Genomic DNA, 61466 nt, shown 5'->3' on the forward strand with positions numbered 1-61466 from the left:
GCATCTGTGTTTTTTGGGTTTTTTGTAAAATACGTCTCAATAGCTGTTCCTGGGACAGACGGGATAAGTTTGAAGGCGAGTCGTTCACCGCGAAGTCGCCAATCACGATGTCCATTTTAGACAACCGTAAATGTGCTTCAGCGCAGAATCGAAAGTAAGAACTACCTCTAGAGTTAACAGCTCCAAGATGGACTTCGACTTTACGATCTATTATTCGCTGCAATCGGCTTCCAAATAGGTTGGCATAGATATATTCTTTCCCTTTTAGCAGATATCCATCAGATACCGATCCTCCAACAACACCAATTTTTAATGGTCTGTCACTGAAAATCACTTTTTCAAATGCCTTTTCCAGTCTTTCTGTTGATCCGCTACACAGAATTGAATCAGCTAGCATATCTCCGTCGATTCCAAGATGTGTTGATCTTTCCTCAATGTAAACTGTCTCGTTTTTTACCCTGCTCATCATAGATTTCACAATACTCAGTTTCATCTCTTTTGGACGTGTAACGAGAATCCGGTTAATTGGCTCAGCACCGTTCAACATCTCTCCATTCCAGAAGAAAACAAATGTGGCGAACATAAAAAAGATGAGACTCAACCGGAAACAGAAACATAACGTAGTATTTGATTTAGTCATGACAGATAAACTCATTGATATTTCCAGATATATAAAACTGTTTCGTTGACAGCTGCAGTCACGGTGATTATGAGAGGCGATTGACAACGGTACGCGTTTTATAGAAACGATAATGACACATCTACTTTCACAGACCGCGCCAAACAGAAGACTTACTCATATCCAGTCAGTAATGAGTTATTTAACTATTGAAATGATCCGTGTTTAATTGAATATGATGTTACGGACGTTTTGTTGTGACCAAATATTCTAGGAGTATTTTCGCGCTTAACAAATTTCATAAGTATTAAGGCTACGACTGGTAAATATGATATATGGTAAGTAATCTAAATCTTTTATCTAAAAAATCAAATTGAAGATCAATTCGTTCGATTTTTACGACCGGTCCGCGCCTTTCACGCAATGCGCGAGATCTCGCAGTGAATTCCCGATTGCAAGACTATTTAAGGACAGTCATCACAATATTTCGATTACCTACTATATATCATCATACAAATTTATGACATGGCTCAGGATATTTTAACATTAGTCCGTGCTACGAAAACGTGCGTGAACGCTTAGCCCGGGCTAAGAGATGCATAGTACGTAATAAACCTGGCACGGTCCAGAGCCTTAGCATGGACTATCAAAGTGTGTGTGAACGCTTAGCTCGGGTTCAGCGCTCCGAAGCACTGTCATGAATTAGTTTTCGCGTATTTGTTGACCGACTTGTTTAGCTGATTACTAGTGAATGGCTGTGTTATATCTGTCATCATTTAGGCTCATGCGAGGTCCTGGACGGAACTTGACTCAGTGATATGGAACTAATTACTATATAACCGTCGCCATCCGGACCACTATTTCTGACAGTTGGGTATTCGCAGTTTAATAGTAATATAGTGGACGATTAAACCACGAGGCAAGAGTGTCCTGGTCAGTGCGGGGCACAGAGACCCCGACGAGGCAGTTCGCCTTGAGGCGTTCTCCATGTGGCTTAAGACAAGCTATTGAAACGTATTTCGTTGTGTGTGTCTTATTTGACTGTAATGCTTAAGTGACTTTCCTGGTCCGCTACCTCAAGCAGACGTGATATAGAGACAGACGAGAATTCCCCCATGACATGTGTTGGAGAAACCCAGACCAGACTGGAGAAGAATTTCCCCCTGATAGCACTATTGTATTCGTTGTTGATTTAGATCCTCAGAGCGGACTAACGAACATCTACTTCGTGTAGCGTCAACACTACCGTTTGATCAAATTGAACCACTGTTACCACTCTTATTTAAGTATTACTGTAAATCTGATGAAACTGTGCAATACCGTGTGGCAAGTGGATTAGGCCGCTCAAGTGTAGGTCGATGGCCAGCATTCATCATAACTAGTACTCCAATCACTAAGTCGCTACAGCTGACACATATGCAAGGAGCTAAACTACTAGTATAGTCTATTTCGCGCTTGTTCGACTGACCACACATTGTTTTACAGAAATGACAACTACAATGAATTCGTCTATTTAGTGGATCTAACTTGAAGGATTCCATATTGCGCAAATCGACAGAATTTTCACATAAACCAGAGGCCTGCAATAAAAAAACTACGGGAAATACAATTTGATTCGTGAGAAGGAACAATTCGAGTTCAAGTTTATCTAATGTTCAAATACTGTACAGAGTGAATATATGCCTAATAATAATTGAACTTCCCTGGGTTACAAATTACAAATCAGTGTAATATCAGTTTACCAATCAACATGTTAGGTTTGACACTAACAAATCTCCCAACAATTAAGGTAGCGGGACTATTATTTGCATACTTGTTTTCATCTTCTAATTGTGACTAAATGACTACAAATAGACCCGGGAAAGTATATATTTTTAGAATCGCCAGACTTCAAGCTTTTCACAAGTGTATTTTGCATGCCCGTATCTGAATTCTACGACGCGTTACTCAATCAAAGGTGAAAAATTACTTTTTCTGTAAAAAAAAAATTACGCATTTATGCTGGCGATAAGAAGTATTTTTTTCACTTTTCCTAGTTGTTCAATAGTCTGGTAAATTGAATGTGTCTGGTTAGTTTTATTCAAGCAACGCGTTTTAAAAAATAGTGTCCTGAATTTCAACTACTGTTTTAGTCGCATTGCCCCCAACTCAAACCACAACTCGTTGGTAAATAATCGATGAAATAGTTTGTCTGGACACATTCAAGTTCCTCTCATTGTCACCTTAAAGCTGTGAAAATTTTGTGTTAATCCGACGACAATAAGTATACGTTATTTTTTGTCTAAGACCTTGTATTTTGAAAAACATAAACTCCTAGAAAACGTCCATGAAGTAACAGCAAAGATTTTCAAGCTTGTTTATCGGCACAATCAATTTGTTTCCCCATCAAGGTCTGTTTTACCATGTGTAGGGACATCCAAATGTGTAAGGCTACTGGAAACCAAAAAAATAAAGGAATGGGATAGCTATAATTGGATAAATTCGGCATATGAAAACACCAAAATCAATGATTTTTTTCAGTGGCTGTGTGACCTTGTGTCTGACACATTCATATGCAAATGACTAATCTGTGAAACAAACAGGGGCGGAGACAAACCACTCAAATGTTTGGAAACACTCATTGTGTGTCAGATAGCTACTGATAACACATCCTAACATTGCTTTGTCTTGAGTTTATCTTTGAAACTTATAGGCACACAGATTAAACCTGTGTTGTTGATTTTGGAAAACACTACTGAGGCTGCCTTGCTTCCCTTTAGAAAATCTACATTTTAACCAACTTACATGACATTCTATGTTATATTGACTTTATCATATGAAAGTTTATAGTGCATTTCATCAATTAATAAATAAATGTGAAAATCGTAATTTTCAACACAAATAATAGTCTCGCTACCTTAAACTGTCCATTATTTCAGTAACTATTGACACCGATATCTATTCAAATGCCTGTAATTTTGCAGCGCACATTTGTGACGTTAAAGTCGTTCGCGGGTATTTATAACTATTTAAGAGAGTGAAAATGTTATCACAATATTTTGTTCCCAAAGTTCTATTTAATTATTATAAAAGATTTTGATATACGTCATAATATTTTTACGAGGTACGAATAAAATGTTTTTGGAGAAAATCGTGTTATAAAATACCAAAAATTGACATTTTTAGAACAATTCTAACATGAATCCATGGCACTATATCATGAAAAATGTATTTCTCAGAATCTCCTAATAATTCCTAACAAACAGATTTAATCACTAAAATAACATGCTATTTTCTCTATACGTCGCCAATCGATTATTTTAGATATGCCGGTATATTTTCCCATAGCAACCACAATATTCAAATTGCTTTACAGTGGCGGACCCAGAGGGAGCAGGGGTGCATGCCCCCCCAAACGCATGATGATTCATATGATCTGGATTACGCATATCTTCTCTGCGATTTACGCTCCGTATATCTTAAGCGAAGCTTGGGCCCCCCGCCGAAAAACACAACCAGTAAAATTCAGCAAATGGATCAAGGCATTATCCGATCATTCAAAGCAAATTATCGCCGCGAACTACTGTTGCAACTTTTGCTGGATCATATAACATCACTGAACACGAGCTTGAAATCCCGCAAAGGCACGAGGACAGGGTCAATCGTAGTCATTTAAGAAGTGCTGGATGAAAGGACTTGGACCTGCTTTTAGCATAGAACTGACCGCTAATGACAAGGTCGTCAATAACCCCGATCTGTTACTCATCTGATCGACACTGCCGCTTCAATGGTTTGGCCACGGACTATACCGAGAATGCTAGTACATTAATGAATTGAATTACTGCTGACGATGATATTCCCACGTTTGAACTTTTATCTGAGGGGCATCAGTAGCTGTGAAACACCAATACCATCCGACGAGGAAGAGGAAACAGAAAAAGAAAACATGGAACCTCCCCCAACTTTAACAGACGCAATAAAAGGACTAGAAACTGCATTAGAGCTTTTTGACTGGTAACGACATTGATGGTTTGAAGTTGGTGCAGTTAAAGGGACTTATTGATTGTTGTAAAACAATCCAAAGTAGGAAACAACGGCAGGCAAGCATAACCCATATTTTTAAGTAACTGTTGCTCGGTTTAATAGATGAACAAACAATGAATAATTTAATGTAAACACTGATAACAGTTTTCATTGTAGTCGCCATTTCGCACCCTTTTACATGTACGTGTATATGATCAATGACAGCCATTTAATAAAGACACTCCTTTCCTGTGTGGTGTTGATTATTTTTATTCTGCCCCTTTGTTTGAATGAATTGCCACTTTCCCATACATATATATATATATATATATATATATATATATATATATATATATATATATATATATATATATATATATATATATATATATATATATATATATATATATATCAGTAATTTTAATGAAAAAAAAGTACATTTTTCTTAGTAATAGTGACACCTGTTGTTTAGTGTGATGGACTCCCACGGTTGGGTACAGGAGCATAGAAGTTTATAATTAAAATTGTTTTCCATAAGAAACATGAAACTATCATACATGGCCTTATAAACAGCCTTTTATTTCATAGTGGGGTGGGTGGAGTAAAGCTGTGATTATTTTTATTACTTTCTGACCATCTAGTTTGCCATTTACCATGTCCATATAAACTAAAGCTCCAGCCAATATCAGATTTGACTACTTGTTTCAAGCTATGGCACTTGGAAACAAGTGTTGTGACATGTGGCAAATGTCCAACTGTCTTGGTTAATAAGATTGGCTAAATTTCAACGAGAAACAGGTAAACCAGTATACCTGTATGTACGAAGCCAGTGAATGTTATTCAAGCCAAAGAAACTGCATCTATTTATATAAATACACATGGACAGAGAATATTTTCTTGAAGTACTAAATGTGACAATTGCCCACAGTCACTTGGGGGCTGAAAATCAATAAATACTAATTTTCAAAAAAAAAATCATCCGCTATACGTATATAAATAAACAAGTTGTGAAACACGGCACCGAGTAAATCGACACCCTGTCGGTTTCAAATGTCGATTTCTTACCTTAAAATGCGAAACAAAAATTTTAGAGGGGATCAGGTGTTACGTTAATAACCATTGTTCATAATCGCTAACTTGGTTTTATTCAAAACTGCACAAATCCCGCGTTTTCTGATGATATCCGACGATTTCATGATCGAAAATGGCCAGCAGCCAGAATCAAGGGGGATTCGCATAGAGTTCTGGGTAAATCAAGGAAATACTCGCTGTTACGGCACGCCTGATTGGCTGAAAATGAGTATGCGCACTTGATTTACCCAGAACTCTGTGCGAATCCCCCTTGATACATGCACCAATTCATGGGAAGTATCCAGAGCCTGTAGTCATAGCAACGTAACACCATCCTGCAAGTTTATTTCTAAGTGGTGGGTGTTGCCGAAGAACAGGTAGGTGATTTATCACGAAGTCAGAATATTGAACTTCATTTAATCTAGAAATAAACAGCTTCGTTAGCAAATAAATGTATACACTGGTTACGTAACTATGGCAACCATCATGTATACACGTATCATTATAATTATAACAAGGGGCAGGGGCGACTTCTGGTACGGATTACAGGAAATAAAATAAAAGTTCCATTTACAGTAAAAAATATGTTTTTACACTTTACAGATAAAACAAATTCCTAATTACATTTTACTTTTTTCATAATATATTTGATAATTTGTGTTTAAGAATCAAAATTGAAAATTGCAATACGAAGTACGAAATTTAAAGTGGAAAGTGCTATATACGCTTATAAAAAAAAGATCTTTGTACAAATTACGGACGAATAAAATAGATGATTACGTTTTACACCTTGCCCATGTTTCCGTTTTTTTTATTTATTTAAATTACATTATTGCGAAAATAAAAAAAAATTGAATACTCTTATGAAAATACCTCTTGCCGACCCTCTAACAACTGATCATCAGTATGTGTGTTCAGAAGACGAAAAAAAAAGTTATTAAATATAAAGTTATTAAACAGAAAAGTTATTAAATATAATCTTAGGTATATTTGCTAATATGTTATAGAACGTTTACTTGTTTAATTTGTGTAAATGGATTAAATAAAACAGTAGTGACTTTCTGAATCCTGAACAGTACGACTCGGAACGTACGCCGTTCATGGCGCTCTGTTTTTTTGTTTTCGTGACCGCCCTCGGCGTCAACAAATGGACAGGAAAACTAAATCAGCTAATTTCTCCCTACTGAGAAATCTATTCGTTTCAAAATTAATTCGTGTTTAAACACAATTACAATATTGGGGCGCTTTCACAGTCTCATGTATGCCCTCGTGTCAGATATTTGCGTAGGTACGTGTTTTTTTCCGTAAAGTTAGGTGGTACAGTTTAGACTAACCTTTCACCTTTACTAAATGCACATGTTTCCGAAGTTCTGGTGTTACAGTGTAATGAATGTGTCTGCTCTGTACATCGGTAATATTGTGAGTTAAAACAATTTATACATGTGATTAATTTATGCCACTCCAAGTGCGTACGCAAAGATAATTTATTACACGATCGGTTTTGTCAGAAGAACGTTGTATCATGTATACAGTCATATATTTATGAGATAAGTTACGTACGTACGTTGCATGTCAATAGAGTTCTACTTGGAACTGCTCTTGATATGGTCGGAAGTGATGACCATCATATGCCTAAATATTCATGCTGTATAACAACATATCCTCCAGTTATACAGTTGTAATATATTACATGCAGTGACCTCTTAGCTACTTGTATCAGGAAAACTTACATTATTATTATTAATTATTATTAATCCTTTAATTCAGGCCAAAAAAGTCCCATATTAAATACATAACAAACACGAACACTAATAAATACAACGTCTAAGATTAGTCCAAAATTTGGATAAGAAAAAACTGTCAGAGTTGACACAAGTACGAATTAAAGCATTATCGCTCGTAAGTAGGCACTGACTGAAGTTATATAATGCCTTGCGCTGAAGAGATTCAAAGTTTAAGGCTAAAGACCAATCTTATAGCGTTATTATAAGCCACTATTGCATTAGTGTAATTTGTGAATTAAAAATCTAATTATATGAATGACCCCAAATGCCAATAAAATCAAAACTGCCTTGCCCAAAACCAAACTTTGAATGTATGACATTAATTGTGAGTATATATTTGATTGACAATTAAAAAAAACACCTTGCAAATTATTTTAGGCATTGAAGGTATCCCACTAAATAAAGTGCAATTAAAGACCACTGTATTATACATATAAGTGCATGTACTACTAATAGATCCAATAATGATACTTACTTTTTTTCTTATCTCCAAGCAGCACACAACATTGACGTAATGTACTGAAGATAAAGCTATCAAAATGCTCCGTAGTTCTAAACATGTTTTGCAGTGTAATGCTTTTACAAATCTCTACTTATGGAATAGCTTTTCAAGTAAGAATTTGGCTTCGTCAAGTAATTGGCTGAAGAATAAAACACTGTCAAAAACACTTTACAGAAATCTACAAACCAGGACTCGCTTAAACAGGAAAGCTGCTTATCCACACCCAGCACTGCCACTCTGGAATAAAAACAGTCTGTTGAGTTTGTCAAGTACACTTAATCTACACACTGGTGTGCTGAAACACTCAAGAGAATTTGATGAAAGTGTGCCCTCGCAGCCAAGAGTTGGCAGAAAACATATAACTGTCTCAGATATCAACAAGTTATTAAACGATGACATGGAAAGCTCTCAAGATAAAGGTGACATAAAATCCAATCTATCAGTTGATGACAAAATAGACAGACTGAAATTATCGGAATATGAGAAAACAATGACTCAGCAGTATTCACAGAAATATCAATCAAATCAAAGATTTAGTAATCGAAAGTTGGATGATGAGGTAATTGAGGAGGAGTTCATTGATGAAGAAAGGTCAAAGCCCCATCACATTGATAGAAATGAAAGAGAGAAATCAAGGGTTGATGCTGATATATTTGGTGATGTTACTGATGATTATAAAAACCGAAAAGTAAGTTTTATTGATGTTAGCACATTGTAAGATTTAATCACAGTCAGACTAGTGAACAAAATACCAGATACAAATTTTGTGTCTTGACAAAATGTTCATTAAAAGCCAATTTTTTTCATCAAAATGTACATTTCAGTTTCTGTCAAAAATCAACATTGAAATAATTGAGAGCTGCACCTTTACACTAATTTGTACTACATGTAAATTTCGTATTTACTTTCAGTCTTGTTATTTGGACAAAGTCTGAAAACAAGGAATATGAATTCCAGATTGATCCGTCCGTCCGTCTGTCCATCCATCCATCTATGCATGTCTGTCTGTCAAACTAGGTTCAATGACAATCCATGATATCCAACATTTTCATATTTGTTGTTTGTTGATTCGATAAAATGTGGCCAACTGGTTGCTATTTTGACTGTAAAATAGGGCTAAATCATTATAGAACTGGTTCATGATGAAGGCTGGGTCGAATACAATCAAACTTTATACAGTGACAACATATATTTGATGGAAAGACCATGTTGTTATTTTCTGAAGATTCAATTCAAATTGATTATCTGACAAACAGTAATCTTGGTGACTCCATAGAACTCCAAAGCACTTGATTATGGATGGGGATCACCATATGTCATTTATAATAACTTTTATGATACTGTTTTCTATTCAGTTTCAAGATGATGATTATTTGGAGATTGATGCTGAAGATGAAGAAATAATGTTGAGACGAAGACGTTACCCTCCGATTTGGTATGCAAATCGAATGAAGAAACTTGTGAAGGATGGAAAAGTGAGTTTGTAAATTTGATACAAATTTGAACCAACTTCAATTTGTTTCAAAAAATAAATATTAATATTAAACATGTATAACAAGTTAACTGTTCATAGAATTAAAAGACAACAATGTATGACTAATGTCTGGAAAAACAAAAATTATTTACAAAAAAAAATCTATCCTGAAATCAATATACTGGATAGTTTTAACTTACTTTAGTATACTATAGTAGGCAGGCAAGTTATACATCAAATAACTGAAATGTACGAATAGTTGTTGTCTTACTATGTGTTTTTTTCAGCTGAAGGAAGCTATTGCTATGCTAGAAATAAGAATGTTGAAGGAAGACAGAGTCCAACCAGAAGAATATAATTACAACATTGTGATTGGTGCATGTGGTAGAGCTGGATATACAAAGAAAGCATTCAAACTCTTTAATGAGGTGAGATCTTTACATGGTTGTTAATTTTGTGGAAAAAAAAATCATATTCATAACACCAAATCCTGTGACATGCATATTCGATAACAACCACATCTATTTCAAATATTTATCATAGGATTGTTATGGATAGGAGTTGAATCGCAGTCAGTACACAACTATTGTAAACAGTGATTTGTTTTCTCATATTTCAGATGAAGAGACGAGGACTCTCTCCCTCAGAGGTCACTTACACAGCTTTGTTTAATGCATGTGCCCAGTCGCCATGGGCAACAACCGATGGACTCTCTCGGCTCAATAAGTTAAGAGAACAGATAAAAGAGAAAGGAATCCAGCTGAATCATATTACTTACAGAGCTCAAGTCAAAGCATGTGCTAAATGTGGTGATATACTGTCGGCTTTTAACGTCTTTGATGAAATGATCATCGCTGGACACTCTCCATCAGTTGATAGTTTCAATGTGCTGTTGATGGCTTGTATTGCTGACAAACATTCTGGATTTAGATTAGCCATTCAGGTAGGGAATGCAAACAATTATAGATAGCATTGCCAATGTGATGCAGTGAGACAACTAGGGATTATTGTATAATACTGTAAAATATTTTATTTCAGCCGAAATTAATTTTCACTGAAAAGAAATTATAGTTGTTTTCTATGGAGTTTATTTTTACTGATTTTTGATGAGTTGATGGAAAATATAGATTTTCACTGGATTATATTTTTATGACTTTGGATGTTTCTCTTCAGTGATATTTTGTTATATATGTATGATTAAATTAAATTTAGTTTTCTCTAATATTTTGACTTGAATTCCTAAAATGCCAAATCATCAAATGTTAGGTTTAAAACTGAAGTTGTACACTTAAATATCTGTGTAGGACTGTATGTTGCTGATAACTGAATGTATATCACCCCCCCAAAGCACTTGTCTCGCCCCAGCTTGTAAGGTCAACACTGTCACATGCCTTGCAACTAGTGATTTATTGTGATGAGGATAGGGAATTAAGCAAGTAATTTAACAAAGTATTATTACCAAAAAAAAATATTTCTATATTTTTTTTTATTATTTGAACTAAAATATATATGTATTTACAAAAGGTTTGGAGACAGATGTTATCACGGAGAATCGAACCAGAGGCTGAAACTTTCAATTTACTTCTTCGAGCTGTACGGGATTGTGGGATTGGCGACGTTGAAGCAGCCAATCAGATACTGCTTTACAGTAAGCCAGTAAAAATGAAGAAAAGAAAGAAAGAGAAAGTAAAAGTAGTTTCTTCAAGGAAATCCAAGATGGTAAGAAATGTTGAAGAGGAGGATACAGGAAAGAAACATTCAGAAGAAGAGGATGATTTGAAAAATAATATGGAAATGCTAAGTCTAAAATCAGTGAAGGTTATTGAGGCAATCAGTCAAGAAAATCATACTAGCACTGAACTGGTGAAAAGTGATATCAAAGATACCGTGGAAACTAAAGATGTTGCCCTTAGCAACAAACAAGAAGGAAAACTAACTGGGATTCGTCTTCCATTTGGGCTGCCTAATTTGCTAGATCGCTTCCCATATATTGATCAGGTTGACAGTTTGAGTGAGTGTCGGACACCGGAAACAAGACTTGCACTGATTGGTGGTGTTGATGGCATGCTGGCTAGAATGAAAGAGTATGATGTGAAACCAAACATTAAAACTTACACGCTGCTGTTAGAAAGCACACCCATGACTCTCAAAGCTGAGAAGGAGATGCTTGTTGTCATGGACACAGCAGGAGTTTCAGCAGATATTGAATTTTGTAATTCTATTATTAGAAGAAGAACCAAGAGAAATGACTTGCATGGAGCAAAGGTAAGAGAAAACTGTAATTGCATCGTGAATACGAGCATGAATAAACCAACATGTGCATATTTTGGATATACTGGATAAAATATAAAATACATGTATTTACCATACACACACCTCTGTGATTCACGCAAGGTTATGCATTACTAATAGAGCAATTATGATAAGTGTTACATCATTGGTTTAACAGAGTTATAATAATTTAACTTAAATAATTTATGAGTTAGGAAAACATGCACCCAACATTGCAGTATCCTACAATTAAGCTCAATTTGACAGATTCTACAGTTTAATAAATGAAACTCTGCTGTAAAAGTTAAAAATGAGATTCACGGATAATGTGCAGATACTTTTGTTAATTCACTTTAGTTTTTCTGTAACTTTTACCAATGATAAGTTACCTAATTCGTATGCATTTTGAGAAATCTTTGTTTGTGGGTGCGTGCAGTTGGAAATAGAAAATTCGAAAACAGTAAATTCATGTGTAGTATCCACTCTGATTGCTTGAACTGTTTTTTGTCATCAAATATTTCTATGTTTCAACGCAGGTTAAAGGATCATCGTTGTTTCACTGACATGAAGCTGATAAATGTGTACAAAATGTATTCAAAGCAGCATCTTTATGACTTTGTGAATTCTAATAATTATATAGCACTGGTAATATCACTGCAGTTCTTTAGGCAAGGAGGCACAATGACTCTAACCCCATGTCTGTCTCTATAATTATCGAAGCACAATTAAAATAATCCTAATTTTCTCTAGAATTTATTTTTACTGTATGGCATTGTGTACACTTTTAGTTAATGATACCAGAACTCCATCAAAGAGGGCTCCATCCAAATTTGAGGACATATGTGAACTTGGCGTGTGCTTGTTTTGAGAAAGAAGATGGTCTTCAACTCCTTCAAGAACTAAAGGTACACATGTAGCTATGCTATGTTAATTATTTTTGAATAATTTACTGGAACTACACGCTCTTGCAACTCATAAAACCAGTTAGGCGTTCTTGGCCGATTAAATTTGTCATCAAGTTGTCTTTTAGACAGATATCTGTACTAGTGTATTCACCATTATCTAAACTCTCTGATAATGTAGAGGTTGTAGCATGCTGAGCAACTTTTAGAGATCTATTTCAATCATATTTTATATGGTGCCTTTGCTCAACTGTTTAACTGTTGAGGGCAGCAGACATTCATAAGCTTTCATTGCTTGACAGGCAAGTGGATTAAAGCCCAATGTGCCTCTATACGGAGCACTCATAAAATCAGCTAACAGAAGAAAAGACTATGGATACTTGATAGAGTTGTTGAAGAAAATGAAATCTGATGGCGTCAAACCGAATGAAATCATTCTGGAACAGTTAGAACGAACAGCAGCATTTACAACTAATATAGCTAAAGTAAGAAACATTTAGCTTTCTTTTTCTCTGCTCGTCTAACTCTGATAGTTATAATGCATCACATCAACGCCTCATGTGATTGTGATTATTTTCAGGGATATCAAGGCAGTAAACATTCACGATACATTGGGATACAAGGTTTCCGTGGTTACTATAACCATTGGCTTGATGATATGGAAGTGGAAGAAGAACATCCATGGTCAAAATATCGGTTAAATGAGGATCAAGAGAAGACGCAGTGATTGGTGTACCAGTTTCATCAGCAGGGGCCGCCATTTCCATTTCACAGTTGTATATTCAATTGGTCAATCATAGACAATAACACAAATAATCAAGAAATTGCAGTTGAGGCAAAGCATATACACAAGTTAAGCAAGCTGCCGACCATTGGCATCAAATGATCATGGGAAATTTGTTAATCCTAAGTATGTACACCATTATCTTCCTCAAAAGGAAATCTTGTGTCCAAGCACTGGTTCTATGTTTGTTTTGGCAATGGTAGTAGACACAGAAATAACTAATTTTGATTTAATCAGTACTTCACAAAGTTCATGGTGATGTTCTGATTTGTCCATGCCATGAAAGCAAATTCTGAAGATCATTTTAAAAAGCTAAATACAACTTCCTTCTTGAACCTTTAGAAGAATCAAAGAATATCATTCTCTATTGGTTTAACTGACATGGGAACAATTACGAAAACATGTCCAGGTTGACCTTCACCGAATAAATAACAGAAGTTTCTCTTAATGTTATTAATGTACCTTTCAATTTAGATTTTTTAAGAGTAAAAACTGTTTTTCAATGAACATAGAAGAACGTTTCATATATGCTGATTTTATTTATGTTTGTTTGCATGTCACCATACTTGAAATAAAATTAAAGAAGCAAGACTTGTTATTTTATTTATTATGAAATATTTCAAGGCACTGGTTTAAAATACAGATATGTACAGCCTTTAAAAAAAAATCATCTTTTGTTAAATAGAAATCAATAATACAATGTTGTGACATGATCTGCAATTGTTAGAAAAAGACTTGTCTGCACTTCCATATTGTACATGTTTTATATTTGACGACTGAGGGTGAAAATAGAAGGGAAAATTGTGTATATTTACAATACAGCTGTTGTCTTGTTATTAAAAAATGCCCATGTTTTATATTTGACCACCGAGGGTTACACAAGTGAAGGTAGAAGGAATAATAGTATGTATATTTACAATACAGCTGTAGCACAGCAAGAAAGAAAAACTAAAAAAATGTATTTACAAATGTTTTGTTTGCACTGGAAAAAACTGTACTTGCATGTCAATGGAACAACTGTGTATAAACGTTGTATGTTGCCATTACAACATCTGCTATTTCCTTTGACATTTGTCGTGAAAATGTTTCAGGATTTAAACACTGACAACCAACTGTAATTGCAGAATTTACACACATTATAATCATGGACGAGAGACAAATAAATTAAAGTGCAGACCTGAGTTAGTTTGAGTGAAGTATTAACAGATTTGTTTAACTAATAAATTTTCTAATATCTAAATTTATTTACTATCAGAGAATCAAATGATGTACATGCATGTGTTCTTTGTCTGCATTTTTAATGCCACACCTGAAAAGAAAGAAATATAATGTTAACATGTAACTTTACATATTTTGGAAAAGGCGAAAAAAAGCATATACCCCCCGGTACATCTGAAATTGAGGATAAAAACATGAATAGAAATCTAACCTTGACAGTGCTATCTACAGCACCAGAGAATAATCTTCCTCTTGATACAGCTAGACATGCCACACTACCTTGATGTCTTAATAATGTTTGGGTACAAATCATGTTCTCCATACTCCACACCTTGAAGGGGGAAAAATGTATCAGTGGTTGGAAAATGTACCATGGATCAATCAATACAACTACTGTATTAGTATTATTCTCCTTGAGTTTTATCTCTGTTTTATCTGATATACCGGTAGTTGACTTACCCCAAGTGTTCTATCTGATATAGTTGACTTACCCTAAGTGTTCTATCTGATATAGTTGACTTACCCAAAGTGTTCTATCTGGTTCAGTTGACTTACCCTAAGTGTTCTATCATAGGATGCACTGAATACTCTGGTATAATTACTTGGCGCATACACTACGGCTAATGCATATACTGTACCAGTATGACCTGTTAACGTCTCCTGCTGTTCATAAGTATCAACATCCCATACCTGGCAAATTGAAAATAACGTGTGTCATTGAGTATATCTGAGCGGATTTATGTTTGAATAAATCCTGCAGAATAGGTTCAGTTTTTACTTGAAAAATGTTACCATTTTTTCCCAATCTTTTGAAGTGCAGAATATAAACAGGACTATTTTGTGAATTTATGATAAAAAGAGGGAACTGGTGGTGAAAACGTTAAAATTATAATAAAAATTAAGTATTTAATGAAAATTACAAGGCCTTATCATGAATATAGTTGTCAGAAAAGTTGTTATTTTACAGAAATTGTGGCTCTGTTAGGATTACGGTAAAACTCATTGAAGAAAAAAAATAATAACACAGTCAGTCAAAATCAATGTTGTCTGGAAACAATGCGCTAACCAGGAAAAAAATTTCCAGATACGCACACTGCCTGCAATGTTGAGATTTTGGTGTTGACACATTGATGATGATGATAATAAACTTTACATGATAACTCACATGAATACAGTTCTCATAAGTTCCAGCTAGTAAATTATGATTAGTGACAGCGATAGAATAGACGCTACCACCTGACGTCTGCAAGACACGTACTATCTCAAGCGTCTTCAAATCCCATACCTACAGAGATAACATCATACTATAATCATGTACAGTGAAAAACTATTACACTCAGTACAAAGACAAAAATGGATAGGTAGATGGCATATGGATGTAGATTATACATTTATACATACATGCAATGTTGCTTTGGACTGTCAGTGGTTTGACAGCCCTGGTACAATGATTATGAAAGACAAAAGGCAGCCACATTAAGGCTAGTCAAGCCTCACCTTAATGGTCTGATATGAGCCACTGTATAAGTAGTTACCAGATGCGACTAGCGCCCTCACCCAATGATTCAAACCAGTCAGTTCTTTCTTAAATTCATGTGTGTGTATATCATATACCTGAAATGGATAGATACACATAAATCAAACAATTTAAGTTCAATGTCAAGTTGATGAAGCCAACAAGTGGTAGTACCACCGTACACACAACTCTGCATGTTTTATATAATGCGTTACTGGCATTTTTTATGTGACTGTTAAAATAGTTATTCATTTATTAGCATACACCAAAATATATACTTATAAATATGTCTGCTTTTTTCTTTTTATATATATATTTTTTTAAATGTAGTTTTCAACACATTGTTTTTTTTTCTAGAACTTTTCATAATTGAAGGGTTCATGTTTTACTTTTTGCCCGTATGATAATACATTTACAAAATGTATCTATATGACTTAGTATAGCAGTAAGCAATCTATCAGTGGTTTCTTATAACATTCATGTAACTGTATTAACCCTAACAGCAATTACTAGTACACAAAGTAAATCCAACATCTTCAAAATGTTATACTTGTCAACTTGTTTTCCTGCTTAATCATTTGACTAAACATGATAACACATTTGTACTGAAAAACATTTTATTTTTTATGATATTAAATTTCACTATTTTGATGTTTTTAGCATATTCACTGTGTTTTAAGTTTGAGAATTTGTAAGTGAAACAATGAATTCTATTGTTGATTTAATTTAGCAAATTTTACTTAATAACGAAGATAGCAAAATTAAAACTGAATAACTAATGCATTTACAGAATGTTGCAAACACTAGATATGTTTCTGTACATACCTTAATAACTTTTAGTGATCCACTGAATAGCATGTTATTAGCAGCTACCAGTGTACACACAGGATTGTCATGGGCTTTCAACTCTCCTAGGAATGCAAACGTGTCAATGCTCCAAACCTGGGAAATTAGGAAAAAGTTTATAATATAATCTACTAGTACTGTTGGAAAACAAAATGTATTCTTATCTGACACAGAAAACAATAGAATTTACCCGCCTGTAAAACACCATACAGTCGTGTTTGAATGTCTTCTTTATTTGGAAACTGTGTGCCATGTTTACGTTGCATTCAACACTTTTCTTGGGCATGGGCGATGGAAATAGAATCTCGCCACTGAACGCAAATGTTCACACCACAAAAAATGTTAATCATTGCTATTTAAAGCTGTTATTTCCCTTTATTAAAATTATAGTTACAAGCAGGGACAAATGTATCATAGTAAGGTCATCAAAAGAATACTGCAAAGTATGTACTCAGGCAGTACATGCGATCACCGTACGGTCTTCATGCATAATTTGCAGTATTCTCATAATGTCCTCATAGTACACACAAACAATATCAGAAAAATGATTCTTACTTTGATTGCACAATCTGCTGATCCACTGAAAAGTTTAGTTCTGAATAAACAAAAGGAAAAATTGAATTAAATTCACGATAGCGGAAGAGCTATCAAGTTTCTGCATTCCAAAGATGAAGCTGAATCCAGTATGGTATTTACTCTGTCAGAAGATTATTTCAAACCAAAGTACAAGTACTAGTAAGCTGGAAGTTTATTTTCGAATTGATTCAATGAAAAAAGTGTTGTTTTTTTCAAAATTAAATAGTATTTAAATAGTAGTAGAATGAACAAATATGAATAGAAAATGTTATAGCATGCATTATGGTTGAAAGAGGCGAGTTTGACTATCCATACAGATTCAACACTAAACGAATCATTAAATAGATCAAGTAAAACTTAACAATACTTATCTAAGACATGCAGTATGGATTCACACAACGTTCATTCAATAACAAATTAATATTTAAGGTAGTTACGCCTTTTTTTACAAAAACCATCTATCAACATTTATTTTATATTAAACAATGAATTACTTCAACGGTTCTGCCATTCGTAGTAAAAGCAGACAAGATAAGAAACGACCAACTGGTATTTCCAGATGCAATTTCAGAATGCGACTGCATTTCGTTTAATGTTAATACTCACCCATGCACACAAAGAGAGAGAACTATTCCTGTATGACCATCCATAGTTTTTTGACATGTATATGTTGTGCAGGTATCCCATACCTTAATAGTCTTGTCAGATGATCCACTAAACAACAGATCACCATGAACACACAGACACCATACAGGCCCTTGGTGTCCAACAAATGTACCCTTGCACTTGATAACAGGCTGGGTGTCATAACCTGAAAATTAGGGACCAAATAAATTCCATTTTAAGCCTATGATGGCACAAAGCTTGACACAGAAATATAAAGAATTAGATGTGTAATTATGGAAGGAGCATACTTACATCCTACAGCCCCTGAGTTGAGCCTGGCATCAATATGTGATAATTCCTCCGTAACCATGGAGAATTCACGTCTAAAATCGTACAATTCATTTGACATGCGACTTTGATTCTCGTCCAGCAAATCTACAATGAAGAGAAAATTCTAGTTGGTTTTGATGATTAACATTTTCACCACCAGACTTTCTCGTCCAAATGTGTCTGCAAGTTTTTTTTTTATATTCTTCAATATTTCTGGAAATGTACCCCAATTCTGGAGCCAACAGACAAAATTTGAGTCAATTTTCAGTTTTATTCAAAATATTTGGTTATTTTGTCCCAACTGTCTGATGGAAAGTGTAGACTATAAACAGGTCTGGACTATTTTGTGAGTTGATGATGAAAAGAAGGAACTGGTGGTCAAAAGGTTAATGCACTCAGTATTTGACCTTTTGACCTTTAATCTTGTAACCATTCAGACATTTTCGGATATTTTCAGAATTTGACGTAAACATTAATACTTAAGGAAACAAGAGAGAACTATTTTGTGTGGAAGTTCACAATTGTAATGAAGGGTGTCAATAAAGCCAATAATATCAACTCACCCATGGATTTTTCAAATCTTGTCTGGTTCTCATCCAAGTATTCTATGATGAAAATAACATATATAATCAATACCGGTACTTTTCAAACTCACTCAAATAAAAGTCAATAATCACCTACAGAATATATATTTCACCCTACTGCACTATGATACCGTATTTGCTATATTACAAGTGTGATGAAAATGTACATAAACTTAAAACTTCATTGGCATCTTTATTACAAGCACTGGTTGAATGTCTATATCTGCAATAGTATTCCAGATATGATAATTATGCATTTTTAATGAGGTCACATGACCATATATGATATTTATGTTGATCAGATTTAGTGTGCAATATCTTCAATATAACACTGTGTGAATGCCTTTATCTACAATAGTGTTCCTGATATGACTCTGTGCAGACATTCAAACGGATGCTGGTAATCACCGACAATGTGCCGAGGATATTGAGACTAAATTTTGATTAAACAGCCACAACTGTACATTTGCATAATCTTGATTTAGACATTGTGTTTATCAGGCAGAGCTTTTTTACATGCTCATTGTTTGAGGAAGTTGATGATATAAATATAACTGTTTGCATCCTACACAGCTTTGAATGCAAATTAGATATGGTAATATGCATTTCTTTTCAGCTTTATTATCTGAATTTTTTTTTCTGTACCGTAAAAACTTGTCTACTTTCAAACACCTAACAGATTTTGAAAATTAATTGGTTTCTACAATTTTGTGATGAATCACAGAATTGTGCCATTTTTATTTCTCACAAATTTCATCCTCCTTAGATTTTTCTTTTTGGACCAATGGTTTGGACTCAAATTTGACCTACCAAGACGTCCTTTGACCTGACACAGTTGTTACAGTATATAAATTGGCATGTACCATATATCTAGGATAAGAAAGTACCAACAAATCATTGAAAACATTCATGACCCAACCTTACCAACTTACCAAGTTTCACTTCCATACTTTTCTCATGCCGATCGACTCTTTCTGAAAGCTTTCCGAGCATAGATCTTAAAAATCCAATCTCCTGGTCTTTTTTTTCCATATTCATTTGCAGTTCAGCCACTTTATCTTCTGTGTTCTGAAGAAATTCTTTCATGGACTCGTACCGACAGGATGTCAAATGCGCATGTAGTTCTTGTTCGGTGCCAACAAACTGACAGCCATACTTCTGATGGTCGCACTTTCTCTGGTCGCATACTTTAATGTGTGACTCCATGTCCTAAAAGGCAAATAACAGAACTGGGATTTACTAGTGCTTCATTCAATGTACTTCCTGAACACATTTGTATTCTCACCTCGTAAAATTGTATAGACTCTAGAAAACATTCACGTACACAGCACCATCTTGGCTCACAACAACAACAATTTTTTAGAACATGGCACTGATAAGTCTGTCAGGTGTGGTGGCACTGATAAGTCTGTCAGGTGTGGAATAGAAATGATGTCCAATACTAGTTCAGTTTCAGCACCCTTTTATAAATTTTAATTTGATGACTTTATCCTGACACTCATTCATAAAGTCATGCAGAAAAGTACACAATGAGTAATAAAGATATTACAAATCTACACAACAAAACATATTTCAAATCAAGCATTTTCACACTATATTTCATTTACATTTATGTTGCAGTGACAATGTACATGTACCCTATGTGAATTCAAAAACAAATAATTTTGCTTACCATTTTAAGTATCAGAGGACATGATGAGTTATTGGGACATTGCAGTGGTGCATATCCACACTGACTTTCATGTTCCCTGTTGACAAAATAAAGAAATGAACGAGTAAGAAAGCAAACAATACAAGAAGACATATATCTTTCAGGACCCTTCTCACTGTGTAAAGACTGAGCCTAAAGTATATTTAAATTGACCGTAATAAATAAATAGAGATATTTATTTATTTGCACATGCAATGAGTCCAATTACAGATCTGGAAGCCCCAGCACACACAAAACAAAATCTTTAATAGAAGCCGCACCCATTCTTTTTGAACAATTGGACAATAGAAGCCGCAGCTTCCAATACAATTTTTACAACAGAGTAGAAATTAAAAAAATAACCTGGTTGTCAAGTGGGACAACCAATCCGAAAAACTGGTTGGAAAAGTGTACATCCAACACAGAGACAATTGAAATAAACGAATTAAGATGGAAATCACTGCTATAAATATTTATATATTATTTTGTGTCTTTTGTATCGTATTAAAGCGGGGATATCCCTAAGCACTTATCGTGATTAATGTCTTTAAAGTGTGTTTTCAAATTAGTACTATAAAAGGTCTATAATTATGTTCAAAAAGTTGAGAATAATTCCTGCAAATTTTGGTTTTTGAAATTGATATACTTTGACAAAGAAATGTTTTGTAAAAGCAACTGCATGTCAAATACAGAATGCATATTTTTGAGTACAATTTTCCTTTCAAAATATGGATGCAACATTTTGCCTATGTTTTGTTAATATGTATTTTTAAATTAATTTTGTTTTGTTTTGATAAATAATGATATTGATTACAAGATAAATGATTTACTTGACTGAACACGTACAGCAATACAGGGATCAGTGACCTTTGAATGTGTATCACCAGTAGAAACAGTCAACAATTTTTATCAGATTTTGACGACTACTTTCTCAATTTTTGCATGATTTTGAATTAAGGGAAGATTTTATACTGATGAATTAGGTGACTAAGTTTGATAAAGTTTGGAATAGAATTAGTAAAGTTATTGTGCATACATTAATAATTATTAACAATGACGATGACAGAAATGTTTCCCTTAATATACCTAACAAGCTAAAAATGAATTGTCTCAATGGGAAGCCATTTCAAGATTTGGTTGTCCCATGGCGAAAAAGGTTGCCCGCAGCAACCGCCAATTGAAAAGCTTGTACAAGCTTGCTGACAGAGTGAGACTGAATAATATTTATCAAAAAAGTAACTGATGTATACCACTTACTTTCTGTCATGTAACTTTACTGTCATTGGACATCCATTAGGGTCAACTTCGTAATCCCCTGGAATGCCATTACTTGACGGTCTACAGCCATATTTACAATGTACACTCAGTTCACCTATCTGTTCAGATAACGCTATGTTAGCTACTACTACTGATAACTTGCTCTCATCTATGGGACATTTATCTGTAGACAAATAACAAGTTGAGTTTTAAACACACAACTACTTTACTGTAAATGTATGATTGGGTTTTGATTTCACTATTTTCGCCAATAAGTTAAATCCGCTAAATTAAATCTATGTGAGCATGTAAAATAACAATAAAACTAATTGTTTCTTTGATAAATTTGTGAAATTAAAACAGTGAATATGTTCATAACATCAAAATAGTGAGTGAAAATAAATGGTTTTACAGTATTTAATGAGCATTTTAGGTAATTTTGAGTATCTCGTTGTTCACATGTTTTGAAGCAAGGTAAATTTTTCATATATGAACATATGGGTAATGTAACTATGTTGAAATTGTAAAATGTGAAGGAACCAGTAGCAGCAAATAATTAACACTTGCATTTATGATCAATATCACAATCAGCTATTTATCATGCAAATTAGGTAATTAATATGCATGGCTTTTTACCAAAACCTTATCAAATCTGCGCATTGGCCCAGAGCATCTATGCACCAAGTTTCATTTATCAATCTGGATTATTCAAATTGTTTTTCTCACACAACCCCAAATAAGTGACGGTGAGATCTTCAATTGGAATTGTTCATCTTACACTCACAATATTGGCACATGTTCTTGTCAATGAAGAGACATGTCATGTGTTTAATTTGACAAATTTCTTTAATTTCACTTCAACATTCAATTACATCCAGCAACTAGTGTTCCTGGTAAACATATATTCCAAACTTTAAATGCAATAAAACTTTTATTTTTTGTGCTAATGAACTTGAAAACTGTTTTATTTACTAATATAGAATTTGCAGTACCTATGCAAGTGACCTCAAAATGATAAGAGGAGGTACTTTCAAATTAAAATGTCAATATAGCTATCACCAGAACTTTAATTGGTAACTAATATGTTACTGTATCTTACCATGTCCTCCTCTAGTGACACACTGCTTACAGTAAGTATGCTGTGAATACAAATCAGAAATTATTAATACATGTATTTTTAACACAGCTACTTCTATAGCTGTTAAATTGCAGTACAGTAATTGTGAGTGCAAACACAGAGGGCAGTGTAACACAGATTTGACATGTATCATACTGTATCAAGTCTCTCTTGTTGACTTTCCTACGTGCAAAACATACATTTCATATTTGGGACTACAAGACAGGGCTGTAATACATATTATTGTAATTAAGCCAGCAATAACATCAGCTCATTGGTTGACAATACCAGCTGTTGCCAATCAATGTTGCTTTCACTTCTGATATTGATCTACTGTAAAATCTGTATTAGAAGCTGCATCCCTAATAGAAGTCGCACCCATTCTTTTTGAATAATTGAGAATCAAAAATTGTAAAAAAAGTGTAGATGCTCTTATAGAAGCCACATTCCCTCTGTTGCATTGTACAATTTTAATAGGAGCCGCGGCTTCTAATACAGATTTTACAGTACTCCTTTCCTGAAGCAGTATTGCTTACAACACAGTTGTATTTTCAGCCAATTAGCAGATGATATTGCTGGCTTGGTGTACAAAACAAATTTATGGCCACAGTAATGATAATATCATTTCTAATCTTGTAATCTACCCATGTATAGAGGAACACTAGCATAAGGTTTCTTCACATTTCAGTTGCACATGTTGTATCTATAGCTGTACCTACAGAAATCATGAAGTAAATATAAACTTACCCCACACTGTGTTATAACAGGATCCTTGTAGACTTTCTTGCATAGGATACAGTATAGTTTCTTGTTAGGCGGCTCAGTGAACACAAGAAGCTCCTGAAATTCAATCAGTATGTTGACATATCAGATGAAAATGACTATAAAACTTTGAGATGAAGTAGATTCTGAAATGGGTGCATGAAATTTGATGGATTTTAGTATTATTGGGGATAACAGTATTGTGTAAGTGTTTTTACATGAGTGTGGTAACTTATTGCAATAATTATATTTTTGCTGCTAGTATTTTGTTCTGATAAACGAAAATTCATCCCAAATACAGTGGATATAAATACATAATCGTCATAGAATATAGGGATTGAGGTACATGTAAAAACAGAGAGCGTCAGTAATTTACAAATTTTGTAGTCACTTGAATTGGTGTACCAGTAAATTTGACATGCTACAGATTATGAGTGAAACAAATTTTGTTGTTTGGCATCAGTTTGTTTCAAAGTGACAGTGATGTGAAATGAACACTGCATACGTGTCATGGTGAAGTCATTTCTATGATTGTATGTATGTGTGTAAGTGAAACCAAACTAAGGTTACTGCACATTGGAATGTATGTTACCCTTTGACCTGACAGGAGATGGTCAATACAGAGCAAGGAGGACACAGGGAGGAAATGCACATGAGAGGATGTTACCCTTTGACCTGACAGGAGATGGTCAATACAGAGCAAGGAGGACACAGGGAGGAAATGCACATGAGAGGATGTTACCCTTTGACCTGACAGGAGATGGTCAATACAGAGCAAGGAGGACACAGGGAGGAAGAAGCAAGCAATTTAACAATGTAATCTAATTACCCAAATAAATAATAAAACATTTCATTATAATTTATGCAGTTTCCCATGTGGTGTTAATTAACATATATTTATAACTAGGAAAGTATGGAGAGGGATAAATTCAGTTAACAAGGATGTAGAACTATAGTTTCTAGTCAAATTATCACATTACATCAAGCACACATGTACTACTCTATTATAATAGACCGAATCATACATAACTATCACCCTTGACAAAACAACAGTACCAACACTTAAAAATTAAACTTCATTAACTCACACAAAGGACTTTTCAAATTTTCAGTATTTTTATTTTGCTATACGTTTTAACTAATTCTATTTCAAGTGTCAAACGTCAGGTTGTTAGGAGTGACAGAAAGGCAAGAAGGAAGTGACTTAATAATCACACACATGCCACTAAAAAAAACTTACAAGTATACTTTCTTCCTGTGATATAAAACAAGGAATGCAAATGTGAAATGAAAGAAATAAATGATGTGAATGCTAACAACTACAGTGAGATAAATGGAGAAAAAAAAAGTGCAGTTTTTCATGCTAATTACGAAACATTGAATGAGAAGATTTAAGGTAGAGATGCAGTTTACCTGACAGGTATTTTAATTAGTTAATTAGGAAACCAAGATGACCTCCCTTATCCACAAAACTATATTTTCAGAAAGCTTATTGTATGAATTTTAAAATTTTGTAAGTATTTTTTTTATGGACACTGTAAGTTGAAATATGCACAAAAATGTGGGTTTTTTTTGGTCAAAAGTGATTTAAAAAAAATTGGCTTCTAAACCATGCCTCTGTTTGTAAATTGGTTTACAGGTACATCTTTTACTATGAAGAAAGTGCCGTCTTGAAAACTATCTGACAGTTGTCAATTTTGCTGGGCAGCAGCTCAAATTTCACTAATTTAAGTTTATGCATAAATTAACACCCAGGCTAGTTGTCTGTACGATTGTTGTAACACCGTTCAACCAAAAACAATGCCCCGACGGCGTTTTGAAGATAAACACATTGTCAATCATTTGTGAAAATTTCAAAAGAAAAGGTCGAAGCATCTAGGAGCTATTTTTTTTTAAAGTTCTGGGATGTGCACTAAAAAGAAGCTGAGATAATTGCTAATTTGCATATTTTATAGTTAAGTAAAAAATATATGCTGATTTACATCGCCATTGGATTTAACAGAGTTCCACTAATGATTTTAATTTCAAATTTTCACAGAATACAAATGTTCATACAATGCCATAAAAAATATAAAAAAAAGTGAAATTTGTCAAAATTTGCAAAAAAAAGGGCATCTCTACCTTAATGAAATAACATTCCATGAGAATTGCTAGAGGTGCAGTGAAACAACAGGTGAAATATACTGTGAATGTATTAATTATTCGCTGGTTTTTAATTTCGCTATTTTCGCCCAAATTCGCTAAATTGAAATTGTAGAATGACTATAGAACTCATTATTTCTCAACAAAGTTTGTGAATTTAAAAACCAGTGCTCAAAACATCAAAATAGTGTGGAAAAAATGGTTTCACAGTACATCTAATGAATCTATTGTAGGTACAGTTGTGTGACAACAACTGTACATTAGATGTATACATGTCTTTCCATATTTGGATTGACTCACAACCAATGTTACAAATGAAGTCAACAATCACCCATTGATTCATCAGAGAGGTTTACAGAAAATGAATGAATGCTACCTAAATTACTACTGTACTTTATCTAAATGAACTCAAATGCGTGGATTATTTCATAAATTTTATCATTGCCAGAAACTTGAAAGAAAGGTGGGCAAGAACTAAAATTGCTAAAATATTGGTTCAAGCATTTTCTATATTTTCATCAAATCTCCACCAATTATTAAATAAATTAAAAATTTTGTAATGAATTGAATCAAGAAACACATTGCAAGAAATAAAGATACATGTATTAGGAATTTGTTAGTTTTGTTTCAAAACATTAATATGAAATAGCGCATACCTATACTGAAGGACAAGATTTCATTGACACATAATATATGAATATTTTTTCATGATTTGTACATGTCTTATGCTATTCCTAAAACCCATATAACTATGTCTACAGTATTAATTCTTTGCCTATGTGTTTTTGCTAGTCCCTCAGTACATACACCACAGTCCCTCTATAGAGTGGTCTGGAAATAGTCATGTGCATGTCATAGATTACTAAATGATTTACACCTTATATACATGAATGCCTAAAAAGTGACAATAAACAATGAAGAAAACATGTGATGACACAGATTTTAAAAGTTATAATTCAGAATTCATCTTGAACTAGCCAACCATACATTAAACCAACATCAACCTTTCAAACATTGATTTAGGAATTTCACCATTAATACTATCAGAGAATAAAAGAGAGGCAAATCTGTAAAACAACCTTCATACATTTTTGATTTAAATCATACTTCAAATATGGCCATTTCTAGACTGATCTATAAAGGGACTGTGACTTTACCCGATACATAACTATATGGCATCCAGAGATTGGATACAAACACAATGTCAGACAGCACATGAATTGTTTAGTTACCTCATCATCGTCGCTACTAACAGACGGGAGTGATCTCCCCGAAACATTGGAACTGGTGCGTCGATGACATGCTATAAATGAGAACTACAAGTGGCAGCGAAAGAAAGAGAGAGATGACCAATGTAAAGTTAGTATTGAAAAGAAAGAACAGCATTTTAGGACCAGAAAAAAAAGGCTATCCATTTTTTTGACTTTGTGCATTCAGTTTTTTATTTTTATTTCAAAAACAAATTGTGAGTTGATTATTTTTTCACTGACATGCACAGCAACCAGATGAATATTTTGTTTCTGGACCTTACAATAGCATATGATATGGTATTAGTAATATACGATATTGCCCATAGTCCTTTTTACAAACTTTATAATAAAATAATAATTATATAAAGCATACATGGATAAACTGCAAATCTAACTGCAGGTTATAAGAAGACTACTAATTGGTTGGATAAATGTTGTGATTATGACTTTAGCCAATCAGAAATCACTTTACTGAATTTATTAAATTTATGCAACTATAGCAAATTTCTGTACACAGCATGACTGAAAGACACAAAGTCAAATATGTCTTCTTTTCTTAGTACTGATGACTGCAAAAAAGAACAAGACGGAAAAGCAGTACAACAGGATGTAAATAGGATTTGATTGCATGTAAATTTCTCACAAAATGCCAAAACAAAGTTTCTTTAAATTACCTCATATTTTTAGAACTGCATAATATGCTACAGTGCATTAGGTGAAAATAACTGCAAGTCGCATATTAGCAAAGGAAACAAATGAATGTAAATAAAACGGGGTTCTCCCCACATTTTTACCCGCCCCTCTCCCGCACTCAATAAAAAACTAGAGATCAATTTCCAACTACTACCATATATCTAACAAATATGGTATGAGTGTGTAAGTTATTTCTTTGATAATGAAAAATAAAGTGAAAAGCAATATTTTGACGTAATTTACCTTAGAATCGTCCAATACCAAATCGTCATCGTATGCTGATGCATTAGATGTACTGCGATTACGAGGTGTTGGTGATGTTGGAGTCAATAAATCACCTGATGAATTAAATAGACAATATATTAGCTGTAATACACACTGTACAGTCAGGTAAGCTTCATCTAACATAATTATTTACTTTACTACTGAACTTGATACAGTGTTAAATGAGGGCAATGTATACTTCACAAAACATGCCAAACTTGAAATCATATGATAACATTAGAAAAACACTTGTAACAATAAATTCAACATTAAGCCAATCCTGTACCGGTATGCATTATGCACATAAAAATATAGTCACCCAATAAGCAGACACTTTTTCCAATAAAAATTCAGTGAAAATATTTTCACATTTTGTACATTTTTAAGTAAATTTCATTCCCATTTTGGACCATATGATCAAAAGGTTTGTCAATTTTTCTCAACAATCAACGTGGGGAGCAGACTATACAAAACCATCTTGTAAATGTTGTCAAAAGTTAACAATGACGCTCACAGGGCTAAAGTTTTGAATACTAAAATCAAATTTTGTCATCTTTCACAAGTGAATTCTGAATAAATTTTGGCTTTCAAAATTTGTCAGCAAAGATAAAGGTACTATAATAACACTACATTGGATTATATTACATGTAATGTGATTTCTTTGACCATTAACTTAATGAGCTCACCTGAAGTAATGGTAGTAACCGGTGGGGAAGCTGGACCAACACCAAAAGTTGTTTCTATGTGACCCTGTCAAAATACAGAAACAAGATCTGATAAATTATTCCAGATTCTGCCATTCATGTCTTAAATTGTATTATATTTGTAATAAATGTCACATATCCATCAAAAAAAGTTGTTAGTCATTAAAAAAGAGATTGTAATAATATTGTAAACATAAAGTGAAAATTTTAACTTACACTGTCTTGGTCTGAGGGCTTTACAGCTAGACTCTGTGGCTTGGTTATTCTGGGATACATCTATAATACTAGCTATGATTGGTGGTGATTGACAGTGATCTCATTAAAACACTAAAAACAGCAATCACACTGAGTCACACAGAAAATAGAAAAGAGTATTGGTCAAAACAGTGAATAAAATGAAATAAATATTAATATTTCAAGGTCAATGCGATTGAGTGGAATAAGGCATCTTTATTTTGTTTGTACGTTTGATAATTAGTTTTTACTTCCTGGTACAAAGTGGCACTCTTTGTCAAGACGTAAAAGAAGACCACTGAATATGAGTCATGTCATCAACACTTCGGGGAAAGTTCCAGCCATCTTGTGTACGTGTATGAGGTGACAGTCAAAACATGCATCACACATTCGTGTACAATTATGGATGAGCCCCCCCCCCCCCAAAAAAAAATCTAGAATGTAACTATTATATTGTCTATCAGTGTCGATGTAATCTGTAAAATGCTGATATGCCTTGCATGTTGACTGTTTTACAATATGGACAAGTACACTAATAAACTGACATCGACATGGCGGGTAATTCCCATTTCTCTCAATGTTTATCATCGTTCGATTTCAACATGATCACCACTGCGTCAGTTTTTCACGGAGTATTATGCTAAAATATTCAGACAATCACACATATAATGCTTACCCTATAATTGTACAACACTAAACATGAATCGGGAGGATATACCACTGCGATGAACCAGATGAGACGCAAAATACAGCTGCTAAGTGCCATACAAGTTTGGATCTACACCAATCTAAGTTTTTCCGGGGGCGAATCGTATATTCAGAAGAAATCTCGAAGCTTGATGGCGCCCTGACAAGAAAAAAAAAATAAAAAAAATAGTCGGGGTCACAAATGTTCACCTTTTAGACAACACGTTTAGTTTAAACTACCAAGTCAGAAGGAAATCAAGTTTACTACATAAATTCATGATTTTTTTTACATCAAAATGACCCATGTACACTAATATTATTCAACGCAAATATTCAGTAGCCAATCTCGAACCTGGAACACGATATCGACAATTGACGACGGGGGCGCTGTGTTCCGCCATTTTGCTTCCATTGCACATGAGAAGCACGTTTGTTTAAGAATTCTTCCATATTTTACCAAATGGAGGGTCATTTTATTCCACCGACGATACAGGACAACCCAAATGGTTGGGGTCCTCGAGAAATTCCCGGACAGTTCAAAGATATGCCTTATCAACCATTTTCAAAGGGAGATCGCCTTGGGAAGGTGAGTGGTGACCGTGTACAGTGTACCGGTTGTCGGATTTTGTCAATCGTCGTAGTATTCGTTTCGCAATGATCTGTAGTGACAGCTGTTCGATGTTTATACCATGTTCCTGCTGAATCTAAAATTGTTTTACCTAAGGGCTGACCCAATTCATAAGAAACTCGGGGATGCGGTAAATTTGGGAAAATCTTATTTGTATTTGAGTTGTATGACCAATCAAATTGTGCACACCTATACAATGATAGAGAAAAGACTTTTCAACATCACCGCGGAAAAAAATCTAGCTGAAAAATAAAGAAAAAACCTTAGAGTTTCTCATGATCCACTAGAAGTGCACAATGTCTTTACAGCTGGAATTGTATTGAAATCAGTAAAAAAAAAAATGGAAAATATCTGCAATAATATTCATGAATTTATATTTTAATTTTTCTTGTTATCTCAGAACTGATATTCCACATTTATAAAACTCTCATTTTGCAGGTTTCAGATTGGACTGGTGCAACCTATCAGGATAAGCGATATTTAAGTAAGAACTCATTTTTGTCAAATCAAATTGACCACATTCTGATCTCTGCATATTATTGACAAAGTCAGTCTAGAGTTAAATAAAATAATAACTTTGAAATGTTTGAGTAGTGAAATGAACTGAAGGTTGTGTTTAACACACTTCCAATGTGGCAGTATTAATTTATAGATGTACATATATTTAGAAACATATTAATACATTAATTGCATGTCTTGTCAAAAGTTTCTATACTGGTTGTGAAATTATTGTGTCTAGCCTATGCATGTCTTTTAGTCAGTTGAAATATTCCTCTAGTGAAGATGTGATTCTAATGGAGCATTTATACTACAGTAGAGATAAGAATGATGGATGAGAGGGATTATTATAGCAGTACATGTACTGGCTGCGAAATTTGTCAAGTCATCAGTTGAAGCCTTGAATCTAATCACAGACACTGTTTGTTTCCCAGTAATTGACAGGGACATGGGTTTTAAATGTTGAAGAAATTGACACGGTTTAAAAAACACAGGCACTGATTGTCTCATCCTGTTTCTTTAATGGCTAATTTAATACATGAAGCTTCAAATTTATTTTATTTAAAGCTACATGTATCTCTAAAAAGATACTGGAATTTTTTGTAACCATCTATTGTAATAATTACCACTGAGACTTGGTGAAGTGTCACTTTATAAATAGTAATAAAAACACTAGTCACACTTCATATATATATATATATATATATTAAAAGTATTCTGTTGTAAAATATTGTTTTCACTTGTATGTTTAGTTGGGAAATATTCTTCACAATTTGGTTCTGGTACCCAGTATGCATATTACCATGAAGAGGATGAGTCTTCGTTTCAACTGGTGGATACAACTAAGATACAGAGACCCTTGTATCAAAGAAATAGGTTCAGAATGAACCAGGTAAGATTATTGTTACTGTAAAATGACTAATTTTCACTGGGTTTAAATTTCACTGATTTGCCATTTCAGGCATATTCAGTGGGTTTTAAATTCATGGTTTTATCATTTAGATAATGTGTTCTATGCTAAATTTTACATATTCACTGGGTTTTAATTTAGCGCATTTTCCAGTCAGCGAAATAATCCAAATTAAAACCCAGTGAATAATTAACCCCTTTACAGTACTCTATCATGGTTCCTAGCGATTATATCATTTTTTGTTAGGTTAAGTCTAGAATTTATTGAAGCTGTACATACAATAGGCTCATGAAGGCATGAATTTATTTTATAGACGTATTATAAAACATCTACGTATTATTAGTTTTCACTTTCATTCTTTAGCTACTAAAAAGTATTGACTAGTCATGTTGAATTCTATTGGTATTAGGTAGTTGGGATTACCTCCTGGAAGGTGTCATCAGTAGTTGCGTTCACGCACAGCTCCTTAGCACGGGCTAAGGAATGCTAAGTACGGGTTAAATCTGATCCGAATTTAAGACGCGGTCTAGACCTTAGCACGGGCTAACGAAGTATGCGCGAACGCTTAGCCCAGGGCTAAGCGCCCTCTGCGGCGACCTTTGGGTGTGAAAATTGTCCAATGTTCGTATAACGACACTATTCCACCAGTCATTACTCCGCGCTCGCTTCCACACTAATCGGGTCACTGTAGTAGTAGAGCGTACAGCAGCTCCAATCGTAGACAAAATAAATTTGGTTCGCTGTCTACGACATGCATTAATAAAACTCTGTATTCTGTTACGCCCGTTGTATACTGTTTATGTGCATCCAAATAAGTGGTCCGTCTTCTCTCGTGTTCCTGTGCACGTCGCTTCAAAATTAGAACAAAACATGCCAGCAGCAGAAATAGAACCTCGCGCGTGTCATCCATTCTTCGTTCGTAAATAGCGGCTTACCAAAGGTCACCGACTAATGGCACCCCTTAGCCCGTGCTAACGACTGGCCCTCCCTATGCTTCGACGCAATTGGGTCTAGCCAAAATGCAAATATGCTAGATAAGCCTAAATCAGCTTAAATCTTAGCCCGTACTTTGTGTAACGTGAACACAACTAATGTTGGTTGTATTTGCATAACATAGTTATTATTATCAAGACACAAATTGTGACAATTGTTATCAGACTTTGTACTTCCTCCTTTTGTGATGTTGACTGCAGCTTTTTAAAACACAGTGTATTGTACACAATTTTGTGTTGTACTAGTAATCAAGGTGTGTGTTTTTTCAGCGAAATATTCGAAGAGATCGTGAACGTCGAGAACAGAGAGCTACTGCCAGCATGCAGACTCTGACAAAGGCTCAGAAAGAAAGACAACGCCAACTTAAACGCTTACAGAAGCAGTTTGGTAGACAGAAATGGGGTGACAACAGATCTCAGGTTTGTACAAATCTTATTGTTTGGCTTAAAAAAAAACATGGTTTAGCTGAACTGAATCAGTTGTTGTGGCAATCTAGTTTTGAGTAAAGGTGTTGATCAAATTTGTTTAAATCCCTGTTAAAATGAACCATTGATGTTCTCTTTGCACACATAGAAAGGACCACAGAAAAACAGAGATGCTTCAGTTGAAGTCAGACACTCTTGGAAAGTTGAAGAAGAGATGGATTTCCCAAGACTGAGTAAATTGAAGTTCATGGATTTAAAAGACCCCCAAGATCTGTAAGTACCAACGAATATACCCAGAATGCTTTGCACACACCGTAAAAACTCCAAAATTTCGACTGGTTTTAAATAATAAGTGTTGGAAATGTGACATGTTTTTAGAGTCAAAATTAAGGTGCATTTTCGGACGGTTGAATTTTTCAGAATAGAAATCAGCAAATGAAAAAAATGGGGATGATAGACAGTGTGCTTTGTTAGTTTTTAAAAAGCAAAGGTCATGGCCGAGTTGTAGGCTAAACAACTCAAAATTGAAGCAAAGTCATCAATCAGTGAGTATTATGACAAGGAAAACAAAACATCAAGACGCAGAGAAGAGGTCAGCACAAAACTAATAGGTCAAATGACAAAGCTGTTTCGCACTACATAGGAAAACTTGCGAATGTTCGAAGTACAGGTACCCATTGAACAAAAAATACATGGAAGTTTAGCAAACTATCTCCCCGACCCAGTGCAATGTATCCGGTTAGAATCAAAGCTCACGTATCCCTTATTTGAGGAACCAGATTCTGCCCTTGGATTAAAAAATAAAATGGAATTTAAGAAAATAAAATGGGACTTTTAAGGTGTATTTTGGCGTCATTTTTCGAACATTTCAATCATTCCTGGCGGCTAAAATAGAGTCTAAGTTTTACCGTAGTCATTGACGTCTATTCAAGAGTACACGTGTATGATTTTTATCGTGACTAGCGTGAACGGGTAAGCTTCGTTTTGACAATGAGCTGTTATCACTGTAAACAATGTTAAATTATTCTTCAAATGCCCAGTTTATTTTTTAAAAACAACTAATTTTTTGATTTAAAAAAAAAATCGCATCAAAATCTAAGCCAAAAGATCATACTACCACATCAATCTCTTCCGCATTGCGTTTAATAACATTAACATATTTAAATAAGCTATGGTAATTTGAACATGTTGGCATCATCCAGCTTTTTGATTGGTTAATTAGAGATTTGACCTATTTGACCTAAGAGAACATGGCGGATATCCTACAGCATCAAACGTTTATATGAGACCGGAATCATTCGCTTACGATGAAACTAAGTTGACTTTTATTTGTATTTCATAACAATTCAACGAATTTATTTTGTGTACATTATTATAATCGCTACTGAGTAATAATCAACAATTCAGAAATGCAGCATGACCGGATTTTGCAACCATGATCATTTGCTTCTATATAGAAGATGTGTGTTGTGTTTGTTTTTATTTGAAACTTCGTTTAGAATATACTTTCGTTACCAATAAAATAAAAATCTCTCAGTCAATCAGAAAATCGGAATCATGCTTGACTGGAAAGTCCCGTTTGAACGCTCACATCGCTTTTTGTTGTTTTTTTTTCGTTTGGGGGAAAACCAAAACTGGTCGAAATTTTCGAATAAGAATGAGTCGGCAAATTCTTAGTGGAGTCGAAAATCCGGAGATAAATAAAAAAAACCGAAACCCGACAAACAACCAGGAGAGCGAATTTTTAGAGGGGTTGAAATTTTGGAGTTTTTACGGTACTCCATACTAATAGCAGACTTGCATGCCATGGCTTGCTTTGGGTATGTATGCTGGCTTGCTCCAGTTGGAATTACATGTGTAAAAATATTGATATTTGATAAAATAATGGTTGTCAAAAACTTGATATGGCTTTTCACAATATTCAGACATTAAATTTGCAAGTGCGGAGTATGTCAAATAGTCCAGATACAGTGAAATGCTTAAGGGTTCCTATTTTGAAAACTATGGGAGTGGTCTAGGTAACTTTGTGAAAACTAATTGTTATTGGTGATGAGAAAAAAAATGAAAATTTGTCAATCAACATATACGGTATGTGAATAAAATATTTGCCAAAAACAATTTCAGGTGTGAGACAAAGGAATATTAATTAATTAGTTGTACTGTTGCATAAATATTCTTTTGTCTGTCTTGGCAAAGACAGTGTCTGTTGCACCATGAGAGTAGCTCATGGGATTTTATTAATAGTTATAGCTTGAAACCCTTTAATTATCCGAGTATAATTACATTACCTTCACAACAAAGATTTATTTGCATTGCAACGTTAATTATGTCCTATAATCTGTTATCATAACGTCAAATTATCCCACCATACTCATACTTGTATGCAGATTTTTGACATGAAATGTTAGTGTTAATAATAAGTGTTTCAAACACAATCAGAACTGTGTTTTTAGGATAATCAACTTTACTTGAACTTGTCTTTCTGTATGTGCAATATGCAGTACTTGCGCTGGGGCTATGGAGTACTATGATAAAAATTATGATAGAGTGACTACTAAGCTAGACAAGAGACTGAAGAGAGTAAATCGTATATTTCATAAAGTGACCACAACTGATGATCCTATTATTCGTAAGGTATGTTTTACTATTCTTTGATCTGCATTATGTAATCTGAGGCTGATATATTTGTAGTGTCATGAAATGCATAGTATGTGATGTATAACATAAAAGTTGATTTCAGTGGAGAAGTGTTTAGCACATACATGTAAGTCTTGATGTCGATGGAATCTAGCAGTCAAAGTGTCACTTCATCAGTTATGCTTTTGTAGTAGTTCAAATTGAATTGGATCACACCATGTATCCCATTTCAACTACATATATGACTGTTAAGGTGTTTTGTTTTACAGCTTGCATCCAAAGGCAATGTGTTTGCCACTGATATAATTCTAGCTACATTGATGTGTTGTACAAGATCAGTGTATTCATGGGATGTGGTTGTACAGGTAAGCTAAATAACTTGATTTGAATTTGGATTCAAATCCATGTATCATTTATAGGCTGGCGTAACTGTATGAAGTATTCTAGTCTGTATGCCAAATCCATTTGTTTTTGTAGATGGGGTATCAACTGTGGGTATTTATCATGTTTGGTGTATGTGGTGCACTGACCAGGTCAAATCAGTAGCAATTTGGAGGGTTAAAGTTCACATGTTTTATTTCCATTATAATTTCACATCTATTTCCTAACTTTAATCGAAAATTGCTTAAAATTAAAATTTGAACTCATGGATGTTAGTTTATGAAGCAGTTTGTAATACATGTACTTGTTGAATCAGAGAAATGATGAACTCCACAATGACCAGCTTGGTCAAATAAGCTATATATTTCTCTACATTATTTCTTCTGTGTGCGACCATTGCTCTTTAATATCACAGTAGGGTATTTTAAACTATCCCTTATATCTGAAAAGTAACTATTAATATAACACATATGAATATGATTTGAGGTTCACATAAAGTATGTTTGACAATTCATCAACAAACCTCGCCTATGAATATCAAAATGATGTGAAGGACACATCTTACTTATACCGTACTTCCCCGATGATAAGCCCCTCCCTGAGTATAAGCCCACCCCTCTGCTTTTAGACATTTGAATTCTGTTATTTACTCAGGATGAACCCTGATGTTGCAATTCTGGAATAATTCACATGTGAATGGGATGTTAACGAGCAAACTATTCTTCCACATGACTTGTTTAAATACTTCCTCCATCCTCAGTTTACCTTTACCAACAGCTTTTAGGTAAAAAAAAATCACTGTTTTTTTCTCAAAATCAGTGTTTAGAAATCGCATTTTTATATTGTGGTAATTCACTTCCGCGTTGCGTTGAAAAAATTACTTCGTCAACAATGGGAAAACTTTGTCTGTACGACACAGCATTTTGATTGGTTAAGGAAAGATGTGACCTGTTAGATCAAAGGAAGTTGTTTCAGGTCAAATCATGATGAATAATATCATGGCGAAATTGCCTTGTATCGAGAGTTTGCGTATGATCTAAAACATTCCACAACGAAGTGATGATCTTGCCTTGCCTACTGTTTTTCCACATACCCTAACCATTTTTGCACCGTAAATTCAGACGGTATGTAAACCGTATTGTAATAAAATGTGTGTATTTTTATGAACATGTTTGTTTCTTCATTATCAAAAGTGTTTTCCTCAAAAAGACATAATATTTCTCCGAGCACTGTGAACGAAAGATGTAATTTGGATTATTTTTTGTGGGTAGGAAGATGGTTACGATTTTAGCAAATTTCTTTTCTGAGGTGTCCTCAAGTATATGCCCACCCGCTAATAATGTTCAGGCCCCTGGGCTTATGATCGGGGAAGTAGAGTAAAAGCCAATAAACCACTAAAATTAAAATCTAATGATATTATAAAACTTAATTTGTCTTATAATTAACAGCGTAGTTTTCATTTTTCAGGAAAATAATTACACCAATAAGTTGAAATATACTAGTGAAATTTGACTCTTCCAAATATTGGATAAGCTGATGATTTGACATGTCAAAAACTTTCCAAAAATATTCAACTTGATTACTAGTATTACCCCTTTTTTGGTACCAGTAGGTCATCTGACTCTGGGACTATGTACTTGGTGAAAACAATCAAAACTTATTTGTAGTTTTGATGTCTATAATTTTGATTAAATACATCTATATAAGCAGTTACTTTGGTGCTTGTGCTTGGCACTTAATGTGCTGGATAGGCCTTATATAAAGAAGCAATAAGATAGTATTGGAAGGAATTTGGTTTATCTCACTGGTCACATTACATAGGTGGATGCTATAATCAAGCTTTCACATGGTGGTGAATCTACACAAAGGTTTCACTTTGTTTGTTAATATCTCCTTCAATTTTTTTGCAGCATGTTGGTGGGAAACTTTTCTTTGACAAAAGAGATGACTCTGAATTTGGTAAGTTTGTTTCATGAAAATGTTGTAAATGGATGCTGGATGGATTCCACTGAAAATTTTCCTTGTTGGCAGCCTAAGCATTTTTATGTTTCCCCTAGTTTATAAATTATGGTGGCTCCCCTAGTTTGGTAGATGATATATTGTGGTGGCTACCCTTGTTTGACAGCTGATATATTGTGGTGGCTTCCCTAGTTTGGCAGCTGATATATTGTGGTGGCTCCCCTAATTTGGCAGCCGATATATTGTGGCGGCTCCCCTAGTTTGGTAGATGATATATTGTGGTGGCTCCCCTAGTTTGGTAGATGATGTATTGTGGTGGCTCCCCTAGTTTGGGAAATCAGAAATTATGGTGGCTCCCCTAGTTTGGCATGGCTTGTTTTTTTGACTCCCGTGTGCGAAGCACAAAAGGGAGTCTTTGCAGTTACCCTGTCTGTATGTATGTATGTATGTCCCTTTTTTTGTTCCACCATTATCTCAAGAACCACTAATCAAATTTTGGTGAAACTTGGTACATAGATGCTCTGGGATAATGCACAGAGTTGATTAGGTTTTGGTAAAAATCTATGAATATTAATTACCTAATTTGCATGATAATTAGGTGATTTTTACCCGTTCCAAGACTGTTCCACTGATATCTGAAGAACCACTCATTGGATTTTGATGAAATTTGGCACATAGGTGCTCTGAACTAGTGCGCAGATTTGATTAGTTTTGGGTAAAAATCTATGAATATTAATTACTTAATTTGCATGATAATTAACTGATTTTAAGCTGTTCTATGACTGTTCCACTGATTTTTGAAGAACCACTCATTGGATTTCAATGAAACTTGCCACATGGATGCTCTGAGCTAATGCGCAGATTTGATTAGTTTTGGGTAAAAATCTGTTAATATTATTAATTACCTAATTTACATAATGATTAATCAATTTTTTTGGCTTTTCCACTGATATCTCAAGTACTAATCATAACATTTCAATAAAACTTGGTACATAGGTGTCATATGACACTGCACATACCTGATAGTTTTTAGGGTAATATCAGTACATATTAATTACCTAATTTGCATAATTAATTAATTTTCAGCTTTTGATATTTCGAGTAGTAATGATCATGTTTCAATGAAACTTGGTACATAGTTACTTGAGAACTGTGCAGAGACCTAATTAGTTTTTGGGTAAATATTTGTGCATATTAATCACCTTATTAGCATAATTAGTTAATTTTCAGCTTTTCACCTGATATCTCAAGTACTAATCATCACATTTCAATGAGACTTGCGACATAGATATTCTAGGACTATGCAGAGACCTGATTAGTTTTGGGATAAATAATTGTGTCTATTAATTACCTAATTTGCATAATTAGTTAATTTTTTGCTGTTCTATGATGTCTAAAAACCACTCATTCGATTTCAATGAAACTTTTAAAGAGTACCCATCACATTTCAATGAACCTAAGACTATGCACCATATTAGTTTTTGGTAAATATTTATGCTTCTTAATCACCTAATTAACATAATTAATTAATACTAATATCTCAAGTATTGATCATCACATTTGAATAAAACTTGGTACATAAATGCTCTAGGACAATAGACAGTCTGATTAATTTTGGGTTAAAATCTGTTCATATTAATTCTCTAATTAGCATAATAATTAATATTTTTTTGGTTCTAATCACATTTCAATGAAACTTGGTACATTGTGCAGACCTTATTAGTTTTACACTTAAATCTGTTCATATTAGTTACCTTATTTGCATAATTAGTTTTCAGATATTCCATCAATATCTCAAGTATAAGTAATTTTGAATTAATTTTTAATGTGTCTCCAAAACTCTCAGCACACGGGAGTTCTTTCTAAGCTTTCTTTGATTGTAATTTGCTGGAACTGATTACATTCGTAGCTGATTTATATTTACAACACAGGCAAAAAATGACAACACTAAATATTAATATATAAATGTGGTAATTTTCAGATTTGCTCACTGTTAATGAGACAGCCACAGAACCTCCACAAGATGAGGGAAATCACATCAATGCACCTAGAAATCTAGCATTGGAAGCTACTTTTGTCAACCATAACTTCTCTCAACAGTGTCTAAAAATGGTATGTACAATTACACATACATATCACATTTTTGGCTGTGTTTCGTAGTGGATAATTTTTGAAAATGAAGATGATGTAACAAATTTAGAGTTTGGAACAAAAATGAAGGTTTACTCAAATAAAAAAAAATTCAGCATGCTTTTTGCTAAAACAATATTTTTTAGATTATTATTTTTTAATTATTTGTTGGTAAATTCATTGAAACCAAACCAGTGTAAACTGGCCACTTGTTTACTGAAAACCTTATTTGACAGTCTTCATGTATTTACACTATTTAAAATACCTCTATAACCTGCCGCACTCTGACATCATTTTTGGCAACCAGTATGCAAATACCTGATAACAACTGTCCCTCACTAATTCTGACTATTGCACAATCTGCTGTGACAACATTGTCCGCAAATTGTTTTATTAACAGGGTACATACATGTATAAAAACTATGGATGAGAAATAATAAAGATTCTAGTCAGAAAAACAAGCAAGAGTGCAGAAGATTTCTACATGCATGTACAGTCATTCAACTTCATGGCATTGTATTTCAGGGTCCTGGTAATGAAAAATATCGTTATGGTACTCCCAATCCTTTTTCACAAGATGCAGATGATGGGGAAATCGCATCTGTAGGATACAGGTTTGTTTTACTGTAAACCTCTTAATTTTTATGACATTCGTGAATACAAAATGTCATAAAAGTCACTGACACTCCATGTTGTGCAACCACAGAGAGATTTTTATAAAGTCTTGCAAAATTTGTAAAACTTGAGCTTTTGACAGTATTTACAAAGGACAGAGTGTGAATTTGAGTACTTGATAAAACATCTTTGTTGTTCTTGAAACTTAACAATTTAAATTCTATGCATTTGCTGTCCCTGTGCATCTTTGTATCTTAGTCATATATCAACATTACCACATAATTTGCCTAATTAATATCATTTAACACATATATCTTGTTATCTCTGTGCAAATATTTCATCTACTGTATTGTAGGTATCGTAAATGGGATCTCGGAGATGAAATAGAATTAATAGTACGCTGTGAACATGACGGTGTAATGATAGGATCCAATGGAGAAACACAGTTTGTTAACATCAAGACACTCAATGAATGGGACTCTAAGGTAATCAACACCTCTTTCTCCACCCCATGTGATCACAGTACCCTTACTTGTATATCCATCACACCAACATCCCTCTCTCACACACATACCTGCATTTACCCATTCCTTACTAACACACACACACCTTCACCAACCCCTCTCTCACACATACGTCACACCAACCCCTCTCTCACACACACCTTCACCAACCCCTCTCTCACACACACCTTCACCAACCCCTCTCTCACACATACGTCACACCAACCCCTCTCTCACACACACCTTCACCAACCCCTCTCTCACACACACCTTCACCAACCCCTCTCTCACACATACGTCACACCAACTCCTCTCTCACACACACCTTCACCAACCCCTCTCTCACACACACCTTCAGCAACCCCTCTCTCACACATACGTCACACCAACCCCTCTCACACACATACGTCACACCAACCCCTCTCTCACACACACCTTCACCAACCCCTCTCTCACACACACCTTCACCAACCCCTCTCTCACACATACGTCACGCCAACCCCTCTCTCACACACACCTTCACCAACCCCTCTCTCACACACACCTTCACCAACCCCTCTCTCACACACACCTTCACCAACCCCTCTCTCACACGCACCTTCACCAACCCCTCTCTCACACGCACCTTCACCAACCCCTCTCTCACACACACCTTCACCAACCCCTCTCTCACACACACCTTCACAAACCCCTCTCTCACACACACCTTCACCAACCCCTCTCTCACACACACCTTCACCAACCCCTCTCTCACACACACCTTCACCAACCCCTCTCTCACACATACGTCACACCAACCCCTCTCTCACACATACGTCACACCAACCCTTCTCTCACATACGTCACACCAACCCCTCTGTCACACACACCTTCACCAACCCCTCTCTCACACATACGTCACACCAACCCCTCTCTCACACATACGTCACACCAACCCCTCTCTCACACATCCGTCACACCAACCCCTCTCTCACACATACGTCACACCAACCCCTCTCTCACACATACGTCACACCAACCCATCCCTCTTGCATGTCATAGTGGTTGGTATCTGACATGCTCGTTAAGACTCAGTCTTTTGTGTTAACTGCTTTAATTAGGTGACATATGATTGGTACCTTCTGGGTTGTGTTAAATCCTTGGTTATGTTAATTTGTCCATTTCAGGCGAGTAGTGCTGTTGATTGGCGTCAAAAATTAGACTTGCAACGTGGTGCCATATTGGCCACAGAATTGAAGAATAACAGTTTCAAACTAGCAAAGTGGACAACGTGTGCTCTCTTAGCAGGCTCCGATCAAATTAAATTTGGGTAAGCATAATAATTAAAGCCGCAAGTCCATCAGCAGGGCCCAAGCTAATAGGATTCTGTTTCATAATTAATGAAGTCACATGATAGACAATTAGGTAGTTTGAATGATCAGTAACATGAGGTACACATGCAGTTGGTTGCATGTATTTATCAAGATATGGTTTTCAAAATATATAATGATCCATGTGCTTATGCATATTAATGAGGTTACATGATTCTATTTGGTATTCTTTTATGTTAGTTGTATCCTTTGTTTGATGTCTTCATTATGATACTTGTTACATGTACTGTTCTGCAAAAGTGTTTCAGATATGACAGTTATGCATATTAATGACCTCACCTGACCATATATGGTCATCTGTTATTTTAGTCAGATCTCTTGTTTAACGTCATCATAATAATGCAGGTTTCGTCTTCCTATCTGCAACAGTGCTTGAGATATAACAGTTATGCATTTTAATGAGGATAAAAGCCCCCCACCCCATGGGCCCCAAGCCACATGATGCAGCCATTAGCCATTCTGGTATAGTATCTAATAGTAGAATGCACATACAAAATTTGAGCCTAATTGGACCAATACAACACATATAATTGCACAATTCCCATTTTCACACAATCCAAGATGGCGGCCAAATCACATGACTGAGTAAAATTATAATATTTTTCTTGCAACAAGTAAGACCAGACATGTTATACACAGCATATCTAGTTGATTGGTTGAATCTCCTTTGAGAAACAAATGCCTAAACCTTTGGTCAATTTTGCCTAAAATCCACGGCTAACATGCAACATCACAAGCGACCAACCCACGTGACTGATTTGAATTTTTTTAAAAACTTTTTGAAAGAGTTTGATATAGAGATAACATGCAGTTTAGAAGATAATCACATAAATGTGGCATAAGTAAAAAACTACTTCCTGGTGAGAAGAAAACCAAAATGGCGACCAAACCATGTGACCAATCATGACAAATTTTTCCAACTTGACTGCAACTTATTGTGCATCACAGAGCAGTATCATTGGTGCTGAATTTCACTTGGAACTTCAGAATAGCATACTAAGTAATCCCTAGATACCAAAATATTGCACTGTAATTTCCAGCAATTTATTTTTTGAAATTCTCCAGAAAACTAGGTACCAGTTATATATACATGTACAATTATATTTTTGATGTGCATCTGTTTCATATAATACATACTGTTAAATATGAAAATATAAAGAGTCTATCCAAAACAGATTAGTACACTTTTGGTAGTTTTGTTCTTTAATAATCAAGCACTGCATGGTTTGATCATCTCAAAATCTCAAATCCAAATTTCTAGTAGTAAGAGTTTATAGTAAATTTATTCTGTGGATCATTAAACTAATTTACTTAATCTCAATATACAGGTATGTTTCAAGAGTAAACCCCAAAGATTCATCCAAACATGTTATTCTTGGAACCCAGCAGTTCAAACCAAGTGAGTTTGCCTCACAGATAAATCTCAATATGGACAATGCATGGGGTGTTCTCAGATGCATCATTGATATATGTAGAAAACTACCAGAAGGAAAATTCCTCATCATGAAAGACCCAAATAAAGTGAGTATGAGCATAGGAAGTAGAATTAGAAAGATCAAGTTTTCAGTAATTCTTGTGTGCGTGACTGTACACTGAAATAGACCCATGCCATTTTAGCAAGTTTGAGTCAAAGCTCAAATTTACAGAATCTTAATAATAGCTAGAATGCCAACATCTCATATGAGTATATTTTTTTCAAATGGTGAATTATTACAGATTAGCTAAAATAGCATGCTAGCTGAAATGCCATGTTTTGCACTCTTCATATGGAACTTATTCACCAAATAAAGTGAGAAGATTCTATCCCACAGATGGCATAACATATAAAATCATTTTTCTTATCAGCCTGTGGTAAGAGTATACGATATCCCTGATAGTACATTTGAAACTGATGAAGAAGATGAGGACGATGATGATGACGATGAGGATGATAATGATGATAATGGTAAGGCTCCAAGACATGGTTACACCAAGATGACTTAAATGTTGAGTTAGCCAGCTAGCATTTAGTAATCATTGTATTTGAACTCGACCTAGCCTACCTGGTACAGCCCAGCAGAAATGATACTCTTGACAATACAAATTTTGTTTGTTTGTTTGTGTTCCACACTTGCTATACTCCTCATAATCTGTGTTTGTTCTTACTAATTGGCTAACTATTCATTTCCACAACAAAACAACCTGACTTTTTCCTGATGGGAACCGTCATAATAATATAGTTGTCCTGCTGAGTTGGCATAGTCTGTGTTTTACCAAGGCATAGTTCTTGAACTTCTTTTATGTCATATTTCAGATGACGATGATTGACGATGGTTCTGGACGTTGTGGTTGCAATTCCACAGTGGTCTGACTACAGATATGCACATTAACTTGATGAGACATCTCTCTGCCAATATCAAATGATCATTTTCATATTGTCACAACTTCTCATCAAGTTCCCATAGAATAACAATAATTTCATGTTCACCGCACGTCATTAATCATAAATGTATTCAACTGCAGATTATTTTAGTTGTAAATCTCTCTTGTCGTAATGAAGAATACAAGGTATCAGGGGAGGTGTTATGTCGATGACAGTTTCAGTTTGGTTAATATATCTCAACTAATACAATACAGAGTGATTTATGACAAGTTCCATAGTTATATCTTTATCACATGTATAACCGGAAACGTCATGACAGTAATACACTGTTTAAGGACACAAGGTGTGTTCTATTTTAACTTGATAGATAGATAGATAGATTTATTTATCAATCAATATTTTGTTTAATTTTTTCTGGGATTTTTTTTGTAGTAAATTATCACTAATAATTGACAATTTTAATCATCCCTGTTCCATCAAATAAAGTATTCTGCAGTACCACACTTACCATATTTGTAATTGCATGAAAGCATGTTGTATCAATCCACCATTTAACTAACCCTTTCACCTTCTATAAAATAGTTCCTGTTGGCTGAAAACATAGCTCACTTAATAACTTCTTGAAACATGAAGTCTTAAGTTATGTCAATTTCATTTGAAAACGGACTTTAAAATTTGATGGTTCAATGTACCTGTGAAGTCTATGAGCTGCCATCATTATCATTGTCAGTTGTTATGCAATAGACATGATTTCATTATTTCTCACATACAATCCATTTCAGTTTTGTATGACTTCAATAATAGTTTGTCCATAAAAATCCTAATTTATGTAGATTAGTATTGATTGTAGGTCATTTCTGCCATTGTCTACTATGGGAGCTTTGTCATACATTTACCATACATGGTTTACTGGTATACATCCTTATTGTTATTTTACTTGAATCTAAATATCGAATGGTTTTCAGAGATAAAATTACATTGTATCATTATCAATAAAAGCTACAATCATTTAATAAGCAGTTTTCTACTAAGCTGAGTGCATTTTTTTTCAACACCCCTTCCCTATTTTTCTCCAAAATTACTAGAATAAAAAGGTGAGTGATTTAGTTGGAACTTTGCTGCATAAATTGTAAGCCACTTCTATGTTTATAATATTGTATCTTTCCGAAAACATTGAGGTTCTGTCCTCAAGTTTACCCAAGTGAGAACAAGTCAGATAAGCATTTGTGTCTGCCGATAAAATAGTGTAGTGTTGATAATGATCAGTCTAGCAGAATGCAATGGTTTAGTTGTCCTTGTCTGTCTTGATTCTTTTAATACAAGAAAGTTAAGTGTAGAAACTCTGATCAGAACTTTTGATGTTTGTACGGACCCTTGTCTATCAGAGCAGCGTTTTCCATCAGAATTGTCCATGCTTTTTGAAGATTCCTTGCGTTAACAAATCATAGGTATCTTTGCTCTACCACTGATAGAAACTTGTCTGACAATCTGTCTATGAGTAACTAGATGCATTGTCAAATAGGTTTTGGGAGTGGGTTTAAAAGCAAATCAAGTGTAAGAGAAGAGTGGATGAAACATTTCCTATGTCATTAGTGGTAATTGCCGTTTAAATCTAATCTGATAGATAATCAATATGCATGTTCATCAACTAATCATGTCTGTGGATTACGTCAATGAACCAAATGAATTATACCCGGTACAAATTAAGCAATTTTAATTCAAAACTGAGCAGGTTTGTACATTGTTCTGAAGCATCAATGTACCAAGTTTCATGGAAATGGAATTAGTACATTCAGTGTAAAAGTGGTAAATTAGGTAATTAATATGCCCTGATTTTAATCAAAAACTGAGCAGGTCTGTGCATTGTCCTAGATCATCTATGTACCAAGATTCATTGAAATAGGATAATTTGTACTTGCGATATCAGTGTAAAAGCCAAAAATTTACTAATTATGCAAATTAGTTGATTAATATGCACACATTTTACTTAAAATTAATCAGGTCTTTGGATTTTTCTAGAGCATCTATGTACTAAGTTTATTGAAAAGCAATAGCACTTGAAATATTAAAAGCTGAAAATTGATTAATTATGCAAATTAAGTAATTAATATTTCACATATCTCTCTGTACATCGTCCTATGTATCTATGCAAGTTTCATTGAAATGTGATGATTAGTACCTGAGATATCAGTGGAAGAGTCGAAAATTGACTAATCATTATGCAAATTAGGTTAATTATATGCATGGTTTCAACCAAAACCTAAACAAATCTGTACATTAGCCCAGTGGTTTTCAGTGATTGTTCCCAAAAAATTTGCATACTGAAATTGTGGCAAGTGGATGCTGTAAGAAAGATGTACATAATAAACCATCATAATGTAACTTGAAACATGTAGCCCAATGACTAGCATAGCGTTATATAGCTCAAAGTGTAGTGTCTCTTGGAACACCCCAACCTTCATGGTTTCTCTTGGCACAGTAAATCTAGGTCATGGTTGTCACATGACCTATGTAAAAATCCCAGGACAATACACATGAACAAAGACTTATAAAAGTTCCCAGGCAATGAGAACAAAGGTCTGACTTGTGTCAAAAATCTAACATTAAGTTTAGACAAAGTGTGCAATGAAGCATTCTGATTGGCTGAGAAGCATTTGGTGAGTTTTAAATTGGATCTTGTGTGATTTCACTGATGTGCGTTCAAAGCTGACAAAACATGGTTAAATGGGGATGCATTCAACAACATACCTAGACAAATTTCAATAGAATTTTCTTTCATTGAATGGAAAATCACAGCATTTTTAAATTTTGTATATAAAATATTTATTGCACAAAATATATACAACTGTACAGTAATAATGATTGTCACTATATATAACATTGATGATGCCTTACAAACTGTCCTTTACATGTAACACAACTGTGATGTAAACCACTGCTTTTATTTAAAGAGATCTCATGCAAGGTCACTGTTTGAAATACAATGCTATAATTTTAATGAATAACGCTAATCAGTCTAGCCCAATGATTCATTCACATTTGTGTGGGGTCAATAGTAGTGTACTTTTGAACAGTGACTCACAGAATAGCCCAATTTAAAGAAAGCCACTCGTAAATTACTTGGATATTTTTGGCTGATAATGAAAAACTGAGTTCATTCGCAAACTTTCTATAGGCAGGTGATAGGACAGTGACAACATTTTATGAATGATCTCTAATACATACATTTCTTGTTTTCCTCAACGATAAATTTATACTACAGTATTGAAAAATATACAGTGAATGTCAAAAAAGGTGTACCTCTAGTTTATAAATACATTTATCATTTATAAAAATATAAATACAGATCCTCCGCTTCATTAAACTTAAAATATTTAATAGTGATTGGCTCAAGAGCTCAACATAATACACAAGTGATGTAGCAACTCCAATCGCCCAATTATTCAAAATGAATTACTTACTGATTGGATAATTGGCTCATTAATATTAAATAAAACTAACGATGTCACAATACCATTTTTTGATTGGTTGAATTCTATCAGCCATTTTGATTTATAACAAAATATAATAGGTTTCTGCCATTCACTGTAATTGCAACTGAAGATTACATCAATAAAACCAAACAGTAAGAATTCTAATTCTTCAAGTTGATGGCTTGTAATTATCACCAAGCCATTTGATAACTTCATCCAGTCCTTCCCCCTCCCTGGCACTAATCTCCATCACTGTGATTGGCTGTTTGGCATGTTTAATGATCTCATCCATTCTAATTAGTGAGTCAAGTTCAACACGTTTCATTGCACAAGGAGAATCTCTGTTGGAAAAAAAAAATGTTTTAAGCTGAATGAAAGAAACCTTTACACTGGAAGAATGCTGTGCTCAAAAAAAAGCTTTCTCATCTTAATACAAATGCAGGAATGAGAAGTCCAAATACCCATATTTCAAACATGACATGTTTCTTTGAATTAAGCAAATACTGCAGTAATAGTTTCAATGACATATTGCCGCATACTTCAGGATACAAAAAATATGTACATGTTTAGCAAATTTTCAAAATACTTGAATTAAATCTGCAAGCAGTGCCAAATGATGCTCATTCATTGGTCAATAGGCTATCACATGATACAGAGGAATTTTTGCATAAATAATGAGTCAAATGGTACTCATTCGTTTGACAGTAAACTATCACATGATACGAATAATGTATGCATAAATAATGAGTTTTTACAACTTGTAATTTTTGCTTCATCATTATCCAAGTAATCATACATCACACGAAAGCATAAATATTCTAAACTCACATCTTATTTAGAAGTATGAGTACAGTGGTATTATGAAGCTGTTCGTGTGACAACACTGTCAGTAACTGTATACACGCTGCGGCCAGTTGACAAGGATTACCAATATCAATCATGAACTGTTAAAACAAAAGCACAACATAATTATCAGCAGTTCACTTTGAAAACCTTCAGAATCATTAAATTTGCATTTATACTGGAAATGAACAAGCCAAACTAGACTGCTTTCATAACTGCCTTCATTTATGCAATGCTTCTATAGAGGGACTGTGCATAAACTTTGTAGAAAGTGATACACACACTATTGGAAGGCTTAAACTACAGAATTCAAAGGGCACAAATTTTCAAGGCCAATTTTGATCATATTGTTTTGGCATATTGCCTCATACTGCCTTAGATATGTATTTTTCAATTGGCACAAATTCAACCTTCATTAAGTTGAAGCCCCATGGTGGCCTAGGCGTTATACATGGTGTCATTGTACCTTATTCACAATTCAGATTATATAAATCATCACATGCTATAGGAAGTTTTCTACAGTTAAAGCTGTACCATAGAAAGAAATCACTTCATTCATTGGTTATTAAAATGTTGTATATCATCTCCTGGTTATTGACACTGATTTGCAGTCAATAGCTCATTAGGAATGGTGTTTATTAGGCATCCATGCTTGGTATATGGTAAAAACCTCAGATATAGACATAGATTTCAGATTATGGCTTTAGATACATACGTCACCTAAATCAGGAATTTGCTTTTCTGTGTTCTTACGAACTTAAAACTTACACAGAGAACAATAAAAATGATATCTATGTTTTACTTGATTCAGAAATGAATTTCAATGCTTTACGCATTACACATACATGCCACTGTGCTAGATTTGTTTGCAAATTAATGTTTTAACTCAAGGAAACAAATTTTCCTGTGAACAGAGCTTACCATTAGTGATGACACTTCTTTATAATAATTATGCCATATTGGTCCCATACATCCTCCCAGTTCACGAATTGTCAATTCAATTTTCTTACCGACATTTACGTTCACAAGGTTTGTGCCAATCTACAAGGTTAAAACATTGATCATGAACATATGCAAGTTTGTTACACTTAGACTGGCATACATTGGCCCACTTAGTGCAATGGTAATAATGATAATTCACAGATTGCAATCAGATAAGCTACGTAGTGAAATGATAATTCACAGATTGTGTTCAGATTAGGCCACTTAGTGCAATGATAATTCACAGATTGTGATTAGATTGGCCACTTAGTACAGCGGTAATTAACAGATTGTGATCAAATTTGTCATTTAGTGCAATGGTATTCAACAAATTGCAATTCCATTTTGTACAATCAACTCCATATAATTATTTTTATAACTGGCAGTGTACACACATCTACACCAATTGCCATAATCTGACAACCGTATATTAAAAGTACCAATTAAATTTTAATCACAAATATTAATGAAGTATGCAATATGTCATGGTATACCCATATTTGGCAGTTTAACAAACTTACAGTTGGTATAGTAGCAGGTGCCTCAGTAATACCACCAAATGATGACTTGTTTGTAGCATGTTTATAATGTCAAGGAAAAATAACATCATTTAATATAATGCAAATTAAACAATTACCAAGTCATAGTCAATGAAAAACTTTAAAATGTGTCTTGCTATTGCTTTGTGAGATGCATGTATGTTCCATTGCCCTGTGAAATTTATTCACAAAAGTTTATGTAAAAGAATATGTAAGCTAACGAATACACTCATCTGGTTGAGCTTTTGATATATAAATGTTATTGTTTTTGGTCGAAACGTGCCGCGACAAGTCCTAGATGTTTATTAAATCTACAAAGCTTGTTGGTTTAGAAACAGCATTATCGTTACGCAGTTTGTCCATAGAACTTTTAAGGTCTATGGTTTGTCTAAATATCGGTAACATTGGGGCATGACGATGTAAGACTCGCTGTTACGGCACGCCTGATTGGCTGAAAATGAGTAAGCGCACTTGATTTACCCAGAACTCTGTGTGAATCCCCCTTGATTCTGGCTGCTGGCCATTTTCGTTCATGAAATCGTCGTATATCATCAAAGAACGCGGGATTTGTGCAGTTTTGAATAAAACCAAGTTAGCGATTATGAACAATGTTTATTAACGTAATACCCGATCCCCTCTAAAATTTTTGTTGCGCATTTTAAGGTAAGAAATCGAAATTTGAAACCGACAAGGTGTCGATTTACTAGGTGCCGCCATGTTTCACAACTTGTTTATCTATATACATATAGCGGAAGATTTTTTTTTAAATTAGTATTTATTGATTTCCAGCCCCCAAGTGACTGTGGTTACACTAGAGGTGTTCATCAAAGCACGCAAATCGCATACTACGAGTACAGTCACCTGAGAGTGATAGCAATAAAATCGCAGAGAAAATAGAACTGATCGATTTATTTGAATTTTCAGCCCTCAAATAACTATGACACCCCCACCCGCCACCTAGTACCCTACATATACCATTCGTGTCTTGGTCCACCCATGGAGCTAGCTCCATGGTCCACCAAAGTTCACGACATCCAATTAATGTTGATTGCAAAAAGCAATCAGTACAAATGTAAAGGATATTTTGAAGTCTCTTCAACAACAGGGTCTTACCAACACCAGTCGTTCCCACCAGTAAACACATCGCAGCATATATTATTAGGCAAATATTGCAGTCGTTGTTATTTACTGTAAATCAAGTACGAACGTAATCACTGTCAGGCGTGCGCCATTTTGGAATGTTGTTTTCGAGCCCCCTAGCTTAGTGTGGAAAGTTTAGTGATCTAATTCCAATAAAAATTATGCAAAATCTCTTGTTCCGATTCAAAACTGGCAAAATTACGAGGTGCCCATCTAATAGAACTTTGAAAAATAATTGTTATCTTTTTTATTTGTAGATTTTTGTGTATGCTTATTAAAAATTCGTAATGTTTTATTTATCTTTATTTCCATAGGGAGTTGGAATAAGGATAGTGGGATTACATTTACATACAGCTTTCATGTCACACAACGCAAACACCTCAGAGACAGAGAGACAGAAAGGGATAGATAAATGTTAAGCATGTCATTTAGGTAGTTAATAATTCATGTCTTATAGATGTAAATGATATCTGTGGATTGTTTTTAGTTAAAATATAGAGACAGTTCAACATTCTCTACTCTGTCTCATTTTGAATATGTGTGGGCGGTTTGCAGTTGATATGTTACGTAAAGGCATGCGCGTGCGCATTATGGAGTAGATAATGTTAGCTCTAGAACCAATCACTATTGAATATTTAAATTAATGCTGATGATCGGCTGTTAATTTTTTTTGTATAAATACGTTTATAAGCAAAGTACAGTCTTGTGTCTTGTCACTGTAATGTTCACCGTTTATATCGATACTGGAGTCCTCCCGATTTCGTTAAAATATCATTAATTAAACCAAGGACATTAGAAAAAAATAATGTCTTTGATTAAACTATTGTGTCAAATTCAAGGGTGGATTGAATAGTTTACTCAATGCATTTACAAGGTATTTTCAACCTACTTTGACATATGATTTCTAATCGAATCTGAGCCTTTGCATGACTTTGCTAGTCAAATGTGCTTCACGAACCCCGAGTTGCAAACTCGTCGTTTGGATTTTAATTACTGTCTTCTCCATAATCAATATATATTGCATATATAAAATGATTACCTACATTACCTAGGGTATATTACACATATATAAATAAAGTACAATACCCAGGCTACATTACACATATATATATTGTACAATACCCAGGGTATATTACACATATATAAATAATATACAATACCCGGGGTATATTACATATATATAAATATTGTACAATACCCTGAGTATATTACACATATATAAATAATGTACAATACCCAGGGTATATTACACATATATAATTAATATACAATACCCAGGGTATATTACACATATATAATTAATATACAATATCCAGGGTATATTACACATATATATATATTGTACATTACCTAGAGTATATTACACATATATAAATAATATACAATACCCAGAGTATATTAAACATATATAAATAATGTACAATACCCAGGGTATATTACACATATATAAATAATATACAATATCCAGGGTATATTACACATATATAATTAATATACAATACCCAGGGTATATTACACATATACACTTAATATACAATACCCAGGGTATATTACACATATATAATTAATATACAATACCCAGGGTATTATCCACTTTACCCTGTGTATATCAATCACCCACTTTACCCAGGATATATAAATTATCCACTTTCCCCAGGGTATATAAATTATCCACTTCACCCAGGGTATATATAAATTATCCACTTTCCCCAGGGTATATAAATTATCCACTTCACCCAGGGTATATAAATTATCCACTTTACCCAGGATATATAAATTATCCACTTTCCCCAGGGTATATAAATTATCTACTTCACCCAGGGTATATATAAATTATCCACTTTCCCCAGGGTATATAAATTATCCACTTCACCCAGGGTATATAAATTATCTACTTTACCCAGGATATATAAATTATCCACTTTCCCCAGGGTATATAAATTATTCACTTCACCCAGGGTATATATAAATTATCCACTTTCCCCAGGGTATATAAATTATCCACTTTACCCAGGGTATATAAATTATCCACTTTCCCAAGGGTATATAAATTGTCCACTTAACCAGGCTATATAAATTACTCACTTACCCAGGGTATATAAATTATTCACTTTACCCAGGTATATAAATTATCCACTTTATCCAGGGTATATAAATTATCCACTTTACCAAGGGTATATAAATTATCCACTTTACCTCGGGTATATAAATTATTCACTTTACCAGGGGTATATAAATTACTCACTTTACCCAGGGTATATAAATTACTCACTTTACCCAGGGTATATAAATTACTCACTTACCCAGGGTATATAAATTATTCACTTTACCCAGGTATATAAATTATCCACTTTATCCAGGGTATATAAATTATCCACTTTACCAAGGGTATATAAATTATCCACTTTACCTAGGGTATATAAATTATTCACTTTACCAGGGGTATATAAATTACTCACTTTACCCAGGGTATATAAATTACTCACTTTACCCAGGGTATATAAATTACTCACTTACCCAGGGTATATAAATTATTCACTTTACCCAGGTATATAAATTATCCACTTTAACCAGGGTATATAAATTATCCATTTTACCTAGGGTATATAAATTATCCACTTTACCTAGGGTATATAAATTATTCACTTTACCCGGGGTATATAAATTACTCACTTTACCTAGGGTATATAAATTATTCACTTTACCCAGGTATATAAATTACTCACTTTACCCAGGGTATATAAATTACTCACTTACCCAGGGTATATAAATTACTCACTTTACCAAGGGTATATAAATTACTCACTTTACCAAGGGTATATAAATTACTCACTTTACCCAGGGTATATAAATTACTCACTTTACCCAGGGTATACAAATTACTCACTTACCCAGGGTATATAAATTACTCACTTTACCCAGGGTATATAAATTACTCACTTACCCAGGGTATATAAATTACTCACTTTACCAAGGGTATATAAATTACTCACTTTACCCAGGGTATATAAATTACTCACTTTACCCAGGGTATACAAATTACTCACTTACCTATGGTATATAAATTACTCACTTTACCAAGGGTATATAAATTATTCACTCTACCTAGGATATATAAATTATCCACTTTACCTAGGATATATAAATTATCCACTTTACCCAGGGTATATAAATTATTTACTTTACCAAAGGTATATAAATTATCCACTTGATCCAGGGTATATAAATTATCCACTTTACCAAGGGTATATAAATTATCCACTTTACCAAAGGTATATAAATTATCCACTTTACCAGGGTATATAAATTATCCACTTTACCAAGGGTATATAAATTATCCACTTTACCAAGGGTATATAAATTATCCACTTTACCAAGGGTATATAAATTATCCACTTTACCAAGGATACATTACACACACTAGTATATAACATATGTACATTAAAAGAGGTAAGTGCCCAGGGTCATATATTAAACCAAAATAATTTATATTTGGAACATGCATTCATTTTCTTGGTAAAATTTGTGTGGGTGAAATAATTGACACGTTAGTTGACATTAACAGATAGGTGCCTACTGAGTATAAAATCCTATTATTGGCGCTTCACAACAATGATTCCAATAATAGCAACCGCTTAAAACCTTTGTAATCCTAAAGCCAGTATATAACCCATGCCCGGAAACACGTTCATTTCATCAACAACTATAATATATGAAAACATGTTTTGTGTTTCATTTACTTATATCAAAGACACGCAGACTGATCAGCATAATGGGTTTATTTAATTTGAAATATACATAAAGTACACAGAGCAAAAGTTTATATATAATGTTACAGTCAGTTTACCACACAGATGACGGAAAGTACCATGCGATATCTCTGAATTGTTCAAAACCACGCCCATTTAGCACTAGGCCAAAAATAGAGTACATGTACTGTCTCAAGAATTTAAGTAAATGATGTAGACACTTTGAGTTTATTACTATTAATAGTAATAATAAAGCGATTTAGCTACATTTGACCTTCACCATCACCAAATAAATATATGTTGTACAACATTGCAAAGAATCAACATATGTATAGCAATATACTCATAAAAGTTCTATTTTGCACACTTAGCTGAAAGCTAATATATTATATATGCACAAATGTAATAATATATTCTATTAAAAGGTTCTATTTTGCATACTTAACTGAAAGCTAATAATATATGCACAAGTGTAATAATATATTCTATTACAGAGTTCTATTTTGCATGCTTAGCTGAAAGCTAATAATATATGCACAAATGTAATAATATATTCTATTACAGAGCTATATTTTGCACACTTAGCTTAAAGCTAATAATATATGCACAAATGTAATAATATATTCTATTACAGAGTTCTATTTTGCACACTTAGCTTAAAGCTAATAATATATGCATAAATGTAATAATATATTCTATTACAGAGTTCTATTTTGCATGCTTAGCTGAAAGCTAATAATATATGCACAAATGTAATAATATATTCTATTACAGAGCTATATGTTGCACACTTAGCTTAAAGCTAATAATATATGCATAAATGTAATAATATATTCTATTACAGAGCTATATGTTGCACACTTAGCTTAAAGCTAATAATATATGCACAAATGTAATAATATATTCTATTACAGAGCTATATTTTGTACACTTAGCTTAAAGCTAATAATATATGCATAAATGTAATAATATATTCTATTACAGAGTTCTATTTTGCACACTTAGCTTAAAGCTAATAATATATGCATAAATGTAATAATATATTCTATTACAGAGTTCTATTTTGCATGCTTAGCTGAAAGCTAATAATATATGCACAAATGTAATAATATATTCTATTACAGAGCTATATGTTGCACACTTAGCTTAAAACTAATAATATATGCACAAATGTAATAATATATTCTATTACAGAGCTATATTTTGTACACTTAGCTTAAAGCTAATAATATATGCACAAATGTAATAATATATTCTATTACACAGTTCTAATTTGCATGCTTAGCTGAAAGTTAATAATATATGCACAAATGTAATAATATATTCTATTACAGAGTTCTATTTTGCACACTTAGCTGAAAGCTAATAAAATATGCACAAATGTAATAATATATTATATTACAGAGCTACATTTTGCACGCTTAGATGTAAGCTAATAATATATGCACAAATGTAATACGAAAGTCTTGTGGAACATTGTGATTATTAATTAAGACCATTATAATGCTGATAAAAACAATACGTAACACGACGAGCTGATTTCCTTCGATATCAGCTTTTTTAACATTTCGACATTTACAATGTAAATAATTCATTTAAATATATTATTTTGCGATTTAAATTCAGAAAATTTGTTATTCAGCTGCCCAATCCAATAAGTCTTTGAAGGCACGGCAGAAAAAAACAGTGAATGATCACTTAACACGGCATTCTGTACAGGGGGCCGTTGATCAACACAAAACATTAACAAGCACAACAATCTTACTAGAGCGGTTTGTTCTCATGTGAGTACCTTAATGTCTGCTCATTAGATGGCTACATCCAAGGGAAGCATTGCATGTATTGTTTTTTTTTCTGTAAAGATAAGGCAGTAGAAATATCCTGGCAATATCGCATGAATATGCCACTTGAATTGCGGGTTTTTGTGTCACGTGGTATTTTTGTCCGAGTAGGTGTTATTTATCCGCCATTTTGTTCTCGTTCGTAGTTGTTGGTTGAATAAAAAAAAGATAATTCTCCAAATTATTGATATAAGACCTAGTATTTGCACGCGTTGTGATATCGTTAAGCCTGTAACTGTGCAGTCGCTTTGTACAATATTAGGTGAAAATGAGGCGTTGACAGCCTGAGTACAAGTCACTGCACGAACTTCGAACGAGTCTACGGCGTTACTGACGTAATCAAACAACATACCACGCGCAATAGAAACCCGCAAACTACTCTTTCATCACCACGACTGTGTTATAAAATCAATGCGCAATGTGGTGCTTTCTCTCAAAGTGGAATATTGATTATAAGCCGTGGCGTCTTCCAGTCTCTCATATCATATACCCTTGCAATCTGTGCTCACATTCGCTTGAAAGAAAACATTTTTTTAATCTTTTCCGTAGCAGGAATTTCAATATTTACAAAAGTATATTTACAAACGTAACTCGGCTCATCCGGTATGGATATATTAATGAATAGATAGTCCCAGACGATATGATAGTCATAGCTTTGTGCGTCCCGATGACGTAATTTGAGTGACGTATCTAACGTTGTATGTACGTCTACTGCGTGACCGCCTACGGTACGTATACGTGATGGTCACAACCGCTACGATGACGGACACTATCAAACACGCAATCCCGGCGATAAGCAAGGCATCGCGTTGTCTGATTCCCCCGACCACTGCTAGATCGATCCCCATCACCAAGAATATTGACATAAGAATGAGCAATGCCGTCAGTATGCATGCGTGTCGGTAGCTCGGAGGCTCTGTTGGGTATATGCGACTCTTTTCCGATACAGATGCGGCGAAGTTTTTCGTTACCGGCGGAAAGTTGGGATATGGATTCGAATCTTCCTCTTCTTCTTCGTCTTCATCGCCGTCGTCGTCATCGTCGTCGCGACGGTACACGTCGAAACTCATGACAGATGGTTCATAAAAACCTCAGAACTTGAAATGTGTCGCACTGTAAGATAAATATTTAAAACGTGAATATTTCAAGGCTAGTGACGTCAGAATACGTAAACTATACACTCCTTTATTATAAAAAAGAACGCATATTTGTCGTGTTGTTATTAAGCACTGAAGACTGTCGTGTGTAATTACCATCAAAGCTATTCTATAGTATTGAGCTTAGAACATACACAAAACAATAAATGAATGAATAAATGAATGAAAAATAGTACAGTGTATATATGAAAAGATGAGACGGGGAACCGAATCCATCAAATATGTTATCTAAATGACCGTACAATCATAATGCGTGCCAATGAACGTCTCTTGGCTAGCGATGACGATATTCCGCCGCTTAAACACAAAACCATTAACGCGATATAATAGATTGGTGAGTCGCGTCACGTAATTGACATGGTGTGTATGTCGATGTCTAACTGTAACAACACTGCATAGGTCATATTGAATTACGGCGTACACGCTGTGCCCTCGGTGACAGGGATTGCCAGTAATCGAGACGCAGTTGAACTGTATACGAGCCAGGTACGGGCAAATACAATGTCTAACTCAAATAGCTTTACACCATTTCAAACATTAAATTTGATATCAACAGAATGTATCATGAATGTAATACAAACATTTCCTCCGCACGGTTATACACGGTAAAACATCTCGATCATGCGCAGTTCGCAGTCAAATGATAACGATCTAACTAGACGTCATTTTAATACATTGCCTAGTCCGAGAGCAAATTTCCCAGCCTCGGTCGAAATAATTGACACAAAAAATTATAAGATAACTCATGGTAAATAATAGTAGATTCAGATCTCCTCCAGCATTTGCTGAAATTATATATACATTCAACGTACTAGTAATGCAAATACAGACCCAGTACGATGAGTCACGTGAATATTTTCTACCTTTGAATCTGAATGCATAATCAATATTAAACCCTCCCCAATCTACGGTAAACTCGCGATATTTATTTTTAATACAGCGAACCGAGTGATTATAGTTTTATTATATATATTATCTTCCCGAAATCTGGTAATAACAGCTAATACAATCGCTGTTTTGTTAATTAAATTGTCATTTTAAATTGAAAAAAAGCATAATACCGTTCTATTTACATTATACAGATACCGTTGTTATATTTGCCATACCCGAATACATGTGAGCAACTACCGCTGTCGTATTTTATATTTTGTCTATAGTCTAGCTGTAAATATTCAAAGCAAAACAACGTAATGGGGCAAAACGGGGAAAATTCTATTTCCAACATGTCGGCCGCAAAACACACGGTAGAAAGTGATAGTGTGTTTTGATTGTCGGCGTCGATGCCATTGTCGTCATTGTTTGAACAAGGTTTTAAATCTGCTCGTATTAGACTTGAATGTCGGCATATAAAAGACGAGGGTGATATACGATACCCGAAGACGAAGATCGATTATGTTGAGCTCATTGCACTGTTAATTTCCCGACACGCAAAACAGGATTTTACAGTTGTACTGTGTATATACCTACCTTGTTTTCACGGGAATCGGCGGGTGGCACCTTTCCGTTTTCATGTATTCTACAAGACATGCATACCATACGCATAAACTGCGAATGATGGTGATGGTGATTATTGAAAATAATCCGGACTCGTCACTCGATCGAACGTTCTTCTCTCTCTCTCTGATCTATGCCGTACACCGTAAATATACTAGATTCACTTACTGTGTTGCGCAGACGCAGTAACCGAATTGCCGCAGTCGAGATTACGATAATCACAACAGACGTGATTCAATTACAAAATGAATATCGATATGGATACGTACAATGTAATTAGCATTTTCAATCCGAATAATTAAAAATTATGGAATCGAGTTGCAGTGAATTAATTAACACTATTATATTTCTATAAATAAGCATATTTTTTTTAATTAAACAATTTTCGTTTCCTTTGATATCGGAGTTCTCAGCGTTTTTCGAAGTTGAATTCTTTCACTGATTTGTAAACCAATGACGTTGGAATATTATGAAAATTATTAATTACGATTCGATTATTACCAGGATAAATAACGCATCACGTATTTATAATAATGTTGAACTGCCCTGCACCCACGTAATTTACGACCATATTCACAATTGATAATTACACTAGAGATACGTAAAGTAATTAAAACACACGTGTGTGTTCACAGATTTTAATTTGATTCGTAAGAGGTCCGAGTCGTTTGTTATTCTTTATCACTTTGGTCAACGTGTTTTTCCTAATGCTTAATTTCCGGGATGCCTCGCCATTTTTTAAAATTTATTTAAGTTTGTCTATCTAAGTTGACGATTTATCAATATGGTAGCCATAGTTACTCAATCGTGTTATATAAAAAAAATAATGATCCACAAATATTACTTAATATATCTTTATTATTATTTTTAAGAATTTTGGAAATGTTACAGTATTCAAGTTGATAATAACTAATAATTATAATACGATCTCACAATAATTCGTTGTGTTTGTG

The 61466-nt window shown here is 34.2% G+C and overlaps 5 protein-coding genes across 10 annotated transcripts; 2 read left to right on the forward strand and 3 right to left on the reverse strand.

The window, feature by feature from the left end:
• The first annotated feature begins 7024 nt into the window (after window positions 1-7024).
• Window positions 7025-14673, forward strand: LOC100373791 (pentatricopeptide repeat-containing protein 1, mitochondrial-like). Its single transcript, XM_078014342.2, has 9 exons — window positions 7025-7111; window positions 7974-8666; window positions 9334-9453; window positions 9740-9880; window positions 10072-10395; window positions 10977-11717; window positions 12512-12628; window positions 12928-13110; window positions 13206-14673. The coding sequence occupies exons 2-9, from the start codon at window positions 8016-8018 to the stop codon at window positions 13350-13352; spliced, it is 2424 nt and encodes an 807-aa protein (XP_077870468.1). The 5' UTR covers window positions 7025-7111; window positions 7974-8015; the 3' UTR covers window positions 13353-14673.
• LOC100373941 (E3 ubiquitin-protein ligase TRAF7-like) lies at window positions 13996-30060 on the reverse strand. Of its 3 annotated transcripts, XM_078014343.2 has the most exons (21): window positions 29875-30060; window positions 29181-29309; window positions 28947-29010; window positions 28240-28334; window positions 27286-27369; window positions 25152-25166; window positions 23897-23989; window positions 23132-23171; window positions 22033-22216; window positions 20758-20833; window positions 20018-20294; window positions 19065-19106; window positions 18484-18606; window positions 18172-18376; window positions 17545-17584; window positions 16969-17085; window positions 16125-16241; window positions 15793-15912; window positions 15183-15317; window positions 14839-14958; window positions 13996-14718 (listed from the first exon to the last, which is right to left on the reverse strand). In XM_078014343.2, the coding sequence occupies exons 2-21, from the start codon at window positions 29238-29240 to the stop codon at window positions 14707-14709; spliced, it is 2019 nt and encodes a 672-aa protein (XP_077870469.1). In that variant the 5' UTR covers window positions 29241-29309; window positions 29875-30060; the 3' UTR covers window positions 13996-14706. The 3 variants fall into 3 exon arrangements, with proteins under 3 accessions (XP_077870469.1, XP_085358691.1, XP_085358692.1); XM_085502565.1 differs by lacking the exon at window positions 25152-25166; XM_085502566.1 differs by lacking the exons at window positions 25152-25166; window positions 27286-27369.
• Window positions 30061-30263: 203 nt separating this feature from the next.
• Window positions 30264-45821, forward strand: LOC100373190 (eukaryotic translation initiation factor 3 subunit D). Of its 2 annotated transcripts, XM_006823933.2 has the most exons (15): window positions 30264-30471; window positions 30952-30997; window positions 31764-31903; window positions 33184-33333; window positions 33488-33612; window positions 35841-35973; window positions 36246-36341; window positions 38268-38316; window positions 40298-40428; window positions 40972-41060; window positions 41417-41546; window positions 42731-42873; window positions 44263-44455; window positions 44780-44879; window positions 45228-45821. In XM_006823933.2, the coding sequence occupies exons 1-15, from the start codon at window positions 30346-30348 to the stop codon at window positions 45239-45241; spliced, it is 1665 nt and encodes a 554-aa protein (XP_006823996.1). In that variant the 5' UTR covers window positions 30264-30345; the 3' UTR covers window positions 45242-45821. The 2 variants fall into 2 exon arrangements, with proteins under 2 accessions (XP_006823996.1, XP_002740709.1); XM_002740663.4 differs by lacking the exon at window positions 45228-45821 and having other exon boundaries at window positions 44780-45064.
• Window positions 45822-48094: 2273 nt separating this feature from the next.
• On the reverse strand, window positions 48095-52365 carry LOC102807424 (ADP-ribosylation factor-like protein 16). Its single transcript, XM_006823936.3, has 5 exons — window positions 52214-52365; window positions 51115-51171; window positions 50534-50653; window positions 49598-49713; window positions 48095-49110 (listed from the first exon to the last, which is right to left on the reverse strand). The coding sequence occupies exons 1-5, from the start codon at window positions 52274-52276 to the stop codon at window positions 48939-48941; spliced, it is 528 nt and encodes a 175-aa protein (XP_006823999.3). The 5' UTR covers window positions 52277-52365; the 3' UTR covers window positions 48095-48938.
• A 3668-nt stretch (window positions 52366-56033) lies between these two features.
• Window positions 56034-60719, reverse strand: LOC144364046 (uncharacterized). 3 transcript variants are annotated; one of them, XM_078014340.2, is made up of 2 exons: window positions 60682-60719; window positions 56034-58975 (listed from the first exon to the last, which is right to left on the reverse strand). In XM_078014340.2, exon 2 carries the CDS (start codon window positions 58930-58932, stop codon window positions 58510-58512), a length of 423 nt encoding a protein of 140 aa, XP_077870466.1. In that variant the 5' UTR covers window positions 58933-58975; window positions 60682-60719; the 3' UTR covers window positions 56034-58509. The 3 variants fall into 3 exon arrangements, with proteins under 3 accessions (XP_077870466.1, XP_077870464.1, XP_077870465.1); XM_078014338.2 differs by lacking the exon at window positions 60682-60719 and adding an exon at window positions 60487-60663; XM_078014339.2 differs by lacking the exon at window positions 60682-60719 and adding an exon at window positions 59262-59352.
• Window positions 60720-61466: the final 747 nt, after the last annotated feature.

The sequence above is a fragment of the Saccoglossus kowalevskii genome, chromosome 8, assembly GCF_978046115.1.
Source record: "Saccoglossus kowalevskii chromosome 8, keSacKowa6.1, whole genome shotgun sequence".
NCBI lineage: Eukaryota > Metazoa > Hemichordata > Enteropneusta > Harrimaniidae > Saccoglossus > Saccoglossus kowalevskii.

Bases quoted from the DNA above. Each gene is read 5' to 3' on its own strand.
- LOC100373791 (XM_078014342.2), top strand. From the start codon at position 8,016: ATGCTCCGTAGTTCTAAACATGTTTTGCAGTGTAATGCTTTTACAAAT. The intron at 10,396-10,976 runs GTAGGGAATGCA...TATTTACAAAAG, and splicing joins GATTTAGATTAGCCATTCAG to GTTTGGAGACAGATGTTATC. The intron at 13,111-13,205 runs GTAAGAAACATT...GATTATTTTCAG, and splicing joins TTACAACTAATATAGCTAAA to GGATATCAAGGCAGTAAACA.
- LOC100373941 (XM_078014343.2), bottom strand. From the start codon at position 29,240: ATGTATCCCAGAATAACCAAGCCACAGAGTCTAGCTGTAAAGCCCTCA. The intron at 22,217-23,131 runs GTAAGATACAGT...ATTTGTCTACAG, and splicing joins TGTCACTAGAGGAGGACATG to ATAAATGTCCCATAGATGAG. The intron at 18,607-19,064 runs GTGAGTTGATAT...TCTTCATTGTAG, and splicing joins AAGATTTGAAAAATCCATGG to ATTTGCTGGACGAGAATCAA.
- LOC100373190 (XM_002740663.4), top strand. From the start codon at position 30,346: ATGGAGGGTCATTTTATTCCACCGACGATACAGGACAACCCAAATGGT. The intron at 38,317-40,297 runs GTAAGTTTGTTT...GGTAATTTTCAG, and splicing joins AAGAGATGACTCTGAATTTG to ATTTGCTCACTGTTAATGAG. The intron at 40,429-40,971 runs GTATGTACAATT...ATTGTATTTCAG, and splicing joins CTCAACAGTGTCTAAAAATG to GGTCCTGGTAATGAAAAATA.
- LOC102807424 (XM_006823936.3), bottom strand. From the start codon at position 52,276: ATGTGTTTACTGGTGGGAACGACTGGTGTTGGTAAGACCCTGTTGTTG. The intron at 51,172-52,213 runs ATCCTTTACATT...CATTATAAACAT, and splicing joins TGTTGAAGAGACTTCAAAAT to GCTACAAACAAGTCATCATT. The intron at 49,111-49,597 runs GTGAGTTTAGAA...TTTTTCCAACAG, and splicing joins CTCATACTTCTAAATAAGAT to AGATTCTCCTTGTGCAATGA.
- LOC144364046 (XM_078014340.2), bottom strand. From the start codon at position 58,932: ATGAGTTTCGACGTGTACCGTCGCGACGACGATGACGACGACGGCGAT.